At 44.1% G+C, this 56,243-nt stretch overlaps 1 protein-coding gene across 1 annotated transcript; it reads left to right on the top strand.

Annotated features, from left to right (window-relative positions):
• Nucleotides 1-6,972: 6,972 nt before the first annotated feature.
• On the top strand, nt 6,973-10,414 carry T265_15033 (hypothetical protein; the record flags this gene model as incomplete). The annotated part of the gene is made up of 3 exons (XM_009176311.1): nt 6,973-7,076; nt 10,111-10,201; nt 10,301-10,414. Coding segments are annotated over 3 exons (309 nt in total), but the record flags the coding sequence as incomplete, so codon positions are not given.
• Between the last annotated feature and the right edge of the window lie 45,829 nt (nt 10,415-56,243).

A 56,243-nucleotide genomic window follows, 5' to 3' on the forward strand; every position in this document is an offset into this window, starting at 1 on the left:
CTAAATTATATCAGCCTTTGATAGCTGTTCGATGAGCGGAAGAATCCGGACCTGGTGCAGGTGAGAGCACGACCCAGGTTTAAACGGACCATGGTTGCAGATGGTCTAGTTCTGATCGATCGGAAGCTTTGAACACTTGTTTTACGGAACACGTTTTTCGCTCCCATTCACCCGACTTTTTATAGACAGACAACTAAAGAAATTAAAGATGCTTATATTTTACTGGTTCACATTATGAAGTGAAAAGCTTCATTCAACGTCTCATAACCTAGTGTGAGAAAGCGCTTAAATCTGCCGAGTGAAAATCACCATTTGTATCTTATCATGGATAGGTGAAAGTATATGCCCATCGGTATGCGGGGTAGTTAGCTTGGATAGCAGTTTTGACAATTGCTGATCCAGTAAGACATACATGAAACTAGAGTGAATGGTTGCTTGAAGTAGCCGAAGAATAACTACTTGCAATTAACACATCAGGCAGATCGCCTCTTTAGTCGTCTACCTTCCTAGGATGACACAAAAATGACCAAGTAAGGAATGCGTGGATAGTCCCTCCACTACAATAAATTAGTAAAGCAAACTCATAACCTAACATTCCTTAATTTAAGGACACTAGCCAACTTTGCTGATCAGTTTGTAAGTTTTACTACGCTTGTGCACCGGGACTGGTCGCAGACTTCACGGGTCACGCTGGTTCTTTGTACTCAAGTGTTCCTGGATGAGCATCCGCAAGGTTTGGAATTGGACCATTCACCGTACAGACTTCAACATATTATAAGTCGCCCAGAACGTGGCTGTCGAGAGGCTATGGGTTAATTCACAAACAGAGTATCAAGTACCACAAAGTTGTGCATGGTTATTCTTGTTACCTATGGTGGTCTCAGGTATCACTGCAACTTGCTTTGCTGTACACTGTGAGAATGAGGCTTTTGTTTTGGGGTACATTTAAAATATTTCTACTCTCTGCCCTTGAATAAAGACTGCAAAATGTAGTTGCCAGTCGCCTGTTTTTCACAGAGGATTTCGCAACCAATCAGTATGTGATAGTTTCCCATGGCCCACTGTCGGCTCCACCCTAAATGTTAGTAACCAGGCAGACGAGACCTAGTAATGGTCAATACAGTGCTCCTTTCTTACCGTATCCACCTTTAGGAGGCGGTCGGGGAAAGATGGTCGATAATTAGGTTACTAGTAATGCTCACATATCACCTTGTATGAGGAGTTCCTGTTTAACGTATCGCGGATGATTCTCTAGCTTCATAAATTACATTTGCTTTTTACTCGATGACGTCCTTAGAAAATTGCGGTCTAACCGTAGTCGGCTTCGTGAATGCGAGTAAAAGCCAGCAAGTTCCGGCACTGACGAGCAATGGAATTACAGAAAACGGAGCTTTTGCCGCTATTTTACTTCAGTTCTAAGGAGAAAAGCTCCATCTTTCTTGTCATGCAATGATACTACGTGGATTTTCGTGTGACCGGTCGTGCATTTCAATCACCGCAGCTGATAACGTAGCCACGAAACCAACAGAACATCCAACCATAAGCGCACTGAACTGGATGTGAAATTGCTTTGAACTTCTTCACTTTATCGGCATTTACCCTTAAGGCACTCTGTACTCTCTGGGATTTTTCGAACCCTAGCCTGGAGATTGTGGGTTGTTAACTCCCTGGAGTTTTGTGAGGTGCGCACTGTTGATAATCTCCATTAACGACGAAACAGCTGTACAATGGCTTCCAGCATTTCAGCATTAAGTGAATTCACTTACAGGACGAAACCTTAATTGAAAATTCTTCCATATTCAGTATCAAGTATTAGCTGGCGAGGGGCAGTCACTGAACCTGTGGATCAGTTCTTGGCCTGATAATTCGAAGAATGAGTTCACGGAAATAAACAACAAACCAGGGCCGATTCATAGCTTCCTGAACAGTGTTTTTCGTCAATAAATGGGTTCTTGTTAGCACATTACAAATAGTCTGAACACTATAACGAAAGTGAAAGAAATGTGCGTCGGAATGAGGCATTTTTCAGCGTGGGCGAGCTTTTTTTGTAATTTTGTTCGTTCTGTGGATTTTCACGCAGAATTTTCACTCTAAACACCAAGATCAGAATTGCCATTGAAACAGGGAAGGGACAGTTTAAGAGGTAATGCATATGGAAGTAAACGGTCATGTTTAATACAAATAGGCTGCCCACTTTGTCTTAGTTTGGTGTATTGAACTTGGATCTTCTGCTATGGTCGAACGTGTTTAACTCTGCCTGCTGGTGTGTGTTCCGTGTCAAGATACACGGAAATTCCTTCACTAAGCACAGACACTATCCACCAAAAGCGAATATGACGATCATCCAGATACATAGGTTAGTGGTTAATCCAGATCCGGCACTAACCAACACTACCTATTCATCTACGGCCAATTCTGCTTGGTGCTGCCGCGTTTCAACCGATCTCCAGGTAACCTCACTTCTACCACACTTGAAAGGGCTGAAACACTCACTGGTCTCCCAGAATTAGTGAACTACACTCATTTGCATGCAAATTTGTTTTTCATGCGAGGCCGAACTGAATCTCTCGTTTGTGGTGTTCTTAAATGACCACCAGGCCACCTCATGTTTAACTTAGTACGATACGCCAATATCGCAATACACCGTGTAAACGCAACACACTACTCATAAGGTCGAAGAGCTTTCAAAATTTCAGAGTAGTCCCCTTCGCAGTCAAAGATGGCGATCAGAAGAAGCATTTCAAAGAAAAAACCGAGCAGTTGTTTGCTGTGATACTTCCTGTAAACTACATTCGCACGAGACGTGTGCGCTGGGATTCCAAAAGTCGCATGTGGTTAGGTTGGCCGGACTCTGCTAGACATCAATATTATCTACTAACTTTGGCTGTTAATTGAACCACCCTGGGCCACCGAACCGAACGAATTTCCGACAATTCTGGCTACACCACTGATTTCGTAGTGGACACTAGCAGTACTGTATCCCTGATTTCGGGGGCAGTTTTACCGTGCTTTATTCTGGCTACTCCATCCTATTTCAAGAATGATAGCTGTTAATAAGTGAAGTTGGACGATTGTGTCTTCGTTTTTATATTTGGCATTAGATCTGCACAATTCAGTACTACATCCAGCGTTTACTCTTTAGTCTAGAGTTTTTATTTTACTCAGAACCAATTGGGTATCTGTGTTATAACCACACAAATCCTGCATGTGTAATCTGTGTGCAGTTGACTTACTGACTGTATTTTCAAACCAGTGACATGCGCTGAAGGGTAACATTAAAGTCATCAGACTAAAGGACTCAACAGTTGAGTTACTATATGAATTAATGTTCATATGGCTTATACTTATTGCAGAGGAACACATAACAGGTCTTGAGAGGTGGACTCAGTCATGATGGGTTTAGAATTAGGAAAACTACACACTATCGCTTGGTGACTAATCATGTGCGTGGGTATCAGTTCAACAATCGTAAGTGTTGGCCGATATTTTTACTGATTACGTTGTGCGGAAACTGACTTGGTTTTCTCTCAGAAAACTAAAGTCTAAACTAAGTCACTTCTGAACCGGCCAGAGTCTACTAACTACAATCAACTGATTAGTTACAAAACTTTCTGATGACGTGGAGCCAAGGCCTCTTTTTCCAGGTTTACACCTGGTCTTCGAAGGTAAATGAAAAGCCCTCGTGTGTCTTCGTTTGGAAAACATGATTGCAAACCACTACTGAGCTCAGTAGGACTGTACTAACAACAGCGGCTGTCATGGATGCACAACTCTGGAAATATAACATAAAAATTAGATGAGCTAGCCTTTGTAGCAATAAAAAACAGATAATGCACAAAGCTGCAGAAAATAAGACAAAGTTCTTGAGAAACGGTAACACAGATCGTCCAACAGCAAGTAAACTCTCGGTAGATCGTCTCAAGTTTGTTGGTAGTTCCATAGCTCTTGTCAGTGAAAAATAAATTCTTCATTGGCCTCACTTTGACTTACAGGTGACCCATCAAATTGTGTTGTTCTTGAAGCACGGATCCGAATTTCTGGCAAAAACAAAAAACAACGAAAGTAATATGATGCGTTTCGATAGATACACTCATTTGCACTCATTTACACTCATTTTGAAGGGAGACTCAACTGAACCTCTTGTTTATTATATTTTTCAACTGGATGTGCCGGACAAAGACAGCCGCATGTTTCAGGTGGTGCAATATTCGAGCTATCGCAGTATAGTTTCGCAAAGGAAACTACTCACAAAACTGCAGAAAACTCTTCGACATACAGTAACCGGTTTTGCCCTTTTGGGGGCTCATCAATTAATCGCAGTCTCCGGGTTTCCGTCAATCTTATGTTCTCCTTGAACGGGAGATTCATTCTCCAGATTTCTTTGCAAATGAAAGCAGTTATCAAAATCAGTAAAACCTGGGTTAAATTAGAACATAAGATTGACGGAAACTTGGAGACTGCGCCTAGGTAAAACCAGTTGTGGGCTGTTAAAAGGTTTTGATCAGCCTTCTGAGTAGTCTCCCTTATGATAAATTCAGTTGTTCTTGTTGACTTGCAAAGTCATGCCTTTCCCTTTAGTTGGCTCCGAGTTACTCGTTTCGTGGTCCGACGTAGAATTTATTCTCGTATTCAAACTTTATAAAACCTGACGACCCCGTAACATTTGCTGGAAAAGTTGATTCCCGAACACATATTGACAGACCTTTTCCTATACGATGGACTGGTTACGTGATATTTGCCGCCGGTATCAACTAATGCCCCTCTACCACGAGGAGTTCTGGGGTAAATCTTCGATGTTCATGTTACTGAACCGAGAGAGGTTGACCAAGAATTTATCCAGGTGAATTGTTACTCATACCCCCTAGTGCCTAGGGTATCCTTATGGGCATAAGTGCGTTCTCAACGCCAATATTTTTTGAAAGAACGACCGTTTCAACAAAACGTGCGCGTTACGCATCAAGTGGCCCTTAGTATTATCAAGAAAATTAAATTCATGACCTGAATGTACCATTATTTAAATTTACAAGAAAGCCCTATGTTAGGTGTTCCCAAGAAGCATTTATCTATTGTCACGATGAAACTACTTTGTCAGCGTAATTGATCACATAATTTCTGGGATGCATTTGGTCCGGTTCACTTGACGAATGACGGATATCGAGGCAGACTTATTATAACAAGGGATATTATTGAAAAATCAGTTGCACAAGCGCAGTGGTGAAGAAAGTTCTGGGATTTCTGGCGAATGCGGGTATATGTGGAAGGAATAAAAGTCTCTAGGCTTTTCGTATCACCGTTGCCGTGAATCTAAAATATTAGTTAGATCGATGAAATCAGTGAGGCATATATCCCCCAAATAGCTACGATCGCTCGCAAAATGAATTAGTGGGCACCAGCAACCTGTTGACCACATCAACTGTCCTGAAGATTGCACTGCCTCACCAAATGGACATACGGAATGCTGAATAATACCTGTGTGCCACTGTGCGCATACCTACGCCAATAAGGATCTCGTTGTTTACTGAACCACCTTGCAGGTACAGATTGAGTGGTATCAAAATATTGTGATACCGAACAGGATGGAAGATTTTCCATACTAAAGACGAACTGACATTTGTGGAGGGTGTAAGCCAGTAGCTAAGCTTTTCCGCATGAGCACTGTTTCCGTAAAGTCGCCGCGTGACAGAGTAAGCTGCGCATCTTCTGAGATCACTTCATTCCTGTATACCCTAGTCCGAAATGTCGGCAATTTCCGTTCGACATGGTGAAATCACTGAATGCCCTTCGAAAGAGACAGTGAAAGTTGCATGGCTTGATTCCCATTCCCGGTGAAGTCTTAACGTTCATTCTAATGTCGTTTCACCGTTAAGTTGATAACCTCATATTTTCACTCCTCGAAGGAGTAAGGCGTCTTACACCAGGCATACGTTGTTCAGTGGGAATTCAAGGAGGACCAAAACAGCACTGAAGAATGAACAACAAGTCCGGAAATCCTACTAGCTGAAGATCTAACGAACTGGTCACTCCTTCTAATATCGTGAAGAATCCTATTAAACAGTTGCCCAATGAAGAGTGGTGAGCAGACGACAACCAACCCATATTTCAACTGTTTATACAAATTTATGGTATCAATTCTTAGGGACAGTCTAATTACCGTGACCACTGTAATTAAGATTAGTTCTAATAGTGGGGTCGTTAGAAAAATTATGCTTTGAGAAAGCAGGGAGCACGAACCGAGTTCTGACCATATGCCACAGGAGAATTGGCTTTGAAATCCCTCAGTTCCACCAATTATTAGTCTCAACATACTTTGTATGCAACTCACACTTGAGCTTAGATAACCGGCAATACATTCGCTTGATTTTTTTACCCTCACCAGGACAGTCTTCTTACCGCCTCACCGGCCCATGTCAGCTTGACAAGACTGCAAACAGTGGAAAATGAATCACAAGTGACGTGCGAATTAAGCGTCCAGTTTCTATGACTATATGGAAGGGGTAGCACTTTGTCTGGCAAAGAGGATATGTAGTGCCGGAAACTAGGCTACAAACAAGTTCCATTTGACCACCTGCATTCAAACGTCCCATTTAACTAAATGCAGGGACAGGTCCTGGATATAAGTACGCTGGAAGACAACAGTGGATGTACTGCTCGAGAATGGAACTCAGATTAATAGTCCTTTTGTTTTTTTATCTAACTGTAACAAGTGAACACATAAGCGCACTTTCCACGAATAACGACAGAATATTTGCGAGTGAAGTGTTATCAGAGCATAACAAGTACCGTCGGATGTTGGTAAATGGACAGGTTCCATATCAACCTCGGGCAAAATATCTAAAGGATTTGGTGAGTCATGAAATAGCGCTGACTATATTTTTGCGTTTGGTGATTCGCCAAATAACAAGGCATTTTGATCCATCCGGAAGACACTCCTTAAGTTCACTTCCACTTTGACAGAAATGGAGCCCCTATTTGATGAGAGAGGCTGAAAACTGGGCTAAGCGGTGTCAGTTTGCTCACAACAAAACACTTTGGGACCAGGGAGAAAACCTGGCCGTGGAAACTGTACGTTATGGCAAGTGAGTTTGGTCAACGTTTACTGCATTCAGTAGTTCACTTTGGCTTGAATGCCAGATTGGTTGGAATGTCCGAGTTGGAAGGCCAGTGGCACCAGACCTGTCTTCATGTTCATACTTTGTATAATTGGACTTCTTATTTCAGTATGTAGTTTTTTAAATCGCAGCACAAACTGAGAAATGCTGTTGTTTTACTTTACTCTCTTCAACTATGGCGGAAGAGATAAGCATTTCCCATCAAATTAATAAGACTTACAGATAAATGGAGTAAATTATTTTATTTTTTCAGTATAGATGAGATGTTGGTCGCGAATTTAGAACCGACGCTAGAATGGTAAAGCCACCTATTTTTATTATGGTTTTCGTTCTTTTGGTAAATGTCTGGAGAAATCGCAACACCGTAGCAGTAATAAATCTCATTCGGCTTACATAAAGTATCGACTCACACGAAAAAAGCGGATGGAAGGTTAAAAAATCACCAGATTACCCTAATTTGTTACATCTGCTGTCCAATAACGTATCTCCAACATCACTAATGGTACTTACCACTACCATTCATGTGATGTTGACTGAGCATGATATTTTCTCCGTTTCGGACCTTTGTATTAAATCAGTGGAGACTTAACAGAACACCCAGATTGGGTCATCATGCCATGTTCTATGAAGAACGATAAAGCGGAAATAAATCACTGTTCTCCGGCAGATTGACACCAACTTCCAAGTTCGAAGGCAAACGGCATTCTAAGAACATTATCGATCCGCCAAGTCGTTATTGTTTACGAAAGGTAAATGCAGAAAGTTTTATGATTTCCTCTCGACGAGCAGATGGTGCACGCCAGAGGCTAACACATTCCCTCCGCACGCCCAAGTGCAACCATCCAATCAGTATTGTGCTTTGCACACCATCTAGCATACATGAAATGCGCATACATACTGAGTTGTTTTACGTTACTACAATACTCACTCACCGAAGGAAAAAGGATCTTCTGGATTTAGAACATCCGGATCTATAGGTGAGTAGCATGACCTCGAAAACAACGTGGTCAGGCAGAGGGTCTAGGTTAAACAGGATATTAGACGTTTGTTGTCAATCAACCGGAAGTCAAATTCCTAATTTGGAAAGCATGGCACTGCCTCACACAGAACCGCATATATTTTGGGGATTTGTGATGACCACTTTTCTTCCTGATGAAAACCTGGTTACTAGCAAAAGTTCCATTGCTGCTCAGTGTATTTGATAACCGTTTGCTCAAATTTGCTTTGGAGCTAGAAACGATTAACTTGACATCTTCCGCGAAAATCACCATGCCCACAGTACATTCGAATTTTTCAAGCCTTTCTGATAGGAAGTCGTGCTGAAATTCAAATAAATGAATAAGGTTTTGAACGGGGTATATTCTCCCCCATCTTTTAGAGTCAAGGGTATCAGGTGATATGGTGGGTGCTCTATTTAGTCTCCCAACGGGCAGCGATAGCCTATTACAGATTGGAAGACAGTGCTGCTTTGACCACAGTGGACAATTGCCGTGTCCTGAGATGGAGACGTGCATTGTCGGTCCGAGTTAGCTTTTGTTGTGGCGACTGTACCTGTGGCAATTACGCCCAATAATTCACCCAAGTGTGGCACTTCAAGCAAATCAAACCCCCTATCGATTCTATGCCACTGTAACTCTAACCAACAAAAAAACTACTGAAACACCGTTTGCAGAATTCCTAAAAAACCAGCCTGTCCACTAGATTGTCTCAATTCTTTATCAAGAGAAACACTAGCAATTGGAAATACAGATGTGCTACCCAATGATACACTTGCCGCCAAATCGAATATCAATTATCTTTATTCATCCATTACTTCTTCCACTAAACAGTCCACAGTTCAGTGATATCCCGTACAATAAGCTACCCACATGAATACAGAGGTAAAATGCCCGCTGAAATGTAACAACCTGCAATGAGCTTTCAAGTGCAACATAATTTTGATGGAAACTCCGGGACTACAACTACATGATGAGCCCCATTTAGGCTGAAACCGGTTGTGGACTGTCATAGGTTTTTCAGTGTATTACGTCTATACAATTTATCGCGATATCTCGAGCATCGTGCCCACTGAAACGCGAGGTGGCCTGGTGCTGTAAATTAAGTTGCTTAAAAACACCATATACAGGAGGTTCAGCTTAGTTCCAGGTGAGCCTCTCGTCGAAACCAAATTGGTATGCACATGAGTGTACAAGGGTGCGTATTATTACCAAATGAGTCCCTTAGGTGGAAGTGATACAACTACTCTCAAAGCAGCGCATCCCATGAAAAGGAACTCTTTATGGCTACAGTAGCCCATATACGATTAAAGAAACCTGTAACACAAAGGGGAGGGAAGCATTCTTGATCGAACTGAGCCAAAAACCCAGTGGATTGAAAAATGGATACAGCAACGTTCACAGACGTAACCATGTTTCTTATTAGAATATCTGGGTACTCAACAGGTTTCCTCACAGCCTGGCTGAAGATTATTAGGGTGTGTGCAAACTGTATGAATACTGCTGATTGTGTTCCACAGTTTGTGAGGCATTAGGCAGTCTTTCTGTCTGGATAATAGAGCTCTGACGTGCACATTGGTAACAGATGGGCCGAAATTAAATCCAAAAGTTTTATTTATTTATTTATTTATTTATTTAGAACAGATTAGCGCCAGATTGAAGTTTATTGCTTCCGCTCCAATAATAAATGCCTTTCCAAGCGTCCGACTGACTCAATTATCTCTTCTGCTTTGAAGTATTCCTGTATAGGGAAGTCGAAGATTTTATCAAAATTTGATAAGCTTGTCTGGCGGCTTACGGCATATCGGGCGCTCAGATACATTTGAATGCGTTAGAAGTGTTCTGTTAGAGATTGAAGAAGTTCAGATTCACCAGACCGCCTCATGTTTGAGCAGATTTCACGTTCTGATGGCCGTGTGAAAATAAAGACTCGCTCTTGTCTATCTTATTTCTTCCGTGCAATGCTCCTTACCAAGGCAATAATTTTTCTCAAATCAACCTGACAGCCCTATTGAGCGATGGTACAATGAATACGCGGACTACCACTATGGACCGATTCCCGAGTACAGTCCAAAAATGGTTCTACACTACACTCAGGTAAGTTTCGTCCATGTATGAACGTGGCCCATAGAAGAAAAAAACGCGATGAAAGTACTTAACATATTCTTTCCTTCTGGTATCCTATTACCATTTCAGATAATGTGGGAAAACACAACTCACGTGGGGTGTTATGTTAACAAATGCAGTGCGGTGCTAGTGAATAGCCGATGGTGGCGAGACGTTTTCTTGACTGTGTGTCGTTACATACCAAAGTAAGTACAGCAAATTAACTTTCCGATACTTCCCACTTCAACGGTCGAGTTGGACAGATGCTTCTCTTTATGAGTAGCTGAGCTGCCCAAAGCGCCTGTGAGCTACTATTTCCCGCTTTTCAGATGAGTGATAGAATTCAGTTACTGATGAAACAAAGTTTTATCGAAAGGGAAATGTCGACCTGCCTCTAGACCACGCGCCCGGCTGTATTTCTGTCAACGTATTCCAAATGAGAAGTATACGGATGGACACGTGGACAGAATACGAATATTACAGTCATGTACGCTACTTAGTTGTGAAAAAGTGGTTCCCCAATGGGACTTTTTGAACTTATTCTGCAGAGTTTGAGGCGGTGATGTTCCAGATAAACCGATTTCGAAACCAGTATCATATGTGCTTATTTCCAGCTCATGAATATCCTGGTGGAAATTAGGCACAGAGCTTTCGACTACAAAGGAAGTCGTATTCAAATCGAAGTCCGGGCCACTTTCCACATCCTCGTCTCTTGCCTGGGTATATTCTCGCGCACTGGTGAAATGAAATAGGTCTCGAGATCTGGGAATCCCACCTCCAGCTGTTCTTTCATATACTTATTCTTGGGTATAACTGAGTAAATGTAAGTGAAACATTTAGAGCGGATAGCCAGTCAGGTCGAAATTCCTGTCATTGCCTAGAACTATGGACAAAACATTTTAAGTTTCCTCCAGACTGCCTTAGGAGATGGCCTCCATACTTACTGTCCCGACACGTGAGTATTAATTTGTCCTACTGGACTCGACCACGGGTGATGAAATCCTTTAAAGTACGCAAATATATTTCGAAAATGATGAGCCTTCGTGTTCAAAAGACTTGCATCCAACATTCTTTAGTGATGGGACAACTGCACCGTGAATACTTTGCAGATAATCTTTGAGAAGGTTGGAGAAGCACCACTTAGACAGGGTGAGTCGACTCTGGATCCCTCCTTGATGACTGTATACAAAAATTACGGGAAGCACTAAACCAGTCAGAAACTGAATTTGCAGCCTTACGTTTTTCCCTCTTAAAGTAAGTTTATTTCACTTCAAGAATGGTGTTGGTCTGAAAACAGATGCCGTTCGATTGGTGTGAAATTCGAGACTCTCAATGGTTCTGCCTATCTCAAGAGCCGTATCAGTACTGGTGCTGGATTTCAGGATCTAAAAGATGCGAACGACCTTTAATTTCCCAAATCATGTACCAAACCGACCCGAGGTTCACCCACCCGAAGTGAGCCCTAAAAAGGGCGAAACCGGTAGTGGGCTTTCACATTGTTTTTAGCAACCCTATGAGTAGTGCATTTGCTAGCGCTCTAGTTGTAACGTAATTAAATTGATTAACAGAAGGTGACGAAGACGAGCAAATGACTGTTTTACCAGTATAATGCTGATTCCAATAGGCAGGTACACCTTGATAAATATAAGTACAATGCAAAAATTGGAATAAGCCGAAAAACCACTTATCATTTGGAGACAACTGTTGAGAGTTCCTAGTGAAGTTCCGGACGTGGGACGTGTTTTCTCTGCAATACTGCTGTTCCGTAGTTGCCCATAGAGAATTGTGGATCTCGGTTGACTTCTATTCCGTGAATATATGTGGCGGGCCAAGTAGCACTGCTATTTACTGCGTGCAGTGTGGGAAGAAGGGTGTCCATTCTCGGTTTGATACTTGCATGAAGCCATACACTTTGTTTGACTTGTGTCAAGGTAGTAAATAAAGCACGTGATGCAAAGGATAGCAGAGTCATCAAACTAGACCAAAAACTGACTACTCAGGGTTGGTTGAGGGAACCAGGAAATGACCTATACATAGTATGTCAATATGCATTCTGTTTGATCTATTCAGTCTCTCTCTCTAATTTATGTTTACTCAGCTTATCGGGGTTGGTTACACTTGTTCTTCCTCAAACTTTCGTAGAGATGGACAACGTTATGCTGTTTGGCTGAAGCAAATGATTAACAAACGCACTCATTTAGCCCATAGATGCCTGGCGAGCTAAGGGGGCGTATAATAACTACTGAACGGGAACGTCACAGAATTTGAAGCGCGAATTGAACCAATCAGACTAGAAACCATCTACTCCAATGGGATCGCTGACGAAAAGGCTGTCGGTAACCAAATTCGGGTGAGGCATCTGCGGTGTGAAGAAACAACGTGGTGCCTTGGTCCTTCGTAGCCCGGGGCTGATAGACCAAATGGAGGCACACGTACAAGATCCTATGTGCGTCTGTCGAAATAATCAACTGGAATTTTACCCAGACGGACATCATCCATACGTCGAAGCCCTCGATCGTCCGTGTTCAGGAAAAGCTGATCGACTGAGGGATGGTATCACACATTATTGTAACTTCAAATCGGTGTGAACCCGCGCGCATTCAACAAGGCTGTGTATGTCCACCACGGAGCAGTAAATGTTACAAATGTCATTTTCATGAAAAGCACCGTAAATTTAGATGATGGAGCTCAGGGTTTTAAAAACTATTATACTCCAGTGTGTGATTTCGGACAGCGAGTCCACAAAGAACGAAAGCACACGCTCTGGTTTCGACACTCCGAGAGACTGACTACTAAAGCTCAAACTTTGTGAAAAGTCCATCCTCCAGTTGAAGGTACGATTGAGGGCATCTTTTAGAAATGAGTAGTTGAAGGGAACCAGTTCCGTGAGTAATTGCTACCGGTTTGTTTTTCTCTCTCTGGTTGAACAGCGTAGAGTTCATCCTCCCCATAGGCATGACTGCTTCTGGACCGGTCTGTAAAGCATCAACAGCTGTCTATGCCAACTCACTCTATATCACGGGCATTTCTCGTTTCAGGACACACGACAAATGGCTTTACAGTACCGCAACGTTTGCGGCCATGATAATTGTGCGAGGGAAACTAATTAATTTAGGTCGCAAGTCTTTTAGGCATCAAAGTTATCCACCGCACATTCTTGACCATTGGTAACATTTTGTACCGGACAGGAAACAGAGTTTTCGCAAGGACATCGTGCACAAACTCTGTAACATAATCATGTATGCTGTGACATTTTCCTGGTGCAAAAAGTGAATTTCCTCATCATCCGGAAGCGAACGTAACTCCTGGGTAATGTTGGGAACGGATGTAGAATCGAGAAAAATTGTGACATTTATAGGGTGAATGCCAGTTCAAACGAGTCTGAAAATTCTACTGGACTACGTGGTTATTCTAATGTCAAGCTACATGTTTTACTTTTTAATCGTAATAAAATGCACCTCAGATTACGGCTACGTCTTGTTTACGCACCTCCGTACTTATGTGTAGTCCTGCCGGTGTAAAATCATTCCAAATATGAAATCAGTAGTGAGCGATATCCTGGAGTTTTTGTCAACCCTATGTTTTACTTGAATACAAATTTCATGAAATTATACAAATACACTCATTTGCGTACCAGTTTGGTTTTCCGGGGAGACTCAGCTGAAACCCAACTGATGAACCACAAGAAGGACATAACGAATCATGTGCTATCGAAGAGTTTTTAACAACTTTGTGTGCAGTTTCACTTCAGAAGTGCTTAGTTATCTTCTATTTTTATCTTCGTAGCCTAATCAATTCAGTTGAGTTGATTTATCCTGTTTTATTGTCTTTTCAACAGGGGGAACTATATCGGTCAATATCCTTATGAAGCCGCATAGAGGACAACAACTAACTGGATCGTGTGGGCTAAGGATCCTGCCGGAATACGTGGGTTTTGGGTTATGATAATATAATCCTTAGGGCTAATGGCTTGATTATTTTGTGAACTATTCGGATACGGGAAGAAAGGAGATTTTATATCAGCAGTCATCTAGTTCATGGCTGATGCTGGGAAGCGATTTTATGGATTCTACTCTTTTAGCCTCAATTTTTTATCAGCTCAAATTTCTAGTCTCCAGCAGTCCTGTCCCACAAAACGTTTGCGGGTATGTTCAGAAGATTAGGCTGTGGAATTTATAATCTATTTTATCAGCAAATATCTGCAACGAAACTATTCGTATTAACAGAAAATCCAAGTATTGCAGCTCATGAAATTCATCCTCGATAATTTTTTTATGGTGAATCGACAACCCCTAAGCTCTTAGTGTCAGAATAACTCCATTTTTTACTACCAGCGGACGAATAAGCTACGACCAGCTTGTCTGCAACACGCTTTAGGATTCCGTTTCGAGGTGTAAATGTGTTTTGAGCTACTTCGCAGACTAAATCAGTAAGCCGGTGAACGATTTCCAGGTAACCGTCGCCTCTAAGAAAAAAATATTTAGTGATTCCTAGCTTCTAAGCATTGAGAGGCCAAATAAATAACACTTTCTGTTCGCACCACATTTGTGAAAAAATTATTCCATAACAAGTGATGCAAATTTGTTGGCCTGTATTTTTAGTCCCTGGCAGGACAAAAGCAGTTACTGATTGTATGAGGAAACTTGGGAATTCAGACCGAAACTTGGTACTGCATATGGAGCTAACCTTTACAAAAAATCTGAGAGGCATTCTGTAGTGGTTTTATCACTGTTTAGAATCATCAACCGTAGGTATTTCACGGATCTCTGAGGGGATTCACATGCTTGATCCCAACGTTAATAGCTGAAGATCATAATATATATTATAATATATATATTATTATACATCAACAAAATATGAGTAGCTAAGAAGGAAGAATAATTCACGAGCCATGTGAACCTTCCATCTATCAGTCAGCGAATGCGTGAACACGTGAGATGAACAGCCCAATCGAAGGATGAGTGGCGCCATATCCTCTCAAAGTGCGGGTTAACAATAATGTTGATCAGCCACTCGTAGCCAAAGGGCTGTTACACATTCAGGTGATTGCCGTCATTACGGTCTGACTGAGCGAAAAAATGTGGTCTGTGGCGTGAAATTCTTTGATTGCATTTCGTCGTAAGTTCATCTGATGCCAGGTGCAGGGAAGAAGCTGAGTTCGCTAGAGCCAACGATAGCAAAACACGATATCTGGAGTGTTCACTTCCTGTTAATTGCGTTCCTGTTTGAGTTGGGTCACAAAACCTGCTTGACAATCACTGTTCGCAGTTTTCAATATTTATGGAGCAATCTCGTTTGTGAATGACATCCGGTTTATAGGTGGCTGAGTTTGGTTTTGAGTGTCCTTCGTACCGCGGCTCTCAAGTTTGGACGTTACTTTGCAGCTGCTCACGTAACCTGTTTCACCAATTACGGTGACCGCACTCGTAGTGTGTGGCCCAGAATTCTCCTTAGCATCATAGTAGCTGTGAATTACGCATGAAAATCATGGAGACTGAAATGATTGTCACAGATTCACTCGTAACCGCGATCAGACTGAGACATCATGGTAGAGGTAATGGACTTGTCTGCATTTAGTGCTTGGCGATGCTGCAGAAACCTGGATACCGGTTGAATTCAGAAACGAGTTGTAATAAGCTTAACTGTTAGAGATTTCCGTTTTGTCTATTAAGCACATGGAGTTTCGGTGTTTTCTGAAAAGTTCGTGAAAACTTATCAGAAAACGGTAAAAATTATCACAAACAAACAACCAAAAACCTCAAAACCATTCGTCGAAAAGCGCTTGGTATTCCTTGTGTGATACATTCAGTTCATTGGTAAATTGTGTTGCCGTCAAAATTGACCGTAGTTAGTTGCACGGGTGTATGGCCGATAAATTTCTTTCTGTTCCAGTGTTAGTTAGGTTCATGCCGCGGCCTAAAGGTTCCAGTGCTCTGGTTACCAATCAAAAATATTTCAAGTTGGGTCATCTTTATGTGCTCTGAGAGGTTCGCTTCTTCGGAGAATCCTGTGGTTCGTTGAAATCGACATGGGGGTAGTTCACATTAGACGTCCCATTAGTGGAACTGTTTTGCTGCTGTAACAGTTTGGGAAAGACGAACACTATTGGATTAACGGCTCCCCTCTGCTGTTGCTGCTGCTGCAAGAAAAGAACAAAATAATTTACGTTAGTTCACGTTTTGAAATAACAAAGTTTTGCACGAGTTTCAGTATGCACATCCCAGTCTGATTTGGGTGTATATAAGGCTGTTGTTATCTCGATTTTAAAACTGCTGCTCAAGTGCGACAGCTAGTTGACCTCAGCATTAGCCAGACGGTCAAGCGGACGGTTGGAATTCATCTCGTAGATGAAAATCGTCAATCTCTGTTTACTTCTCCATAGAATAAGTTGATTCCCGGTGGTCTAGAGAAGCTCTGAAGACCTCGTATATACAGATTTTAAACGGTTCGACATAAAACACTTTTCTCGACAGACAGATATTTTACTGGAAACTTGTCTTGTAGAGAAACTCCAATAAGCAATATCGCTGAGACCAAACAGTGGCGGTTACTGAAGTTGTTTCCTATAAGGTAACGGCGAAGGTTTAGGAATTATCAGGTGACTACAGATCATCCAGCCTATTGTATCTGACTTTCACATCCTACCGCTCTGTTGATGCTCAGTATTAACTAACAGGGCTTGGAGAATAAGGGATTAGTTTGCGATCAAAATCTACCGCCTCATCAACTACCCACTTCCAGTGGTTGAGATGGTTAACCCATAATAATGAAATCTTAGGTTAAAAAAGAAAAAAGGTACTAGAGAAAACAGAGTAGTACCAAAATTACGATTGCTCTGAATTCAGTTTCAGGTGCACCGTTGTTCCTGTGTTTGGCGGTGTGTCCAGAAACGATGGGTGCAGGCATGATCAATACGTTTGATTTCATAGTTACATTTAGTCGCTACGTAATTTAACTTTTCTGGGAAACAGCTAATGACACCGGCATAGCTTGACTTTCTGGTGATCCTTCGGCGATAAACTTATTGCTCTTTGTGAATGTCAGACCTGGCTTCACCTGTGGGTTTCTGTCACCTAGTACTCTATTCAGAATTCCTTTATTGCTTTCAGTTTATCACCCGAAACCACTGCCTTCCAGCAGCAGTTTCTTCATGAAGGGCACTAGTCAAAATTGGGACAGCTAATTTGGTGCAAAAAGTTGAATCATTTTGATTGTTTTGCGTACATAAAACTCAGAATAGTTAGCCGAATTAGGAATAAAAGAAACTCCTAGTAAATCACCGTCATATAAGATGGCGTGTGTTGTGAAGCAGTGTCGAGTATTCCCTCCAAAAGTTTAACACAAGGTTAGAAGTAGTTGTGTGTAGATCACGGAGCAGAACAAACAAAAAGAAAAGTACCTCCGTTGTCCAATTGTTTGTCCCCGAGTTTAATTTTCAAGGCAGTCACGCAATATCGACACAACGAGTAATGAAATTCGGAAGTAAATTCAAACAGAACAGTGTGACCTAAGGCTGCACTTTCACGTTAGCGGATCAGCCCTCTAAAAGAAAAAAAATGACCTTATCAAACAGCTCTTTTGAGTGAGATCAACAAGACCAGGTCGCAAAACGGCGTACCTTCTTTCTCACAGATTGCATCGTGCCTTTCAGTTGCGAAATTGAGCAGCTCAAAATAGAATTGGGCCGGAGTAGGGACCACCAATTGAACCTAGTCACAGTGGTCCATGTAAGAAGGCAAGTCCCTGTCCGGAGAGAGGGGTTAAAAATCGGCAGTTTTGTGCTGGTCTATCTTTCAAGACTTTTTTGGTTGTTAGCAATTTATGCTAATCTATGTATATCAGAAGCTAACTGTAATATGATTTCTGTGCGATGAGCAATAAACACGGGATGCTGTTAGGTTCCGAAACACCAGTTTCTTTGCGGAATCTCAATAGATGAAGCAGGTAATTTGTGAACAAATCAATCTACTGTTACTTTTCATCCATTGCTGTTTTGCTTAGCTGGTCCTCCTCGGATTTACTATCGTGTAAGGAACATAAGCTACAGTAAAGCAGTACACGTGATTTCCATGATAGACCAGTGTTGGCATAGTGGTTAACTGTCCAACCCTTGTCATGCAATTCAGCAACGGGACGAGTAAATGTTACCTCATAGTCGAGTTGTGCGAGATAGGCTTATCGGCCGTAGCAGCGCCTAAGCACGAGCGGTAAAGCGGGATCCCCGTGGAATTCTACCTAACAAGATGATCCTATGGGCTGCCTTCTATTGACATTGGCAGGCCAATCGAGTTCGCATGTAAAACTATTTTAGAAAATGCACCCCGGAGTCAACGATTGCGCACTAACAAGTTCGGCACCAGAATCAAACCATATCTGATGAGGTATCAGGTTCTGCAGCCCAAAGGCCAACCTAGAAAAGTAGAGACGACCTAATTTTCAAGGATGTAAGTGTGTACAGAAGTGTGTTGGGTTCCAGTGCACAGTGTAGAGAATCTACTACCAAACCAGCTGAGTACCCAATAAGTCTTCACGTTTGCTCTCTAGGAGCACATACACGAAGGAAAGATGGTGCGAAATCCACTCACACTGATAATGAATGCCTATATCAATCTGTAATCAATTCGTGACTCTTTACCCAACAATACCTGGATGCAATGGCCCATAATTTAAGGAAATGGTATTTTTCGACTGCATCGGTGGAAGTTCTGTTGGTAAACCTACGTTTGGTACTCCAATGAACAAGGAAACCCTGAGTACACCACTATTACCTCAATCAGCGAGGTAGGTCCTTGTTGAGTGGCATTCGCTTGATAAGTGGCCAGTTTGTTAAATTCCGCTCATCAGTGAAATCCGCTGAAAAGACACCTAGGATGACATTCCATCCTTTTGGATACTTTGTGGCCCTAACTCTAGATATCCGCTCAACACAGGTCAACTGAACACACCTTGTAAAATGCCTCCGCGCATCGGGCCTTAGTTTGGTCTAGCAAATTTGCCACTGCTAGTAAATAGGTTTGAGAAGTGGCTGAATACCAGGGATGTCTCATTGCGGGTCTGATTGCATTTCTTGAGCATTAAATACTGCACTGGTCTGAGAATATTCGCTGTTGAGAAAGATGGAAAATTACCTATTAAAACGAAAAATTCTGTCATTGGAGTAGCACGCAACAGCCGTGTACATTCCGAGCCTCCAATAATCAGCAGTTTTTGTTGCTGCATTAAAAGCACGTTTTCTTAACCAATTGTCATATTTTGCGGCTCTCGCTCAAGCTCATCTGGATCTGTAAACTACCAAATTTTCTGAACTAGGTGATAGGGTTTGAGGACCATTGTGCAGGTTCTCCATGTTGTGGTAGATAGAATGCGTAAATGGTTTCCTCCAGAAGAAAATGGAAAATTCCATCTCAACCTACAAAGTGTAAGGTACAATACTGGGTGGGCCCGAACCCTACCCTCATGCTTCCGGATGAGCCTGTTGAATTTGTTAGCCTTGGCTGCTGTATCAGTTCCGGTGGTCTCGTCAGAGATGATACCTCCATCCGGATTGGGAAGGTCAGAATAGCTTTCGCGAACCTGTATGACCTGTGGCCTAGGTGTGACATCGGCTTATCCGTCAAGGCTCGAGCTTACAATACTGAGGTGTGCTCCATATTACTATATGGATCAGAAACCGGGCCACTGCGCGCCGAGGTTTTCAAAAAACTTTCAGTATTTGACCCTCGACGTCTTCAGAGCATTGCCCGAATCTAGTGGGACCACCGGATCAGCCATGCTGGTATACGGAACAAATATATTACCTACGATAGATGAACTGATCACAATTTGCGCTGGTTGGGCTCCGTATGCCAGTCGACCGACTTCCTCGAAGGGTTCTTTTCGCCCAATCACGTGAATCGTGGTCAAACAATGAATTGGCAACGAAGTATAAAAACCATTACCAGCAAACTCACTGCCGTCTTCCTGGATGAGGACCCCGAAACGGGTCACATTATTGGTTAGAGAAATTTTCAGACATGGCTCAGTCGCGCCCCGAATGGCGCTTGTACATCCAAGCTATTGTCTTCAAGCATAGCTTTTTTCCCAATCTCCCCAGTTAACAGTCCACTGACTGCTGCATTTACGCACCAATTTATCAGCTCCCGCTTACCTACCCGACCTCCCAAAACCATCGGTGAACGAAACAGTGGCAGCTATAACCAATGTACAGCAAGTAAACCGGGTTTACAGCTGATGATGATCTCAACTTCTTAAGAGTTATCAGAAACACCCTGGTACAAATTAAATTCCATCACCCTAGTGCAAAGAAACACCACACGGTTGTTACTAGTTACTCTCCGACGAGAAGGCAATCTGTCAAAGAAATATTCGGAATTTGGATCCGAATAAGCGGGGGTAATTTTACCAGTTTTCCTAAACGGTACCAAGAAATAATGTAATTCGTGGTAAAGTTCCTCGAAACTCCTCACAAACTAACCAAGACGTTCATTGAAAATAAGCCGTCCAGTTAGATAGCACCTTCTCAAATCCCAAGTTCGGCCGCTTAACTGTCGTTTAGGTTATCCGCAACCTAGAACGTTGGGTTGATTCCAGCTGTGTTCTGTGTCAATTAGACGCATGGATATCGATGATTTGACGTTGATTTAGCGTCAGCTGAGGTGGTACGGAGTTCTGTGGACATGTGTCCTTTACTCGCATTTCAAACCACTTATTAGTTCTGCCGATAAGCATATCGCCGTGACTGCAGGTGAAATGGAAAGTGTAAAAAGCTGTAGACAAACCTGAAATCTGTACTTTGACAGCAGTGAATAGCTTGTGTATATACTTTCGCAAACAACTGTTGCACTGTAAGTTCAGTGCAGGTAAATTACGACTCAGCACAGTTATATATATATATATATATATATAATTTTTTGCGCATGGGATTCTGCACGAAGCGGGTTGAAAATTGATCTTGAGTCTCCTGCGTGTCCATCTGTTTCAAATGCTGAGGACTTCGGAGTACTCCTCCAACATGCCTATCATGTACTCGCTTCCCACCTATTTGCCACTCTCAATCAATTCCGCTTAGCGCTGCCATACAGACATTACAAAAATCCCCTGGTTCACCTGGAAACTAGCCTTTATTCTCCAAAAGAATGACCAACCGGATCATACCGCAATGCATTTCGGGCCTGTTCTGTAGGCACCACTGACTCTCTAGCCACTAAATGTAATCAGAACGAGAGTAATATGGAATCAAGTGAGCCAATAATTCGCTCACATTCGGTACGTAGCTGGTCAGCGATTGCTTATCAGGAAAGGAAACACTGTGATAATGAATATTATGCATGACACATCGCACACATCAGAGGTAGCACAGTCACATACATTCGTTTGGATCATCTCATTCTAGGCTGAACAAAAGCAAAAAAGTCGAAAAATAGGAGACTCATTAGCGTTGCGCATACAAGGAGCATAATGGAAAAGAAAACTCAGACATGCTTAGAGTCTGGTTATATGTGATCCGGGTTACGTTGTTGGAGATTTCGTCTTGCTTAGGGATAGACGTGAAGGGAGATTGTTCGGCCTACAGTCATTTAGGAAGACAAATAGCTCACTAATGAGTTCTCCATTGCACAGGCGATGTACGACTACTAGGATCAACACAGCTAACAATCAAACGACACATTCACTTGTTACATTGGCTAACCCCTACAAACACTGCTTCACTGTAGAAAGAACACTACCCCTCTTATCACTAAATCTGTACGACTACTCAATTCGAATGGACTTTGACGTTACCTTGATGTATTTTCTGAAAACTCGTACAAAAGACAGTTCACTGGTACAATATATGGTCATTGTGTTTACATGTTCTCGCTGATGTACGCATTTATCCAGAACGCTGTTATCACAGAGGCGTACGATACCCTCACAATTCATCACGGTGCTCGGTTATAATCCTCGAAGCCCCCTTACTCTATTGCTATAGATATGCTGCTTGAATTATCCATGGGAAACCATTATATCGCCCTTAATGTCTGTATGAAAAGCCAATATGGACAGTCAGCGGACACTAGCAGGTGTTTACCGCCAGCGCAATCGGGGAAGAAAAAAGACCCAATAGTTTCAGTGACTATAAACCTACCAAACAATCCGCTTAGCCCTACGTTTGATCCAAGATGATACGCAATGATGTGGCTTCTGCCTGATATGAAACTTGGTTCTAAAGTCTGCTGTTCAGACGTCTCACGGACTGACAGGATGGAATACGAATCTGTGGTTCTTAAACCAGCGCAGTAAATCCCCCTTAGAGTTTCTTGCTGCGGTTGTGGCAAATGATGTAGGTTAACCAAACTTCGCATGCACGATTTTGCAAAGCACTTGGCGTTAGGTTGCCGATTACACAATCCCTGCACCGTGACAAACCCCTAATGAAGTGATTTCGTCCTGAGAACGTGTTGCTTGTGCTGTCTATCCTGCCAGTGCAAAGATATGTTGCTACAACGTGTACTCCCGTTATTAGTCTTACCTCACGGACAACTGGATGAAACAAACATAAAGCTTCACTGCCTTTACAAACGAACTGCCCACATAGTACCATTGTCTACAGTCGATCGCCCAGTGCTCGACCGTAAAAAATCCCTCCGTTTTCAGTGTCCACAGTTCTATCAACGGTTGACTGTAACGGTTGCGTTTTGCTTCACTCGCAGATGCATCGATCATGCTATTTTGTCCCGCCAGCTGTCTACCAAACACAGAATGACAAGGTTTTCGGGCTTCCCTAATCCATTCTAAGCCTGGATGCCGCCACACCAATGTGCTGGAGTAGGCCTGGACGCAATTGGATTGTTGCAGTTAGGTGACCTGATTTGGCCCCTTGATAACGTCCGCTCAACATCTTGTTTTAGTGGACCCAATGAATACATTCTCCACTGGGTCATCTGTCGGTGTTCGGGTCAGTGCAGGGTTTGGATAGTTCGAACGGTCATTTTTTTAATAAAAAAGACGGAGGCCGTCCGAATCGACGGATAACTCCAGACTGTCTAAAGGGCTTGCACTGGACAGCGAGCACAGCATCCTCAGTAGTAGAATGACTGTTGAATCACCATAGCATCATTTGGGAATTCAGCATCCATCCTTTGGAAGTACGGATAAGCAACTGGTTGAGCAGATTTAACCTAGAATTTCGCAATGGACCAGCGAAGTGTACGCACTGCGGCTGTAAATCCCTCGGATCACCTTAAATGACGTGGAGATATTTGGGTCCTTATCGCGTCATTTTGAAAACTGTGTCAAGACGTCTTTTCTCCAATCGAATAACGCCGAGTCCTCTGACCACGAATAGCTCATCAGTTCTCCAGTGCAACCAAAAACCAGATAGAGGCCGCATCCAGCAAGATGTTCTTTTATGGCGCAGTGCCCATTATTTGGATTCTCTGGTTGTCCACATACATATACCGAGGCGGAGTAGTTACAGGACACAAAAAACACCAGTACCCAACAACTACTCACGGCTGCAATCCTTCTCAGACTCGGCGAATAATTATAGTAATACTGTTCACCGATTAGAGAACATATGCGCTTCCTTGAATAACTTGATAGCGGGACACTGAGCGGGACGATTCACATGCATTGGAAAACTTGTCCGTAAAACAAGCATCGTGCAATGGTAGCCAAATTCATTATCCCCGATCAAGTAACAGTTCGATTAACAGTAACAGTTCGATTAAGTGAATATAGGCTTAAGTTATAAATCAGTGGATCATCTGCCCTCATCTGTGAGGCATTCGAATCTGTGACTTCCGTTTGGCCGTTGTGTTTTCTCAACCCGAACACATTGGATATGTATGACATATACGTTAGTTTTGAGTTTCTCTAGCAATTATCAATTATATATCAACGACCATTCAGATTTGTGACGCTGAATCACCAAAAGGCCATTTTTATCTGAGCAATCAACTCCGCTGTTTCCAGCAGCGGCCTTGCTTTTGACAGCACATGAAGCTTGTGTTCGATACTACAAAACGCCTAGAATTTTCAGCTATGCAGAGACCAGCAAATAATATTCTCTTGACGCTGTTCTCTGAAGATTTCAAACGGCACACCCGAAGAACCTCATTCTATGTTCAGGTGAATGTATTCTAGCCCAAGTCCTGTTCAGTACATTGAGGAAGTTGCCAAAGGGTTCACCATAACCCATTTGGCTCTTCACACGCTTTCACAATCAGTTTGGTTTGCCCGGATGTGTTGATGCGTTCAGGAGCGATACTCAATCTGGTCAGGTTAACCAGACTGGAGTACTCGGAGTTCTAATGTTGTGTTAACGCTGAGAAAAATCCAGTTTGTTTCTTTCACTTAAATGTTCTGTTCTGTTATGAAGTTTTGACTCCAAATCTAAACTCGCATGTGGGCAACTCTTTTGGCTAATTAGGTTAGTACGACCCCACTAAGTAGGAGCAATGGACCGGGATGTAGACAGACCCTCGCCACACTACATAAAAAGTAAGTAGTTCCAGCAATACGATGATAAAAACATTGTTGAGGAGTGAACACATTCGATACACCCCATGGTTGTAACGGTCAGAAAAACGCACCCCGTCCGTTGGATGGTGTGAAACGAATGAAGACGTGATATCGTCTGGCACATTGTCAGCTCTCATAGATGTTCAATGCTAATAAGCAGGATAGTAAACTAGCAGGTGAGATCACAACACTGAGAACATGGCAATTATTGGTTATTAAGACGGTAAACTAGGCAAGATAATAACCAGTTCCTCAATGGAAACGGATGTGCATCGTATCCTATACACTTTCCAATCATGCCTAATCACGTAGATTCAGGACTCGAAGGCGATCATACAGCGCTCGGTTCTACAAGTTACGCGATAGTTTGTAACCCATAGTTCTCTGCGCTAAAATATATTTGGCGTGGAGAACAGAGGTACTTTTGGTAGAAAATGGCTGCGCCCAAATGTTACGTACCAAACATATTGACCTGTTGCTGAGGCGCTCTCAACTGACTATTCAGCATTCTCTTACATACAACAAAGAACCAGACACTAGTGCTTGTGTAGTGGAAGAACAGAGTGGTCACAGTTTGTTTGATTCGAACAATTTGTTTCACTTTTAATTTCTTTTTTTAAGACAGTCATACATATAAACGCACTTACATTTTTACGGTCGATCGGGCCCCAAATCACCACTCCTCAGCCTGATTAATTTAGCGTCTATATGGGGTTCCCACACAGCCCATATACGTTGCCCACCGATTACGAATTCAAAACACCGCCCGGGGACAACACTAAGTTTAAAACGTCGTGGTCGTTGGAGTTTTGCATGCAAGAGTGCCTTGTTTACTTAACAACGCAACGAACTTCAGTGCCACACAATTATACTTCTAAAAACACAAGGTACAGAGCTTAGTTATGTATTATTAAACTAGACAGCTGATCCTCTACTGTACAAGAGCAATATAGTGGGGTTTAAGGGATGGATCAAATATACATATCAATATGCACGATAGCCATGCCGCCTTCTTGCAGTCTTCTCGTGATTAGGATTTCGAATCTCACCAAATTCGCAGACGCGAGTATTGGAGAGTGAGCAGGGTCTGACCCAATTATCTTCTTTCAAGCAGGCGAAGCATTTAATTATATCGGTATCCTTGTTGGCATTCTTCTATAATTAAATGGAAAACTCCAACAATTGCAGCAAAACCCACCCTTATTTCTCGAATCTGATCTGAAGGAGCATCAAAGTTGATAAGGAAGTAATGCCCCTCGTACTGACGTTCTTGCTGTACGTGGAACACTTGTGGTAAGCGACGCAAGCCCAGGTTTTCTACATTGAATATGACGGCGTGGTTCTCCAGCATAGAGAGCAAATGGCGTTTAAGGGCTTCCCTGACAGCCATAGGAGCAAGTGCTTTGACGATTACTGGCATTTCATACCTCGCCATGGCTAAAAAACGATGTAATAGGAAATCAGATGATGTTTCGGAAACGTTGTATACGGTCGATGGCATTAAATCTAGGTAAAAAAAAATGCCCAGTTCCACTATTAACTGCAAAATGAAGCAAAGTTCCTCAACTAGGACTTACTTTCGGGGAGGTTTTTCTAAATAAAGTGGGTGCGTAGTGAGTGCATTTTTTCGTTACTCAGGCAAATAGTCTTCTAAACATGATGACAGAGCGAAAGGCACAACAAAAGGAACATCGAGGAATTTAAGTATATTTTTGCGTCTATTTATTGATAAAGTAACGTGTACACAAATTTCAAGATGAGGACCTGCAGCCAATTTGAAGAGAGATTCCAACCCGGTTCTTCAAAACGGAAGTCCGGGACCATGACCGCGCGAACATTCGAGTCAAGATAGTCTGGACAGGTAAATACAGGACGAGTGGTTGTAAGAAATCGGGGACGGACACAAGGATGTCCAGATCGTATACATGCGGGGCAACATTAGGAAGGAGACACTTGTCTTACCCCGGCTAAGTCACACCTTTGGAGCGATGTTTCCTCAAGAAAAATCCACCACCAGTTGAATCAAGAAAACGAGGGTTCAAGGTGGGGCTTTTCAAACCCGGATTCACAGTCTGGACATCCCGAAACGAAGGCGTCCTTAAGATCACAATTAAACATGAAGATAAACTGCGTACAAGAGAGTGCCACCCGGTATATTTAGATTTTAATTTCGGACATCAGGACCCAACTGGGTGAAAACAGTGATACAACTGAACAACAGACGAGTTGTTGCCAGGACATCAAACGATACGGTGATGACACAGCAACGTTGAGCAGAAAACGTTGGCAGAAAAGGGAAAACTCCTTGAAGCCGAATAGCAGTGTCAGAAGAAAACAAAAGGACTCATGAAGTTGGATGGTCCACGGAACCGAAACCCAACGCCTCTGAAAATTACACGGTATCCAGGCAAGTCAAGAGCCACCAAATCTAAGGATGTACTAACTGTGCAGAGAACCAACTTCTTTACATCCGTCCGTCAGAGGTCGGACGGGCTGGACTGAACTTCTCAACGTGTACAGGGCACCGTTGGTTCTCAAGGGCAAAGCTGGACCCATGGAAGTGAAGTAATACTTTCTGAACTGTTTGAGCTCGGTGAACATGCCACATTAATCCAGTTTAGTTGCTGACTAGGAGGCTGAAGACACCTCACAGGATAACAAGAACGCCACCGTAGTACTCTTATTAAAAGGTAAAAGAGGCCGACAGAAGACAGTTACCGTGGAACACGAACATTCTGGATGAAATTGCTCAACGGGAAAATAGTGAAGCTTAAAACCACTGAATAAATTCTTGAAACTGATGAAATACAATAGAAATACTTCAAACGCACCCAACCAATATGATCCTACTCATAAAAGATTTTGATTTGGTGAATAAACATGGTGGATCACTCTTCAGAAGCCAGGCTACCCAAACAAATCGGTCGACAAATACACCCATTTGTAAATCAACTTGGTTTTCACGAGAGACTCAAGTGAATCTCTCGTTTATGATGTTCTTCAACTTAATGTGCGGCACAAAGGCCACCTCAACCTTCAGTTCGTACGATATTCGAGATATCACAGTATACGCAGAAACTACTCACAAGGTTGCTGAAAACTCCTCAACAGCCCACGACCGGTTTCGTCCTTTTTGGGGCTTACCAGGTAGATGCAGTCCCCGAGTTTCGTCAGACTTATGTTCTACTTGAACCCAAACTGGACTGATTGCGACAAATACGCTCATTTGCAAATCAATTTGGTTTTCACGGGAGACTCAAGTGAATCTCGTTTATGAGGTCGTGGGTTGTCAGAGTTTTTAGCAACCTTCTGAGTAGTTTCCTATATGGAATCTGTCGACTTTATCAATTTTTTTCAATCAAGGTGAGGGCTAAAGCTCATGCCTGTAGGATTCCCCCACTGACAAGAGAATGAAACAAGACTGCAATAAGGATTCCAATTTATCCGGGTCATATCCTATTGCAGAATGCACAAAAAGGTTCCGAAACCAAGATGATGTAGCTGTTCTGTCGTGCCTATTAGGCCATGTACTCGTCTCACGTTTCCTACTCAATGACGTGCGGCACGACCGGAAGGTCGGTATGCTTCGCTGACACCTGAAGAAGAATCACAGCGTCAAACGACAACAAACACGAGTACCGAATTCCCTCTGGGCTCAATTATATTCCTGAAATATTCGTTCTATATGCATGACCTAGAGAGGAGTAAACTTTATTCCGTCGCGAGCTACCAAAGTGACATGGCGATAGGGTTGTAATGATTCCGTTCCAAAATGTTTAAACATGCAACGAAGACCAGAGGGGAGGGTTAAAGAAAGAGTAGAAAACTCCTATTTTTACAAGTGACCATGGTATGGGGGGTTTGTGCGGCCTACTGCGATAAGTGTGAAGGAGGTAAGGCATTTCCTCCAAACGATAATCATTTCCATCCTTATGAAAACGACGACTTGCAGAGGAACGACTGGTTAGACAAGATTGGTCGTGAAAACAACACGCTGGGATCGTTTAACGGTTGATTGTGACCGCTGACGATCACGAACACAAGGCGGCCCTAAACACATTTGTTGTGTGCATTAGCATGAGGTGCTTGGGCTGTGCTAATCCCCTATAGCAAAGTGGATCAGATTGTTTGGTCACTGGCTGCATGCTGGGTCGTCCGAATAAACTTCATTCGTGGGTCAGACTTTTGAGTCAACGGCTACGACTGCGGTCTCCGAACAAACCCCCCACACTATCCTAATGTCTCGTGGGTCGATTTTTGTGTCGAAACCTCAAAGTGGCGTATCTTCAAAGAACCTTTTCTCAGTCATGACATCCCGGAGGTACCATTCGCCCTTGCAGCTGCTCATCCGCCGACCCTCAGTCAGGACCCGCCTCCAAAATTTCAACTGGCCCACTGCACCCCATTCAGCTGTAAATCAGTTAGCCACTGTTCTATGTCTAAACTACTTCCAAGTGCAATAAGGCGAAACAACTGTTTGCGAAACCTAAAATACCACATCCAAGATATGGCTTGCAACAGACACTCGTTGAGGAAAACTGGATTACCCTTTCTGTTGATGTACAACAAGTCCCAAAAGCACGCACACAAGACCTCAATTCGCCACGAGTCTCAAGCAGCTTGGGATGAACTCAGGTATTTCTGAATTCAGGGTATCTGGTAAACTAAATTCAACGATTTGTGCACTCTACGGGGTAGGAGCTGAACTCAAGCCCATGGTTGGAAGTACTTTATTGGATCAGATTCTAACAGCTTTGCAAGGTTGTCTGATTCTATTAAGCCTTACGCAGATCGATGGGATAAACGGTGCTTATTCGCGAATCAGCATACGCCCCACATGTTACAGTCCTGAAACTGAGAAAGATGAGTTTCATCGTGATTTGTAACGACCACTTCGGTCAGCGAGAGGGACAAACACTGTAATCCTGGAATATGAACTCCTAGTTTGGCCGACTAGGTCCAGAATAAGCACGGTAGGGTAGTGGGGTCGGATTCGATAACCGGCGTACGAATAATTGAAAACGACTTCTTCAGTTACCCGTTTCTAGTCAGTACGAGCTTTCAGTGCAAGTGATCACAGTGAACTGCTTGGGGATGACCACACGTAAACCAGCTATGGATTAAGCCGGGTCATATGGATCCCATCAAATAAAGATTGCCGTTTATGCTGAAGCCATGGTGCCATTATACGGGCTCGCTAGGCAATTCGCCTTCCAGCAGGATCACGCAAAGGGGGGTGGAGGGCCCGTCAGTCGATCAACTTCAACACGTTTCTGTAGCGCGACAACACCGAGCAAATAAAGATAATGGTTCAGCTGTGACTAGCTGCGTGCCACCCAAAGGGAGCACGAGGGCTGGGATACCGCTAGGTTACCCGAACCCAGGTAAAAGAAGTCGGGAGGCCGAGGTCGTGTTCGAATCACGGACCCTCTGGTCAGTAAACTCGTGCCCTAACCACTGAGCCATTTCACTCCCGACCTTGTCTAGCTGGAATGAAAAAATGATTCCTCAGCTGTGACATTCAAACTGAGTCTGAGCCAGATGGAGTTCAGGCACTTCCAATGTGCTTCAGAGCACTATCTATCTTATGAGTGCCAGCATCTTTGGAATTCAGGTATCAAGAGTTCGGTTTTATTTAGTATCGCTACAATATTAGGGAAGAAGATGGTGTCCAAACAGTTTTTAGTGTAAACAGCTTGGGTCATGTATGACTACTTACCGAATCAATGAGAATATTTGGACACGCTTTTACAAGATATATGGATTTAAGACTCGACTGGGTAGGATTTGATCTAGTTTGGCTTGCGATCGGTCCTCGTCATACATTCCTGACGAATGAGACTGTGGACTTGGGAGGATTTGTTCTCCCCAAGGGGCACCGTCAACCAGCGGATATTTCTGGAAGTTTAAAAGCTTTGAATCACCATGTCCGCTTGCGGAATGGATTTGTAAAGAGATCGAGCACAGTCTAGGGGAAGTGTTGTGAAGAGTACTGACAAAATGACCTTCCCTTGCTGGTGAGTTCCTTCAAAACTAGGCACTTGGGGTAGATGTATCGCATATAGTTGGCTGCATATAGAGTTAGCGTTTTTCACAAGTCAATCGGAAGTTGCCTATCAAACTTACGAAGTACCCATTGATCACATCTTGGGCATACAACACTTGTGTAGCAAACCTCGAATTCCAAACATGTTGTCTAATGCACCACGTAGTAGTACCTGGTGGTCATCTTTTATAAATGCGCTCATAAAACGGCCTATAAGATAGACTCTATTGGTCTCAAACGGGTCTAAGTATGCACACTTCGCCACGCTGTCGGCTAAGGACTACAGGGATAGTTATTGTTGCACTGAACTTATCTGGCACATGTCAATCCAGATATTTTCCGTTTCCCTTTTTTCGGTGCATTCCTATAGTCCGATACTCACCGAATGCAAGCTGAGCATAGTCCGATAGCTTCAAGCGTCCTTTACGATTCTAAGTCACCCGGATCTCGCACCATATGGATCTTCCACGCAATTGACAGCACCCGAAAGCCTGTGGCCATAAACGTACAGAAGAAAGTCCAAATCAAGCGTCCCAGGTAAGTTGTTGAGTTGCAGTTTGAAGAGTTCAGGTCCAAGGACTAGACCTTTAGGTACCTTGCTGATCATGAAAATAACTGACTGCTATGGACTCTAACAATGTATCGGTCAAACTTGTCCGTACACCGGAATCGAGGAGACAAACGATCTTGAGGAAGCTGCACTGATTTGAAATTCAATCGAACCAGAATATAGAAAGAGCTAACAGTCCAACAGGAGATCAATGAAAGGCTGAAATGTGGAAAACAATGTTTCAGCATACAAGACGAATTGTTAGCAAAGTGGATTTGTTCATTTGGAAGCATTCCTTTTAACACGGCCGAACTGCAGGGTTTACTACGGTTCACATCGTTCTTCTTCTATGCTTCTTTTATCCAAGCGGGAAAACCCCCAGAGAAACCATACCCATGGAACTCCAATGTCAAACTTCCATGGGAGACTTTTTCAATCTTGCTCAATTAAATATAACTGAAATCAAGAAGGTCTCCCACGTCGATCGTGTGATCGCCCACAACTTTCTAGCGACGAAGAGGTTTGAGACACTTGGGTGACCCTTTATGAAGCCATGCGGAACAGGAAATGAAACAAAAATACGATCCAAGTGCTGTTGCAGCGCTTGTTTCACAATTTCTACCGTAACTTTAAACTGGATGGGAGCGAAACATATTGACTTGCAGTGGTGGTATTATCAACCCTTTCCCTAGAACACCAGCTTAGATATACCAGTTTTCCAGATGAGCGATAAACATCCGACACCCTATGAGATAGACGAAAATGTGGCGAATTGGGTCCGTAACGAAATCTACTGAGTTATGCGTTATAAGGGAGGACTGTTGACAGGATCTGGAAGGGAGTTTAAGTTTAGAGGCAACATCACGATCAATATCAAAGACTTGAGAAGCAGAAGTCCTGGATGACGAAATTTCAGGTATACTGGTCTTCAGAATATGCCGTGAAGAGTATTGGGAAGCTTAGAACGCAGCTTTGGCATCGTAAGAATTATCATTTGTATGGAATTGAGAAGATGCCCAAAGCGTCCTGCGAGTGAAGCCATCAAGGATAGGAAAGGAGTGACTATCTCGAATAAACAAGAACGCCTCAACCGTTGGGGCGAATACTTCGAACCACGATAGTCATGGCCACCAGCTGGCACCCATCTGGAACTCACAGGTGACGTAGGACTCCGGAAGGTGAACGTGTTACCGCTTACGACCTCGGACATTTATGACTGCATCTGTTCTCTCAAGCGCCACCGAGCCTCTGGTCCGGATGACTTCCCACCCGCAATGTTCACAGATGGGGGTCGCCCAAGCCTAGAGAGGGGAAGGCAGACAGGGAGAGATCTTCCGAGTAAATCCCCGCTCCAACCACTGAGCCGTCTGCCCCGTAAGGCACGGCTCCCAATTAACATCAGTGGCGGTCTTGTTGTCTCCATTTAAATTTCCTGAAGCGTCTGGATGTGTAGGCACCTGGGAGTGATTGCGGTAGGTTAGCACTGAGTCTCTTCCCCATCCACCTTTATTCTTTTCCTCACAACAAGACTTACGAATAAGTATGGCTGTAGGGCAGCGGAGCAGCGGTGTTAAACACCGATGTTGTGCCATGAATTATGATTAATGGAATGCATGCGATATTGAATAATCTAAGTAACTCCGCCTCATGGCTTGACATGCGTTTCAGACCCGCAAAGTGTAGAATGCTGCCATAGCCGTGGATGAACTTCAATCTGAACTTACGCTTGCGGTGGACAAAACCATCAAATTATGAAGCTGTACCAGTCCCGGTGCACTAGCCAAAGACGACGTTTCCATCCGGATTCGAAAGTCTAGGGCTTCCATCAAACTCCATCGTCTGTGGCGCGGGCGTAATATCAACTTATTTGTCAAGAGCCGAGTTTACAATTACGCGCTGCGCTTACTACTGTTATATGGATTAGAACCCCGGTCCATGCGCTCTGAGGACGTTGAAAACAATTTTAGTGTTTGACCAGTGATGTCTTAGGAGCATTGCACAAGCCTGGTGGGGACATAGGTCAAGTAATGCGTAAAACAATCCAAAGTGATTCGGTAACGCACAGCACCGACTGGCCCAGAGAACGCGCCTGGATCAGTTGGCAGTAGGCTTCGATTTCGCACTTGGACAAGTTAATCGGTAGTAGCCGACTTGATAGATCGAATGCATACACGTATGTTATGTCACTGTTTCAGACGTCTGCACTGAACCAAGCGGCAGGGGTTATCACATCGGACTTGCATTCTGACTGGTGTCTTTTATTGTGAAGCCGGATAACACGGTTATATGGCGGTTACGATGGTGCAAATAACCACCTGTTAGCCATAAAACGCTGTAATTAGACGGTTATATAACCGGAAAGCACGTTTCTAGACTGAGTGTGACTGCTTATGTGCGTGGTTTTCATCACTATTGAGTAACCCACTTCGCTCTATTTGTGTTCCGGGTTGCGCACGTCCGATAACGCAGAGGATGCTCAACCTGGGTATACAAGTGCGAGTACTATGTTGAGCTATCATACGGTGGCGCCTCTACTTGATGTTTTATCAGCCGATAGTTCCCTCCGCGCGGTTGCTTCGGCGATGTCTGTTAAAGAAACCCGGGAAAGAAAGATGTGTCGTTCTTTTTGTCCCGAGCGGGACCAACGGAAGCAGGGAAGTCGATTCGTGCACGAGCCAAACAGAAGCAAATGATTGGCTAGTCAGAGCCACGTGACCCATACCATAACATACGACCACTCCATACGAGACCTAGCTGTTGAGTAGAGATTCGCACCAACCCTACCGTGGCTCGATGGCCACGATAACCTTCTGCGCATGGCCCTGCTGGTCTGTAGTAACGGTATTTTTTCAGCTTAGTTCTTGGTCTGAGCCTCCCAAGCTAGCGTTCATGTCAAAACAACCACCAAAGGTGCACAAGGCCTATTAACGACCAAAACGAAGTCAAGAACAGTTGTACAGCGCTTCGTATATATAGCGTAAGCGGTTATAACTTTCTGGAATTTCTGACGCGTTCTGGATGCGGCATTGGCAACCGGCATTTGGCCCATACTCAGACATGATTGGCTGTTGGGTCCAGATTGTTGACCAATCAGATCTCGTCTTGATGCCGGACCGGCAAGCGTCCCAAATTCTGGGCCAACCTCGAGCGGGCTGGGCTTCTCGGCCGTGGCAGCGCCTAAAGACGTGCGGTATAGTGGGATCCGCGTGGATTCCTGCCTAACATGGTCCGCGGTTCAATTTCGGGGAATGTCTGCGACCTCTTTCCGACTTTCTCCGTTAGCACGTTTCCCCATAGGATTCACGGATTCACGGATTGAATCACAGGATCGAGGCTTTTGCCCAAGTTTTCCGGGTCGGTTTTCTTCTTGTCGGTCAGTGGCTGTCGTTCACCTGAAAGGCGCAAGTGGAAAAAGGGTGTAGCACTGCTCTTTATGTTCTCAGCGCAGGGCAGTATGCTTGCCAGCGCGAGGATTCGCATAAATAAATGTCTAATAGTGCTTTAAACCGGATTCTAGAAGGGGCGTGGACGACCGTCGGAGGAAGGTCATTCCACGCAGCTACTATCCGAAATGAGAAAAAATTTTGTCTAATGAATGTGTGTGCCCTGAGCTTGAACTTTTTCTTACTATGTCCCCGCCGGGTGTTTGCTGGGTCAACGGTGAAAAACCTGTTTGCCAAGCTTTGTTCAAACAGGGCATAAGTAAGAATTAGGTCCCCTCGGAGACGACACTACTCCAGGGGAAAGAGATCAAGCATCGCGAGACGCGTTTCGTAGTCCACGGATTTGAGGCCGGCAACCATTCTCGTAGCGGCCCGCTGGACACGCTCAATGAGGGTGATTTCATTCGCGCGTCCTGGGTAGACAACTTGGTTGACGTACTCCAGGAGCGGTCTGACGTAGGGCCCATAGAGTATTTGGAAGTCCATGCGAGTAATACGGGAGAAGGTGCGTCGGATCATCCGTAAAATGGCGAAAGCCTTTTGGACCGATTTCTCATGCCGCAGTGAGAAGGACAAGTTTGATCTGACCCAGATACCGAAATCCTTTTTGGCATCTATCCTCATGATGTTCTCTGGTCACTCTTCAACATGCATAACAAAGGCATTCGCTGAATCCCCTCCAAACAACATATGGACACACTTTTCATCATTCAGAGGAAGGTGCCAGTCCAACGACCACTGCTTGGCTGCGTCTACATCCATTTGGAGGGCACTGGCACTGGAACTCCAGGATTTCAAGTCGTCCGCAAAAAGTAGACATGGACTCGCAAGAACAACTGGAAGGTCGTTGACGTAGATCAGAAACAGGAGTGGTCCCAAACGGAGCCTTGAGGAACACCTTTGGAGACTGGTGCTGGAGAGGAATAGGTCGAGCCTATTCTCACTCGAAATGATCTGTCTGATAGGAACTCCTTGATTCAGCGAAAGATTTTCCCTTCAATCCCACGAGTTTGTGGAACAGCGGGGCGTGTGGGACCCTATCAAATGCTTTTAAGAAGTCGAAAAACATGGCATCCAATATGAGTCCTTCGTCCTTGGCTTGGGTAAAGCTGTCCATAAACACGAGCATGTTCGTCACGCAAGAGCGGTGTGGGAGAAATCCGTGTTGAGTCGGAGATATCAGGTTGCTGGAAGTAAGATGGTCTAGGATAGCTCGCTTCAGAATGCGTTCCGCCACCTTGAACGGCACGCTAGTGAGACTTATAGGCCAATAGCTGCCAGGCGATAGTCGGTCACCAGTTTTGTAAATTGGCGTGACAATCGCTTCCTTCCAAGTAGAGGGAAGGCGGCCTTCGTCAAGCGACTGACGAAACACCAGGTATAAATGGTTTGCCAGTGTGGAGGACGTTTCTTTCAGGATCCTTGGATGGACCTCGTCGAGCCCCAACCCGCAGAATTGGTTGATATTGTGCAAGAGCTGACAAATGTCCTCCACCGTGAAGACCAAGTACGTTGGAGGCTATTCGTAGTTTCGCCGTGACAAGAGTGGATGTGACGAGATTGCTGGGGCTGAGTATAGACACGCATAGTGTTCTCTGTAAGCCTCAGATATCACTGTTGGGTCATTTGTCGGTTCTCCATTTCTGTCCCTCAAGGAGAACCTGGATGGCTTGTTTCTGCGGCGATATCTCATGTGCCTGAACAGTACACTTTTGTTTTTTCGAGCGAGGTCCAGAATGGTGGCTTGTTTTCGTATTTTCCATTGGCGGATTTCCGATTTACAGCGATTCCGCATTTTACGAAATGCCAGCTCATCTTCTGTGTCCCCTGTGGTCAACTTTTTGAAAAAGAGTTGGGATCCTTTTTCCAGAAGTCGCCGAATCCTTTTTGGCAGCCTGCAGTTCATCCGAGTGCGCTCCGTTTTTTTTGGGATGAACTTCGCGTCAGCCTCGTGGACTTTCTGGACAATGGTCCTATATAGTTCTTCCACCGGAGCTGGTCTCAGTGTGACTTGTTCAAGGAAGATGCGCATTCCTGAGAAGTGTGCACGGCAGAAGTCTCGAAACCACGTTTGAGGTTTGGGATTTCTGGCCCAACAGCAGATGAAATCAAGGGTCAGCTGCCACGGCGCGCCCAGACAGAAGAAAAAGTACATGTGCAGAGAGTGATGCATCCCCAAGGTCATCATCGGTTCGACACGTCCTGAAAGTAGGTGAGTTGACGGCTCTCGCCAAAAGGCTTAGCAACTCACGACCAGCGTAGTGAGCCTGAGAATGTTCACGACCGGAACACCGCCATTGGCTGTACGGAGCGAACAAGTGAACGAGCAGATTTGGCCAATTAGTCATCCTGTATATTTACGCAGACGCTCTGTATTTTTTGTCCTGGCAATACAGCAGTGTCCGCAGTTCTCTGTCTTCTCCCTATCGCGTAGTCTGGCAGGCGCAGTGCAGGCGTAACCAATAGCTCGGCCACCGCACAATACAACATCAGCGCACAGTGGTCGCTATGTCCCAGTGGAGCGTTAATTTTCACCTGATCAACAAGGTATCTTTCGTTGGTGATGACCAAATCCAGGAGGGATGGTAGTTGGCCTGCGCGGTATCAGGTGGGTGCAAAGACAAATTGGGTCCAAGCGCTCGGCTGAACGACTTCAAACAGCGCCGCTGAAAATAGTCCACCTGATTCGATGCGCTGGAGCTCAATCCAGGAGGCCTTTGGGGCGTTGAAGTCACCTAACAGCAGGAGATGAGTGAAGTGGGCGTTGGAGGAGAGTTGCTCAAGGGTTTGTATGAGGAATTGGTCATCTTCAGGGTGACTCGAAGGGCTACAGTAGACCACGCCGAGAAGGAGAGAGCTGGACCCGCGCAGCGGGATTCGGACCCAGAGTGCATCGCAAAAGGATGCAGGGGTGGTGTCAGAGAGGACAATCGGAATTGGTAGGGCCACATGTAAGTACAGAGCAACCCCACCAGCCCTCCCTCGTTTTGGGGCAGCTCGAAAAATAGAGTAACCCACTATCGAGATCTCCGCGTCATAGACATCTGGTGTGAGCCAGGTCTCTGTGAGTGCGATTATGGACAATTGTTCAAGGCAAGCCGACTGTTTAACATCGCCGAGTTTGTTGAAAAGGCTGAGGCGGTTTCTGGACAGGCATTTCAACAGTGACTCTGCTGTCTCCGAGGGTAAGGAGCGAAAGTTGAGTGACCAGGGTGGCTAGCAGACTTAATAGTTGTGCACCGGGTTTGAGTCTGAGTCCAAGGCTCCAAAGGGGCCTCTGGGGCGGTGTTGTCTGCTTCCTGTCTTTGTGGTTTCTGGGGATGCTTTTCGTCTGCGAGGTTTTGTTCGTTCCGTAAGAGCTCGGTTTACTCGGGCCTTTTGGCTTCGGGGGACGGAGTTTTTTCCCCATGGGCGAAAATTTCGACCGATGCAGTTTGTAGATCTTTCAGCATCCCCTTTTCGTCGACCAGATTTGCTGCTGATCAAAGGTTTGCTGCAGGCTTTTGCCTTTCTGGATCCTTGGGTGTTTTGGCGCGGTTTGACCGGACAAGTGTCTCTGTGAGGCCCTGAGCGCTGGGTGGCGGCAGCAAGAAGTTATGATTTTGGTGGCACTCCCAAGAGGCGATGTAATGTTGTAATGTAGGATACTACTGCTTTTGCTGAGACTTGTTCATTATAAAATATGATTAACTAAGATGAAGGCAACTCAATGTTTTGAGTGCGAAAATTGTTGATATGCATACATATCCAAGACCACGTAGTCTCGACCGTATACCCAGTAAACATATGGCCACCGGTGGCCAAATGTGGCTACCGGTGGCTGAAGGTGACTAGATTTTGCAACGTTAATACAACTGACAGCCATCATGCATACACTCCGAACGTAGTAATTTTTGCATATATGCCCTTAAAAATTAGGGAAAACAAAACGAATAAAATACTGGATCCCTGGGTAAAAAGTCATTTTCTACACCGTCTTGTTTTAATGCACGGTCGATCAAATATGTCGTTTACTGCACTAAGTCAAGTTCTCGCTAGCTGAGTCAATTCCGCTTGTTCGTTGCTATATTACGTCCAATTTTTGGACGGCCATCAAACGTCAAACGGTCGTGTAAACGAAATGCCTCTCTGTCGGGTAACGGTTTCTGATTACTTAAATTTTTCTCAGAATTATCCAAGCGATGCAGCGGAGAGACAAAGGCGCCATCGTTTCAGAAAGTGTGAACTTTCTTCTCAAATCTGTTTACGGTGTCGGCGCGGCAACATGTGGGAGCACCGATACGGGTGTAATAATTCGGGAAGTGCAGGTAGTATAAGCTCTCCTCCAACGCAGTCTGGTAGATAACTATATAGTGGGTTAATAATATGCCCGCAATCTTGAAACTTTTTAGATGTGACTGCACCTTCCACAGCAGCGGAACCTCCGGTGTCTGTCACAGAACAGGCCTCAGAGTACCCCAACCCAACCCACGTAGATAGTAATTTGGAGGGTATCTAGTTATATATCTCAACACATGACTTGTTGCTACCTTATCGGGCGGTAGACAGTCTATGTCAGATGAGTCGCCTTTGTGTCGTGATTTGTACGAAAGAAAGCGAGTCTTGGGATCAAGGGCTTGACCTTCAGCTGTGTAGTCAAGTAAGTCACGATTCTGTAGCGCGAGTGTAAAAAAAGGACAGATATCGTGATCTGACAAGTGTCGGTGACCTGTACAGTCATGTATGTTGCGAATCGGTAGCTCCACCGTACGCCACCAATACTTACGTGAATGTTTCCATGGTTTCCCCGTACTCCTAGTGCTCTAAGACTCCTCTGATCACCAGACGAACACCAAACAACCCCCAGGCCTCTGGGATCAGAAATTTCCGAGACCAGGTTTTCATTGCTACTACAGTGGGGTTTCTTGATTAACCATGCGTACGAACTGCTACTGTCTCAGCCAAACTGGTAGAACTACTTTTGGGTTTCGGGACGGCTAAAGGAACACATCTCTCAACCGAAGCAGTTGCTGTGCTAGCAGCTGACAGCAGTTTCCGCCGTTACATGCCCTTTGATCTATCGTTTCTCCACGTTCAACCTCCGCAAAATACAATTTCGGACTGAAGCACTCACCATCCAAGGCCCGTTATATACCGCCACGCCAAATGGACACCCGGAATTCTACTTCTAGACCTCCCCAAGCTATACAGCTATACTTTGCTAAAGGTTGACCATAATTGCACGAGTAGAAGGAAACACCCCCAACGATCCTGTTATCCGCGGCAATCCGTGGTTGGCACCTACCTGCTTCCGTCTCCCTACCAGGATAATTGTGTCACACCACCGACTGCCGTCCGTTCCACCAAACCGGTCACCTCTTGCCGCAGCATGTCCTCCTGACGGTGCAGAATACTGCACTGCTGACAACCCTCTAATTAACTGCAGGCCGTCCTTACACAGGAATTGCCTCCCTCACGTTGAGCCCTGTGCCCCACTTTCTGCCATGGGTTCAGACCTACTTTACTCACTATTCATCTGTCTATCGGCACTGTTACTTGCACCCCGGCCAATTCTGAACACTAGCCCAGTAAACACTACTTTCTGTACCCTCACCCCTCCTTCCCAATTAATCCTAAAGCAACCTCCACCTCAACCTAGGTTAAGAACTTCCCAATCAGTACGGCGTGCTCGCTAATGAGTCTATGAATAATGTTGTTCAACACTCGCTCGATGCTGCCAAAAGTTCATAATTTCTGGGGATCAGCCATTAGCATAAATGAACGGCCAAGTCTCATCTATATGATCGTTCCATGCCTGCCGGTTGAAACTCAAGACACTGTTAGTTCAGTCCCTTGTTATAATATCCAACGGCCTTACGAGAAAAACTCAAAGGGCGGCGTCTGTGCCATCCATTTTAAATCAGAATGTCGTGCCGCCCTTATTAAAGATCCCACCGCTGTAGCGAGCTCAAGAGCCACCTGAAACATTACAGGACAACCCAATAGACCTATACTAGTAGGTTTCATCTGCCTGTCACCATTATCTCCAACGCCCCTATTGCTGACTTCTCCCGTATAATCTCCACTCTGCAGATCTGCCCTTGCTTGTCTAAATTGGTACCCGGTGTCTTCAACCTAGCAGACATCTCTTGGTTTTTCACTACTGACTCTACCAGGTATGTCTCACTGATTGTTCAGTTCAGTGAGTGGAGTTGCCAAAATTTTACGCAGCCTCGTACGTGGCCTTTATGCCCTAGAACTAATATTTTCAACTGGGGGCTTTCTGGCTACAGCCACAGATACTCCACGCTTCCCAGGAAGTGAGCACTGCATTGTTTCTCGCAGCGCATTCAGTTGTGCTCGAGGTGCTTCACTGGGTTCTAGCCTCCCTCGCATCCTCTCCGCAGATAAATAACTGTTTTATTCTTCCATGCTGGCTTCCTGCAACTAGAATGGCTTCCCCCAGCAAACACAGTCCATTGTGGCATCTACCGCAATCCAGTGACCGTTCCTTACCTTGTTTTCTCCATAAAAACCGTTCACCATGGTATCTTCCGCCATGATAAGTTACTAAACACCTTGGTTGGCATAATACAACAAGCTGACAGATCATATCGTAAATCTAAGAATTTTCCAATAGTATTCATCTTCATTAAGTTCTCAACAGACCAAGAGTCATTGCGGGTAGCCCTCGAACGCTAAGGCGAGAGCATCGCACTAAGGGCCTTTATTTGCTCTAAATTACACAGCGCCTCTTCCGTTGGCGTTGTATCCGAAGAGGTCTCCCAAGTGCTTGTTTACTTTCCACCGACGGTTGTCCTATTACCATTTCTTCCGCGCACTCAACCATCTAAATGTTTACTTCACTATCTGTTACCTGACCCTTCCCCTCAAACTCCAACCCATAATTCCTGTGGCAAAATCCTCAGTTCCCAATAGTCAGAGTGGCCATTCGTCTTTTGAAAACGTCACGATCTGCCCACCTGATGCCTCTGCTCTTCTTCAAGACCTTAAAGGCTCCGTCGTGCGGAAGCTGCCAGGTTCAATTTAGGCAGCCCATGTTGCCCAGCACTCCGCCGTAATATGCCCAAGATGCTTTGAGCAGAAACTTAGCTGGCAGTACTGGGTTATTTTTCAGTGGTTCATCTAGTTAAATTATAGGAAATGGAACAAATTGGTGACAAGCAGGCGTGTCCACTATCGATCACTAATGGAGTCATTCAAGAGAGTGTGTTGGAACCCATTCTCTTCCTGCTTCATTTCAACGACTTCTGTCTTATCTCGTTGTAAACCCTTCCTACTTGCAACTTATATAAAAAATCGCCTATAAATTTTTTCCCTGCACAAGCTCATATCTTTCACCAGGTTCAACAAAACAGACTGATTCGCTAATCAAATATTTCTGACCCAAGCTTCACTTTTGTAATGTCCAAAGAAATTCCTGCCGCTCTCCGTCCCAGCTGACGCGTTCACAGTTATTGGCAAACGGTTAGCCCAGTTCATAGAAATCCAAGACCTTGGTCTCAGATATTCTTGTATTTTCCGCCTTTCCCACCAAGCCTTGTTTCAGTTTGCCCGAGGCTTCTCTCGCTAATATTGCCTTTCTCTATTCTTTGGGACACGAATCTCGCGAATTTTGATCAACACGTGAGACCAACCGTGAAATTCTGCGAATTCTTCACCCTTTATATATGATGCTGCCTCTAGCATTCGGAAACTTCCAGTGCCCACTAACCAAGAATTCTTTCGCACAGTCCTGACATCCCACCTACCGATCCCATTGCATAATGTCCGGCTTTGAGCTGTTATGGCTCAGACGGTTAAAGTTGGACCCAACTCCTACCTCGGTTTATGGCATCGGCGAAGCCGGACGCAATTTCACGATCTTGCTACGAGGCCCGTCACCTTAAAATCCTGTTACTGTGTTCTCCAGCCCGTACAAACTAACGAAACTATTTTTTCTGCAAGTTTAACTCCACTTACGGTGTTCGTTTGGCCGTATGGATAGGCACTATCTTCCCATTGAGACTATCCTTTGCACCTGAGTTCAGTGCAGCAGTGGTGCCAGCAAGACTCCCTAGCTTCAAAGTAAACAGCAATTCTGAGACGAAATTTGCCATTAGTATCCACTCCGAATTCTCCAATCTCCATCTTAATTTTTGGTTTTGTGCTCCTGGCCATTTACTCCGACGCTCAAGGTCACTTATGACCAGCACTGACTTTTAGTTTCAGTTCATGGTAGCCGGCTCTATCATTGAACGAGTCGTAGCTCATTTCCACTCTTCTCGTTTTTGGCCAATAACTGCGCTGACATCTTACGTAATAAGCATGTCTTGTTGGTTTTTCTCTCCTCTCTGTTGTGTAGTTGTCTGCCACGTACGGGATGTAACGATTCGATCGCGCCTTCATTAGCATTTTCTCTTCAAGATGGGAAATAAAACTATTATTATTACAATCACATCTGAAACGGTCCCCTGACCACCTTCAAAATGTCACTGTCTTATTTATTACCCAGTCGCCCCCGCTTTTCTCTAGGAATCTCGTCAAAAGCAATGTTGGGTTTGTCAAACGCAGAGTAAGCTCACACAGATAAAATGATCCCACTATTACAACCTGCCATTTCCTCGATTTGCATTCAAGCATCTTATGTCTGTTTAACACCAGCTTGGCTTGAGCTTGCTGTATTACTGGCCTGGCTTCCCCCGAAAATTTATGCCTCCTTCTCTCTAGCTAATTTCCTCCCCCTGATTCCTTAAGATGCTCTGCTTTATGCCCGGTGTTTGCTCTGCCCAGCTCTTAATGGAACAAATCAAATCAAATCAAATCAAATCAAATTCAGATGTTTCATCACTGAGGGCGCGTTTCATAAAAACAATTGATCTGATGATACATAGGGGACACATTCTTATACGACTTCACAATTCATTGGGCACAGGCAAACGTGCCCAGCTCTAATGGAACAAATCAAATCAAATCAAATCAAATCAAATTCAGATGTTTCATCACTGAGGGCGCGTTTCATAAAAACAATTGATCTGATGATACATAGGGGACACATTCTTATACGACTTCACAATTCATTGGGCACAGGCAAACGCAATATGGCGGTGCGCTTCTGCCTGACGTGTTAGCTGGCATCAACGCTCTGTTGTCGTTTAGCCATACTGCATTCGCTTTGAAAATTACCGTTCTAGCCCCCCTGCCCCAATGATAGCTGAGGTTTCATCTCCTTTCTCCACGACATGGCTGTTCCAGTGGCTGTGTGCTCGTTCGAACTGGCTGAGTCCTTCAACTGCTTAGGCTTCCCCGATTGGATAAAACTTCCAGCATCCGAAGTTTGTTTTTAATGCACAAGACACAATTACTACTGCTCAGTGGCTTGAGACCTTGCCGATCTTGCGGAATGCACGGGAGATGGAACACTTGTGTTGTGATAAAGCTTTTGCTTTGGGAAATCTATGAAAAAGGACCGCTGTTTTCTGTTGGCATCTGCTGGGTCGGACATGTGCCGGCTGTTATTTGTCCGGAAACGCTGTAAAAACAGGCGAGGAATAACTGTGCTTTATTTTGATTTTTTAATACATGAGGTGGCCCGAAGACTGCCACGTCCATGGTCTACAATGGTGTGCAAGTCTATGGCCACCTCCATTTTAGTTGGTTTTGCAGCATATCGATCCACTTTGTTGGAGAAAAGTAATTTATACACTCTTTTCTACGGTTATTAAAGTATAATGGCGTTCCTGACACTTCTATACTAGGATTTAGAATCAGCGTCTACGGGCTATTTTTCGGGGCACTGCGTGTGGAGTAAAGCTCATTAGATTGCTTCGAAGACTGGATTACTGGTAATCCCAATTTCATGTTTCTTTTAAGTTATGTTATGTTTCTGTCATGTTTTTAATGAGCTCAATAGCAACTCCCACTTAAGCTGGTCCTTAGTCAACATCTCATCAACATCGTTCCTCACGTGCCTGCCGCCACTTATCCCACCACCTCACTGCACTAACTGGGCTGGAGATGGCATCTACTCCCTGCCTACCTCACACCACAACATCTACTACCAAAACATAAACTGCTATCTTTTTTGCTCGTGACCACATCGGCTATTTCCCGGCCTTACGGGAAATTCACGTAAATACTCCCTCGCCTTAGACTTGCGCCTGCTGGCCGACTGATGCTTGGTGCGTAAAAACGAAACTTTTGTCAACACTGCTGGCCTCTTGAATTTACGTTTGAGTGGATTTTATAATTGTCAAACAGAAGCATATGTATACTGTTTTTTCTATCATGCATGCGCAATATTAGCATTATATTGGCAAGCTTAGCCAGTCCCTGAGTAAAAAATCACTAATCACAAAATATAGCCTTATCCTAAGAAAGTTAACAGCTTGCTGTCACCATTTCAACCATAATGAGCTTGGGGTTATTTTCACCACTGAACCCCAGGCTATCTATTACCCAACACTTGCCATACTTCACTGATCCCATCTAATTCCCCTTTATTCGCAGGCTTCGAACTTTGACGGTAGCTGCTTCAAACTCTCTGCATGGTCTTAATCCACGCCTTCTGGTATTTGCTTTACACATACATGGATCTCCTGCCGAGCCCAAATTATCTATGATCCTACATAGTCTTTATTCCAATGGCGTGGATCACCTTGGGTAACCCTAAATCCTGCTGCGCACCGGATTGCACACGCTCAGTCTGATCAACTTAGTCATGACGCGCGTGATGAGGATGTCCAGAAGCCGAAAAGGTATCAGTGCTACAGTGGCACATGACTGCCGTATCCACTGTGATGATACGTTCGCCTGTATTCAATCTATACTAAAGAGTGTGTCTTATCGCCACCTAGGAATCCTAGCTGAGGCTTCAAAAATTTTCTGATCCCAGACGCCTCCGGGACTTTACTATAATCCACTCAACCCTTCCCTTGGATTCGAAGTATCACATTGCACTTTCAGTTTGTTCCATTGTAGATTCGGCGTTTTTATGTAAGGTTCGTGTTTTGTTTTTCTTCAGCACCACCTCACTCAACCAATAAATTTTCGCACTTGCTTTCACCCCGAAAGCGTCGCCAGTGAATCTATCTAGCCTCACCAAACATCGTGGTTTTTGAATTCACTTGCCCCATCACCCCAGTCACGCTTTTCGTTATCTTGGTCAGTGACCCAAGTGTCCAAGGCCACGCGGTTTCAGAAATAGTCTTCAGTTTTCGGTCAAACTGACCGGCTGGAGCACCAGCACAGTCCCTTTTCTCCAGCCTCGTTCCTCTGGATTCCTGTTTCCTGCAATTCACAGTAACTTATGAAGTGCAGGGCATAACCTTCGGTCTTGCACCGCAAGATGTGTTTTCTCCTCCATCCTCTAATTGTAACGGTCTGATATTATTTCAGTTTTGTGCGTAATTTTCAGCCCGCATTTTTTATTGTATTAAAATTTCAAAAGTTATGGCATAACCTTGTCTGTTTTAAGCGCTGGCCATTATTTATGCAACCGCCCGCTTCCGCACATCGCTCCCTGGCCCCGACACTAACGTTAGTCTTGCGTCTATGTGGATTCTACAGCAATAAATTCACCTGACAATAATCCGCCCACCAGTTGAAAGTAATCATTATCGTTGTTTACAACCACGCTTGATGATAGCGTACGTCAGGTATAGAAAACCAGGGCAAATAGAAAATTGTCTTCCATAGATGCACTGGGTAATTAGTTTCCCATCCAAACTTTTTTCAAGTACCGGCACATGATTTATAGCCACCTGCATTCAGGAAGGTCATAGTTCTATATTTGGTCTGTCTTCCGTATTTTCATGGCTTTTCGCTGGTATTTCAGCCAACCAGATAGGGATGACGGCTGATCATTAGACACCCATCCAGAGTTTTCGGAAACCATGGCTGAAAAGGAGGAGTTTATCAAATAAAGTTTTAGTATTCGGAGTTACGTATTGTGTACGTCAAAGTATTTTCGAGCAGCCGCATTTTTGCCGAGAGTCTGTCCATACATACTAGTGGTTCATTTTGGGCGCGTAAACCATGCTTTAAATTACTGTCATCGCTCAGTATGGGGCCTCAGCGAAGACGGTAAGAGATTCTGTGGAGAAGTTGGTTTCTTGCCTACTTCCTTCCGTATTGGATTTGGAAATATTTTGACACGCGAACTCAAATTTGAGTAGTTGTTCACGATTTGGGCAGAAAATGTTTCCTGCCTTTGCCGTGGCCTCCTGTCAGACGAAGCCAAGGAAGTCAATACAGCTCGCAAGTTTAGTAGATTTTTCTTTGATAGTCAGCTCACGTCAAATAGGATGCACTGCAAGGCTTTCTTACCACCGGTGTGCTGATTCCTTGATAGTGCCACGGAAAAAATTAGTGGGCTTATGAGCAGTCATTGGTTTAGCGCAGAGAAACTTTGAGCAAAAAACTAAACGGGAGAAATTGGGTATGAACCAAAGGCACAATATGGATAACGAGGCTAAGCAAGGAGTTAAGATGGCCTTTGGGAGAAAGCATGCATATTGAGGGAAAGTTTTAAACCGTGTAGTCCTAAGCATTGTCCGAGCGAGAGGTGCTGAATGGGGAGACGTAGTATAAAATTAGACTTTATATGTTTCGAGTTAAGTAGCGGGTAAAAAACCTGACCAGGTATGACAAGTATCTACGGGGAGGAGGCACATTAAGTGAATAAGTTATGGGAAGTCAGTCCACAGAACGTGGACGAGAGTACTAGAATTGTAGCCCTGCAGAGTAATTTGATGCACGTTAAAGGATATTCATTTATGGGGCAATTAGGCAGAGAAAACTCGCAGTCAACATCTGGATACTCAGGATCACAGGAAGCTAGATCGCATCGCAACCGTCTTGTTTGCTGATATTGTTGGAGATGTATGGATGTGATGATGTGTGGCAGTACGTTGGCATAAAAGATGGATTTGAGGAGGCCCACGCCTATACGGAAGTCATGGAAATGTGCTCTAGTGTAGCCTGAAATAGTGAGCGGCAGTTGACGTTTTAGTTGTGTTTAAAATATGGAAAGTGACTCTTTCATCCATAATCGGAGACTGAAGATCACGAAGGCGTCAGGCTACAAACAAAAACACCAGAGCCAATAAGTTGTATACAAGATCAGTGCCTAATTGGCGGTTAAGAATGGGGCACCCAAAAGTTATGTAGAGAATGACGGGGTTATTACCTATAAACCACAGGGCCAAGTGACGAGACGCAGTAGTAAACTGAAATTAGGGTTTGATGCTTAAACTGAGCAGATTTGCAACCAAGCACCCCATTCACTAGGCGTTCGCTACGAACACATCTTTTGGTACAAGGATGAAGAAGTGTGATGTCCTTCAATTGTGGAAAAAAATTATATACCTTCTGCTCTAACGATTGCCTCGTACACGCCCCTCTGCAGCTTTAAATTTGTCGCCTCTAATATTAGGTATTACAACTGAACCTTGAAATCGCAACATCGATGTTCGCGCAAATCTTTTATTATCGACAATGGGACTAAATGAGCGAGTTTAAGTTTGCCTTTATAATAATATAGCGTCCAAATAATTTTGCCTTAGGTATAAACACGAGTACATTGAGTGTACATTTTTATTCCAGGTTTATATTGAGGTAGAACCGGCCCAGGGAGAACAAAACGGAATGACTTACCATCGTGGTTATCCCAGTCTATTCAATAAACAAAAAATATTTCGCCAAAACTGGTTTTATCATCTTTGAGCACCAGCATGGCTGGTCGAAAGCGCACGTAGTTATGGGTATGGAGTGCGGGCATTGGCCGTTGGATTAAACTATCATGCGTAGCTGAGGCCTCACAACCAGAGTTGCGCATAGGTTCGGGCTTAGTGTTTACCACAATTATCCGAGGTAAGGGATAATGCACACAGTTATGGACATGAAGGACCGTGTTTGGTCATTGAATTGGGTTATAATGCATACGTAAGGCCTCGTTATCAGCTTCACACTTGGAGAAGAACCTAGCAGTTAGGATAGGTAAATATGTCGAAGCGTGAGTTGCTCGCATGTGTCTAATGGTGGTTAACCAGGCGGCTCGCCAGAAGCAACTTGATATATTGTGCAGCAGTGATGCGAGTATGAATGTATTTTTCAATATTCTGAGGTACATGCAACTAGCCAGTGGCGTTTTCAGCTACCTTTATGTGAATTGCATACATTACGCTGAGGTGTTTTCTCACTGAAAGATATGAGATCACGCAGGTGGATTTCGTCTTAAATCCTGATAATACTGCCGGGAAAAGAGGCCAAATAATGACCCTAATGATGTTAACCCTACGCGTAGTCATCTACTTTGGCTAATTTTTGTAATGTACGTATGCACGCCACTGGCAATAGGTGTTCACCTACACCTGATCAATGGGGAAAGACGACCCTACATCATCACAACCGTAGGCGCTGTGAGGTTGTTTGTTTCTGCTTTTCGCAGTGGGTTAACTCTGAGATGACATTAGGTTCGATATACAGCCCATGGACTTGCGTGGCCCCAGTAACTTCAGCTTACCGACCGACGGCTCAACCACCTCGTAGACGTATGGTGATTGCTGAGGCTTAGAAATTGCAGAAGGATGCAAACATCCATCCGATAGGTTGTATTCAACCATCTAGCGCTTACTAATTGGAAATTAAAATAGGCACGAACATTTTCATACTTAACTTGCTGGAAGGCAACTAGCGACCACTTAATACTGATGACAGTTGTACGCGGAGTAGCTACATAAGTTTATACAGAGTGCGCGTGCAGATAACAGCCAAAGCTTTTACCGTTGGAGAAAGTTTCGGGCTTTGTATCAAAACCTAACTGTTGAAACGGTTAACCTTACGGCAATGCACATTTGCGCCGCTTGTGGTCAAAAACTACCTGAATGGCTTGACTAGCGAGAAAATAACATGGCATTACGTCGCAGCTAAGCACGGCTTCGGTAGCCCGCATCTGTGACGTCATCCCATCCATGACCAGTGTTCCGATGACGTCATCTATTGTAACTTCAAATGGTTAAAGGGTTTGCGCAATGTGCAAAACGCTTGCTAAGGGTAAGCATTTCTGTTCCGTCGCCCGACTCCTATGCCATCCGCCATAACGAATGCTCACGGCTTACGCCCACACGGTGAATATCAGATGCTCCAAAAGAATTTGCTCATAATGAATAAGCCAGTGAATAGCGTGAAAACTAACAAAATGAGAAAACATCAAAATAGAGGCACCTGCTGAGCGCTGGAAGGCATAGGCGTCTAAATCCATTACCATCCAATTTTATTGTCAGCGCATGATCACAATTGCGAAACTTCGCTAGGGCCGATGTCATCTACACGATCAGTGAAAACCTAATCACAACCTAATCAAAATATAGAGCGTCACTCCACGTGGTAATTCTAGACATTCTGGACGATCAACACCTCCTAAAGTATTGCCAAACCCATGATAATAACGTGTCAAAACCCTAAAAGCAAATTGCACTCGATTAATTCATGGTAATTTAGGCGCCAGCTGACAAGAATCATTTTAAAGGGAAGCCTGGAATTTTGATAGCGGTACTCCAGGTGTTATGAATTAAACACCAGGTAATTGCTTCGGCGAAGATGGGGCTCTGCCAGATACCTGGTGCAGCATGTGATATTGTTCAAGATTACGTCTCGATACGATTACTAACTGCAGAGTTCCACAGCCTAAACTTTGGCCGTGGAAAGCCCGCCGCGACGGTAAAATGTTTTTTCATACCAGTCAAGAGCTGCTTCTTCTTCTTGAGTTCACGTGCAAAAAATCAACAAATTATTGCCCCTATACACTTTCAAAGCATCTTAAAAGTGCACTCAAAAAACGAACTCCTCCACAAAATCAATAATTACCTTGCCAAATAGACCAAACTGAGTCAGTGCAACCAGGAAAAAAGATTCTGGGCACATCACAGACGTTGAGTACTTTTCGAGAGTGCTTGTTTCCTTTGAACAGTCTGCACTCGTACCGGCATCAATGGAGGAGGCATATAGTACTGTTCTTTACAAGACCGATAGAATTTATGGCGGACGGAAACCAGTGTGTAGTCAAACGGACCAGAAGATTCTCACGAGCATTTGCCGCTTTCCGGTCTCTACTTTTCATCAAAATGATAACTAGAATGGATACAGATGAGCTGGAATTTTTTGAGATATGTAACTGCTGTGTTCCTTTAATCACTCGATGAAGTATACAAAAGAAGAGTACTATACGAGACCACACACGGAAAAGCAGAACTTACAATATAAATATTTCCAAATCGACGAAGAAGCGGACCAACCGGCGCTTTCACGGCGGATGTAAACAGTAAGCATACAAGTGACACAAAAGAAAAATATGGAGCTTATGGAGAATATTGTGCGTGCCTGTATTTTGTTTCGTCGAATTTAACACATTCCGTCTTGGCAAGAAGTAACTAGAAACAGCCACAACCGATCAGACCTTCACGGAGGAGGAAGTACGTCAACCATATCAGCGGGCTTCTGAATAAAAAAACAGCGCTGACATTGATGAAGTATTTTACCCTTTGTTGCGCAAGCCGGCAAAAGTTGCCAACCTCCCTTCTTTGTACACCAATCTACAAAAATATTGGCCGTCTACTGTTCGGCATTTGAAAGATACTGGCCTCACTGGCATACCGTGCAAGGTGGTAGAACACATTCTGAAGCGGGCCATCTTACATCATCTAGGTACTAATGACCCGATTTCGCCAGTGCCACACGAGTTCCTCCCAAACCGTTCCTGCAAGACAAACCTACTCAGGTTTATGGACAGCCTAAACAGGGCTAAATAAGAAAAACTCATGTCGATTGCTTGTTTGCCAACTTTCAGAAGTCAATCAATCGAGTTTCGCGCTTTCAATCGCCCCACAGACTGGAGTCTGACGATAGTCAAGGAAAAATTCTGCAAAAGATCAGGGCTGCCCTATAAAATAACTCACTCGACCCACTATCTCTGTTAAAGTTTCTCGAAGCTCTGGTTTGAGACCACCGTTGTTTGTGATTTTAAGTAAGCATCCTTCCAGAGGTGCATGATGAGGACGGAGAAAAGACATTACGAGTGTAGCTAATAAAACGTGTTTAAGTATCGTTCTCTCCACACATAATTTCTTTGCATTAACCCTTGCGAAATCGGCTAAAAAGGCATTTGTTATTCAACATGTTTCCACCGTACCTCTCTCATAAATTTCCCGATAAATTATGGAGCCTTTTCAGACTGCTTTTCGAATACCCAAACCTAGTTTTCTACGCGAGAGGCAAGAAAGACGTAACTTTCATAGAGCGTGCCCAGCAAACTGCTACAAAAATGGCTTCCGGTCTTTAATTCGTTGCTTTCGGAACATATTTCACTCCTGGAGACCTAATACGTACATACGCCACGTTTGAACAAGGTTTGACCAACAGATCCATCACAGCTGACCTAATTACCACACGGCGAAATGTGGTAAGAAACTTTTCAGTTTCAGAGCTGACACTTGTCAAACATCAATGGTTATAGCTTCGGGCAGTTGATTCGTGAAATAACCGTCCCCTGACGATTTTACAGGCTTCATCCAGTTCAAAGCACCCTGAGACACTTTTTGTGCAAGTCTTCTTGCTGACAATTTTGATGTACCGCGCTGAGAATGTAACAACAATGCTACACTCTTTAACTAGTTTACCAGCTAAACGGCACCCGCTGGACGACGAAAACTAGACTGACCATAGAGAATTGGGCGAAAGCCGGGATCTTGTATAGCAATCCGTAATTCCGCGATTCCTCCGTCGAATGTTCACGCTGCATCCAGAAATCAGTTCAAGACAGATTTGGATACCTAACTGTGCGATTTTTCGCGCCTGTAAGCTTACCGCCCGGCAATGATAACTTGTGGAGCGATGATACACAATTCTTTCGCTTGTGAAATTCAGCCAAACTGTAGCCACTGAGTGACAATAACAAACAAACAAAGCAACTCAGTTCAGGGAAAATTCTCGATCCTGCATATCAATACGTGAATTCATAGCTTTGGAATGATATATCTAATGAAGGGAAAATGTCAAGTAATCGGTTCTATATACACGTTTTCTCCGGTTATCCGTAGGTTCAATACGGTAGAACGACTCAAATCTGGCTTCATGTCACCCCCTAAGGCATGACTGTTTTGCGATGCGTCCCAGCTTAGGGTGTTTGGCACATGGCTTGAGCTAAACTTTTCACCCTGACTGTTCTTGCCCAAAACTTATACAATGTTTCCGGGAAAACGGTGCCCACCGGCTTTTCTCAGGAATCCTGCAATGCTAAAATTAGCCATGCGGTTTGGTTCTCTTCTGTCGAATTTGCCGCAGTAACCTACTGGAACCTTCCTCAGATCTGCCATACATCTGTACGCCTGTACTTTTCCAGATATTGGAGTGGGGTACCCTTCCTTTCCTCTGAAATTAACGATACACCATTAGGGCGCCCCCTTGAAATTTCAAATATAATGAAATGAACACTAACGCGCACTCTCCAGCTTCAATATTTCGGCCAGCTGTGCTGCTCATCTGTCGCAGACAGCCGCTTGCACTACTCTGAACTCCGATATGGTTTTACCAAAACACAGGTGGACACAGTCATTCGATGAAACCATTTAAGTTCCTGTAAAACACGCCTTGAACCTTGCCGTTAAAATCTATAAAGAAGACATACCAAAGGTGATGCGAGCCACAACGGCATTATAAGGTCGAATCAAACAGCACTAATTAAATATGCGTGCTTAACAGCTCATTGAGCGAGAAACCTGGAAATTTTAGTCACCCAGCTTCAAAATACCGCACGACCGGCAAACAACCGCAATTACCAAGTAAATGATTGATTTACTCTAATTCATCGGAAGGCTGATAAACAGAACAGCGTCAGCCACACATGTTTCTTATGTGATAATCTTCATGTACTAATTTTCGGAGACGCCTGATGTAGTGAAGTGACACATTCTTGGAATAGAAGGTTTTCCTAAATGTGGAAGTATGTAAATCCTTCGCTGCTGTCAATCTACGGTTGGCGCAATAAATACAAGGGAGCTATTGGAATGAAATGTGAAATGATCCCCTTCGATATGCGTGATCAACTGCTGTCCCCATCACAAACTAGACACTGACGCCAGGCTTCTAATGTCCGAGTACCCAATGGAATAATAGGAGGTTTACCAGATACATGCTTAGTTAAGCGGGAGCTTTTCCCCTTGTTGTGGATGCGAACGTGCATCACCTAATGAAAATCGGCCCGATTCTCTGCCATACTGCATCAGTACCGTTCAGAATGGCGTCTCTAGTTCCCGTTTGACGCTCAAAACAAAACAGCCTTACCTGGAAGACACCACGGGTAGGGTTGGCTTAAAAACAATAATTTCGTTGAAGAACCGGGCAAGATCAGCGCCCAGAGTAACACAAGCGCCGTCATTACCGCTGCATTGATGCGACACTATCTTGTGGATCCATTTGTGTAGTGGTCTCCAATTAGTTTAAAGCGTTACTGCCAATAGTTTGAGTGGGTTTGGCTTGCGCACGAGTTTGCATTCGGTCAGAAATACAAGTAATTACCTTGTACAAGCGATATGGTGACCCTTGCATCACATCCTGTTTTTGCGGTGTTCCCAAACATTTGGAAAATATATGTGATGCTGATGTAACCCATGTGGGCCAGTCAGTCTGATGAGAGTCGCGTAAAAAATTTCTAAACTCACAATAAACAAAAACGTTATCTCATATTTTCATTCCCAATTATACGCTTCGCGGCCCATTCCGCACACGCACACAGCATTCGGTACGCCATTGGTTGGGTTGATAGCTCATGCTCTGTCATCGTTCAGCCACGATCCATACGCTCTGGTCATCTCTGTTCTGCCCCCATTGTACCATTATTATTGGCGTCTCATTCGCCTCCGCGAACTGCACTTTCCAGCGACTGTTTACCATTTGCATGTTCAAACCGACTGAAATCTTTTGGTGACATGGCTTTCCCGCGACCGGATAAAATATTTGGTGGCTAGACTTCTTTAGTATTGCACAGGCCGTATTTGTGACTGCTTGCTGGCATGCCACCAGGCAGTCCTGGTAACATGCGCGAAGGATGGAAAAACCTTGCGGTGTTCGCTACGACATGCAGATTGCGTCCCCATGATACCTCTGGCAATCTACACACCCAAAACATTTTTCGTCCAAAAATGTGGCTTCCGAGAATGAATTTAACGATGGGATAGGTAACAAAATTTCACACCACGGTGATACGACGCACGCAAAATTTTTACTGAGCGACATTTCAAAGTCAAGAACAACATATCGATACACATTTTGACGGATCTTCGTGTAGCTATTTCGTGACCAGCCATGTACTTCACACCACATACGACGCACGCAAAATTTTTACTGAGCGACATTTCAAAGTCAAGAACAACATATCGATACACATTTTGACGGATCTTCCTTCGGCTATTTCGTGACCAGCCATGTACGTGAGAGCTTTGAAGGACCAGACACCCAGGTCATTTTAGCACCGGTCAAATTAGCACCGGATAATCGTGCTTAAAAACATGAAAATAGGTTGCAGACTCATCACCAGGAGTACTCACATCCACTCGCATGACGTCTGCGTCCAAAACATCTGGAAATTTGAAAGTAGCTGAAGGGAAGGTAGGAAGAAAGGTCACTGAAATAGATACGGAGCTTGAGTGGACTTAAGATCGATCCTCGGCTATATTTGACCTAACCGCCACCGGCTTCGGAAATTCATGTCCCGCTCTTACTCTTCCAGAACAAGCCTGTAGGGATGGCCCGGTCCATTTGTAGAGGCTGTTGCACATTGCACAAGCTTAGATATTATGCAATAGAGGCTTGTGGGGAGCACAGTCCAAGTTTTTTAGAAAGTCAAGAAGGCAGCATCAGGCACCAAACACTAGGCCCACGAGACCGTATGGATATATACAAACAGCAGCCAATTCATAACGCATAGCCGTCTTGGTACGAATCCGTGCTGATCTGACGTAATCAAGTTGTTTTAATAACGAAAATGCTTATTCCCAACTTGTGGGTGGCATACCGTTGAGCATGATCATAGTGTTACATTCGGTGTTACATTCTGTAGCTGGATTGGCCTTGTTCCGGTTGTCACTTGTCCCACAACACCAAGAAATACAAGCGGACGACAGCTGTCCTCCCGTTTGTTTTTTTTTTAAAAAAAAGAATACATAAAAAAAACATTCATGCATGGGGTGGCCTGAGAGTGCCTGTGAGGCTTACGGCTAACGTCAACGTGCAAGGTGTTGCCACTCTCGTCTTAGTGGGGTCACACCAACCCTAGCCCACTTTATCACTCAAACATAGCACACATGTTCTTCCCTCTTGTCATCTAGAGCTATTATATGCGCAAAGTGCTAATAACTTATGATTTCTTGATTACAAGCAGTCACAGCTAGCACTTAATGGCTTTTTTTGCCATGCACCATTCGTTTTCTGGAGATGACAGCATTGACTCGGTGACTG

This window comes from Opisthorchis viverrini (genome assembly GCF_000715545.1).
Source record: "Opisthorchis viverrini unplaced genomic scaffold opera_v5_334, whole genome shotgun sequence".
NCBI classification, from domain to species: domain Eukaryota; kingdom Metazoa; phylum Platyhelminthes; class Trematoda; order Opisthorchiida; family Opisthorchiidae; genus Opisthorchis; species Opisthorchis viverrini.